Source organism: Oncorhynchus mykiss, chromosome 18 (assembly GCF_013265735.2).
Source record: "Oncorhynchus mykiss isolate Arlee chromosome 18, USDA_OmykA_1.1, whole genome shotgun sequence".
NCBI lineage: Eukaryota > Metazoa > Chordata > Actinopteri > Salmoniformes > Salmonidae > Oncorhynchus > Oncorhynchus mykiss.
The window spans coordinates 7,754,881-7,826,969 of record NC_048582.1 but is presented as its reverse complement, the minus strand read 5'-3'; the positions used below and the strand labels follow the sequence as shown (position 1 = coordinate 7,826,969).

General features: G+C 44.2%; 3 protein-coding genes across 4 annotated transcripts in view; 1 reads left to right on the top strand and 2 right to left on the bottom strand.

Moving 5' to 3' along the window:
- Positions 1-25,347, bottom strand: part of LOC110516423 (E3 ubiquitin-protein ligase HECW2) — an 87,082-nt gene extending 61,735 nt beyond the window's left edge. The window contains exon 1 of the mRNA XM_036951593.1: positions 24,651-25,347. The gene's annotated coding sequence lies outside the window, so the exon portion shown is untranslated. The remainder of the gene's footprint in view (positions 1-24,650) is intronic.
- A 4,410-nt stretch (positions 25,348-29,757) lies between these two features.
- LOC110511355 (general transcription factor 3C polypeptide 3) lies at positions 29,758-68,934 on the bottom strand. Its single transcript, XM_036951592.1, has 20 exons — positions 68,714-68,934; positions 68,447-68,558; positions 68,008-68,267; positions 67,627-67,750; positions 66,937-67,128; positions 65,966-66,131; positions 40,621-40,768; positions 40,211-40,520; positions 38,661-38,761; positions 38,360-38,531; positions 37,484-37,686; positions 36,870-36,971; positions 36,582-36,717; positions 36,006-36,148; positions 35,741-35,823; positions 33,394-33,448; positions 33,050-33,185; positions 32,588-32,712; positions 30,514-30,666; positions 29,758-30,029 (listed from the first exon to the last, which is right to left on the bottom strand). The coding sequence occupies exons 1-20, from the start codon at positions 68,810-68,812 to the stop codon at positions 29,907-29,909; spliced, it is 2,943 nt and encodes a 980-aa protein (XP_036807487.1). The 5' UTR covers positions 68,813-68,934; the 3' UTR covers positions 29,758-29,906.
- Positions 68,935-69,190: 256 nt separating this feature from the next.
- LOC110517746 (PEST proteolytic signal-containing nuclear protein) lies at positions 69,191-71,866 on the top strand. 2 transcript variants are annotated; one of them, XM_036951591.1, is made up of 5 exons: positions 69,191-69,300; positions 70,048-70,268; positions 70,351-70,425; positions 71,128-71,180; positions 71,624-71,866. In XM_036951591.1, exons 1-5 carry the CDS (start codon positions 69,252-69,254, stop codon positions 71,736-71,738), a joined length of 513 nt encoding a protein of 170 aa, XP_036807486.1. In that variant the 5' UTR covers positions 69,191-69,251; the 3' UTR covers positions 71,739-71,866. The 2 variants fall into 2 exon arrangements, with proteins under 2 accessions (XP_036807486.1, XP_036807485.1); XM_036951590.1 differs by having other exon boundaries at positions 69,194-69,300; positions 70,045-70,268.
- The last annotated feature ends 223 nt before the right edge of the window (positions 71,867-72,089 follow it).

The window sequence follows — 72,089 nt, the reverse complement described above, 5'->3', positions numbered from 1 at the left end:
TTGATTTGGAACAGAACAAGCTACCCCCAGCTTCCTAATCAACGGCAGCCCTAACACTTGATTTGGAACAGAACAAGCTACCCCCAGCTTCCTAATCAACGGCAGCCCTAACACTTGACTTGGAACAGAACAAGCTACCCCCAGCTTCCTAATCAACGGCAGCCCTAACACTTGATTTGGAACAGAACAAGCTACCCCCAGCTTCCTAATCAACGGCAGCCCTAACACTTGATTTGGAACAGAACAAGCTACCCCCAGCTTCCTAATCAACGGCAGCCCTAACACTTGACTTGGAACAGAACAAGCTACCCCCAGCTTCCTAATCAACGGCCGCTGTTTCACCTGAAAACAGTAGCTACAGTGACCAACGGCATATACAGAACTGATCTTCCACTCAAATAAATATTGGACATGTATTTACTCGGCTGAGGGCCGTTGTTCCAGTTTCCCCAATAGCAACAGCAGACAAACCACCGATTGTGACTTCACTGTAACAGGCAGCCAATTGGTGATGAGGGAGGGACCCACTGGAGAAAACCCACGCTGTATCACTCCCCTGTTAACACAGTGCTTTAGATCAACCTCCCACCCTGTTAACACAGTGTTTTAGATCAACCTCCCTCCCTGTTAATACAGTGTTTTAGATCAACCTCCCTCCCTGTTAATACAGTGCTTTAGATCAACCTCCCACCCTGTTAACACAGTGCTTTAGATCAACCTCCCTCCCTGTTAACACAGTGTTTTAGGTCAACCTCCCTCCCTGTTAACACAGTGTTTTAGATCCACCTCCCTCCCTGTTAACACAGTGTTTTAGATCAACCTCCCTCCCTGTTAACACAGTGCTTTAGATCAACCTCCCTCCCTGTTAACACAGTGTTTTAGATCAACCTCCCTCCCTGTTAACACAGTGTTTCAGATCAACCTCCCTGTTAACACAGTGCTTTAGATCAACCTCCCTCCCTGTTAACACAGTGCTTTCGATCAACCTCCCTCCCTGTTAACACAGTGCTTTAAATCAACCTCACTCCCTGTTAACACAGTGCTTTAGATCAACCTCCCTGTTAACACAGTGCTTTAGATCAACCTCACTCCCCTGTTAACACAGTGCTTTAGATCAACCTCACTCCCCTGTTAACACAGTGCTTTAGATCAACCTCCCTCCCTGTTAACACAGTGTTTTAGATCAACCTCCCTCCCTGTTAACACAGTGTTTTAGATCAACCTCCCTCCCTGTTAACACAGTGCTTTAGATCAACCTCCCTCCCTGTTAACACAGTGCTTTAGATCAACCTCCCTCCCTGTTAACACAGTGTTTCAGTTCAACCTCCCTCCAATCCCTAGCCTGCCTCTTCTCTCCTCCATCCTACCTTGTCTCTCTTCCATCCTCTCTCATATCTTCCCTCCCTCATATATCTTCCCTCCTCTCTCCTCCATCCTCTCTCCTTCCTCCTCTCTCATGTATCTTCCCTCCTCTCTCCTCCCTCTCCCAACCCTTGTCTCTCTTCCCTCGTCTCTCCTACCTCTTCCCTCGTCTCTCCATCCTGCTCCCTCCTCCTCCCTCTTTCCTAATCAGGTCTTAACATCAGTCGATCTGGCCAAACCTGTGAGGGAATGACCCATAGTCACTCGTGGCATCTCTGGTGGGGTATGAGAGATGGGAGAAAAGAGAGAGAGAGAGAGAGAGAGAGAGAGAGAGAGAGAGAGAGAGAGAGAGAGAGGTGTGTCCAGTCCACAATAACACTGCAGTTAATAGCGTGGGGAGAAAGGCCATGTCCCATCCTGTGAATCCTTTATTAGTCTCCCTCATTACTAGTGTCCTGGTTGGAGGATTCCAGATGTCCTGCTTATACCCTCCTGATTCTGGGAAACATCCAACTGGGAGTTTGGGAAAAAACTTCAAAGTTCCCAGAATTTTTCAAAAACCTAACTCCCTCTTAAACATGTAAACCACAAAGAAGCTAAAACTGAGGCGCATTAGTTTTATCAGGCTACTGAGGAACATATTGATCTCTTTTCCCTGTAGACTGTGGTTACATTAGTACTAGCAGGCTACTGAGGAACATATTGATCTCTCTTCCTGTAGACTGTGGTTACATTAGTACTAGCAGGCTACTGAGGAACATATTGATCTCTCTTCCTGTAGACTGTGGTTACATTAGTACTAGCAGGCTACTGAGGAACATATTGATCTCTCTTCCTGTAGACTGTGGTTACATTAGTACTAGCAGGCTACTGAGGAACATATTGATCTCTCTTCCTGTAGACTGTGGTTACATTAGTACTAGCAGGCTACTGAGGAACATATTGATCTCTCTTCCTGTAGGCTGTGGTTACATTAGTACTAGCAGGCTACTGAGGAACATATTGATCTCTCTTCCTGTAGACTGTGGTTACATTAGTACTAGCAGGCTACTGAGGAACATATTGATCTCTCTTCCTGTAGACTGTGGTTACATTAGTACTAGCAGGCTACTGAGGAACATATTGATCTCTCTTCCTGTAGACTGTGGTTACATTAGTACTAGCAGGCTACTGAGGAACATATTGATCTCTCTTCCTGTAGACTGTGGTTACATTAGTACTAGCAGGCTACTGAGGAACATATTGATCTCTCTTCCTGTAGACTGTGGTAACATTAGTACTAGCAGGCTACTGAGGAACATATTGATCTCTCTTCCTGTAGACTGTGGTTACATTAGTACTAGCAGGCTACTGAGGAACATATTGATCTCTCTTCCTGTAGACTGTGGTTACATTAGTACTAGCAGGCTACTGAGGAACATATTGATCTCTCTTCCTGTCTAGACTGTGGTTACATTAGTACTAGCAGGCTACTGAGGAACATATTGATCTCTCTTCCTGTCTAGACTGTGGTTACATTAGTACTAGCAGGCTACTGAGGAACATATTGATCTCTCTTCCTCTAGACTGTGGTTACATTAGTACTAGCAGGCTACTGAGGAACATATTGATCTCTCTTCCTGTAGACTGTGGTTACATTAGTACTAGCAGGCTACTGAGGAACATATTGATCTCTCTTCCTGTAGACTGTGGTTACATTAGTACTAGCAGGCTACTGAGGAACATATTGATCTCTCTTCCTGTAGACTGTGGTAACATTAGTACTAGCAGGCTACTGAGGAACATATTGATCTTTCTTCCTGTAGACTGTGGTTACATTAGTACTAGCAGGCTACTGAGGAACATATTGATCTCTCTTCCTGTAGACTGTGGTTACATTAGTACTAGCAGGCTACTGAGGAACATATTGATCTCTCTTCCTGTAGACTGTGGTTACATTAGTACTAGCAGGCTACTGAGGAACATATTGATCTCTCTTCCTGTAGACTGTGGTTACATTAGTACTAGCAGGCTACTGAGGAACATATTGATCTCTCTTCCTGTAGACTGTGGTTACATTAGTACTAGCAGGCTACTGAGGAACATATTGATCTCTCTTCCTGTAGACTGTGGTTACATTAGTACTAGCAGGCTACTGAGGAACATATTGATCTCTCTTCCTGTAGACTGTGGTTACATTAGTACTAGCAGGCTACTGAGGAACATATTGATCTCTCTTCCTGTAGACTGTGGTTACATTAGTACTAGCAGGCTACTGAGGAACATATTGATCTCTCTTCCTGTAGGCTGTGGTTACATTAGTACTAGCAGGCTACTGAGGAACATATTGATCTCTCTTCCTGTAGACTGTGGTTACATTAGTACTAGCAGGCTACTGAGGAACATATTGATCTCTCTTCCTGTAGACTGTGGTTACATTAGTACTAGCAGGCTACTGAGGAACATATTGATCTCTCTTCCTGTAGACTGTGGTTACATTAGTACTAGCAGGCTACTGAGGAACATATTGATCTCTCTTCCTGTAGACTGTGGTTACATTAGTACTAGCAGGCTACTGAGGAACATATTGATCTCTCTTCCTGTAGACTGTGGTAACATTAGTACTAGCAGGCTACTGAGGAACATATTGATCTCTCTTCCTGTAGACTGTGGTTACATTAGTACTAGCAGGCTACTGAGGAACATATTGATCTCTCTTCCTGTAGACTGTGGTTACATTAGTACTAGCAGGCTACTGAGGAACATATTGATCTCTCTTCCTGTAGACTGTGGTAACATTAGTACTAGCAGGCTACTGAGGAACATATTGATCTTTCTTCCTGTAGACTGTGGTTACATTAGTACTAGCAGGCTACTGAGGAACATATTGATCTCTCTTCCTGTAGACTGTGGTTACATTAGTACTAGCAGGCTACTGAGGAACATATTGATCTCTCTTCCTGTAGACTGTGGTTACATTAGCTCTAGCAGGCTACTGAGGAACATATTGATCTCTCTTCCTGTAGACTGTGGTTACATTAGCACTAGCAGGCTACTGAGGAACATATTGATCTCTCTTCCTGTAGACTGTGGTTACATTAGTACTAGCAGGCTACTGAGGAACATATTGATCTCTCTTCCTGTAGACTGTGGTTACATTAGTACTAGCAGGCTACTGAGGAACATATTGATCTATCTTCCTGTAGACTGTGGTTACATTAGTACTAGCAGGCTACTGAGGAACATATTGATCTCTCTTCCTGTAGACTGTGGTTACATTAGTACTAGCAGGCTACTGAGGAACATATTGATCTCTCTTCCTGTCTAGACTGTGGTTACATTAGCTCTAGCAGGCTACTGAGGAACATATTGATCTCTCTTCCTGTAGACTGTGGTTACATTAGTACTAGCAGGCTACTGAGGAACATATTGATCTCTCTTCCTGTCTAGACTGTGGTTACATTAGTACTAGCAGGCTACTGAGGAACATATTGATCTCTCTTCCTGTCTAGACTGTGGTTACATTAGTACTAGCAGGCTACTGAGGAACATATTGATCTCTCTTCCTCTAGACTGTGGTTACATTAGTACTAGCAGGCTACTGAGGAACATATTGATCTCTCTTCCTGTAGACTGTGGTTACATTAGTACTAGCAGGCTACTGAGGAACATATTGATCTCTCTTCCTGTAGACTGTGGTTACATTAGTACTAGCAGGCTACTGAGGAACATATTGATCTCTCTTCCTGTAGACTGTGGTAACATTAGTACTAGCAGGCTACTGAGGAACATATTGATCTTTCTTCCTGTAGACTGTGGTTACATTAGTACTAGCAGGCTACTGAGGAACATATTGATCTCTCTTCCTGTAGACTGTGGTTACATTAGTACTAGCAGGCTACTGAGGAACATATTGATCTCTCTTCCTGTAGACTGTGGTTACATTAGTACTAGCAGGCTACTGAGGAACATATTGATCTCTCTTCCTGTAGACTGTGGTTACATTAGTACTAGCAGGCTACTGAGGAACATATTGATCTCTCTTCCTGTAGACTGTGGTTACATTAGTACTAGCAGGCTACTGAGGAACATATTGATCTCTCTTCCTGTAGGCTGTGGTTACATTAGTACTAGCAGGCTACTGAGGAACATATTGATCTCTCTTCCTGTAGACTGTGGTTACATTAGTACTAGCAGGCTACTGAGGAACATATTGATCTCTCTTCCTGTAGACTGTGGTTACATTAGTACTAGCAGGCTACTGAGGAACATATTGATCTCTCTTCCTGTAGACTGTGGTTACATTAGTACTAGCAGGCTACTGAGGAACATATTGATCTCTCTTCCTGTAGACTGTGGTTACATTAGTACTAGCAGGCTACTGAGGAACATATTGATCTCTCTTCCTGTAGACTGTGGTAACATTAGTACTAGCAGGCTACTGAGGAACATATTGATCTCTCTTCCTGTAGACTGTGGTTACATTAGTACTAGCAGGCTACTGAGGAACATATTGATCTCTCTTCCTGTAGACTGTGGTTACATTAGTACTAGCAGGCTACTGAGGAACATATTGATCTCTCTTCCTGTAGACTGTGGTAACATTAGTACTAGCAGGCTACTGAGGAACATATTGATCTTTCTTCCTGTAGACTGTGGTTACATTAGTACTAGCAGGCTACTGAGGAACATATTGATCTCTCTTCCTGTAGACTGTGGTTACATTAGTACTAGCAGGCTACTGAGGAACATATTGATCTCTCTTCCTGTAGACTGTGGTTACATTAGCTCTAGCAGGCTACTGAGGAACATATTGATCTCTCTTCCTGTAGACTGTGGTTACATTAGCACTAGCAGGCTACTGAGGAACATATTGATCTCTCTTCCTGTAGACTGTGGTTACATTAGTACTAGCAGGCTACTGAGGAACATATTGATCTCTCTTCCTGTAGACTGTGGTTACATTAGTACTAGCAGGCTACTGAGGAACATATTGATCTATCTTCCTGTAGACTGTGGTTACATTAGTACTAGCAGGCTACTGAGGAACATATTGATCTCTCTTCCTGTAGACTGTGGTTACATTAGTACTAGCAGGCTACTGAGGAACATATTGATCTCTCTTCCTGTCTAGACTGTGGTTACATTAGCTCTAGCAGGCTACTGAGGAACATATTGATCTCTCTTCCTGTAGACTGTGGTTACATTAGTACTAGCAGGCTACTGAGGAACATATTGATCTCTCTTCCTGTCTAGACTGTGGTTACATTAGTACTAGCAGGCTACTGAGGAACATATTGATCTCTCTTCCTGTCTAGACTGTGGTTACATTAGTACTAGCAGGCTACTGAGGAACATATTGATCTCTCTTCCTCTAGACTGTGGTTACATTAGTACTAGCAGGCTACTGAGGAACATATTGATCTCTCTTCCTGTAGACTGTGGTTACATTAGTACTAGCAGGCTACTGAGGAACATATTGATCTCTCTTCCTGTAGACTGTGGTTACATTAGTACTAGCAGGCTACTGAGGAACATATTGATCTCTCTTCCTGTAGACTGTGGTTACATTAGTACTAGCAGGCTACTGAGGAACATATTGATCTCTCTTCCTGTAGACTGTGGTTACATTAGTACTAGCAGGCTACTGAGGAACATATTGATCTCTCTTCCTGTAGACTGTGGTTACATTAGTACTAGCAGGCTACTGAGGAACATATTGATCTCTCTTCCTGTAGACTGTGGTTACATTAGTACTAGCAGGCTACTGAGGAACATATTGATCTCTCTTCCTGTAGACTGTGGTTACATTAGTACTAGCAGGCTACTGAGGAACATATTGATCTCTCTTCCTGTAGACTGTGGTAACATTAGTACTAGCAGGCTACTGAGGAACATATTGATCTCTCTTCCTGTAGACTGTGGTTACATTAGTACTAGCAGGCTACTGAGGAACATATTGATCTCTCTTCCTGTAGACTGTGGTTACATTAGTACTAGCAGGCTACTGAGGAACATATTGATCTCTCTTCCTGTAGACTGTGGTTACATTAGTACTAGCAGGCTACTAAGGAACATATTGATCTCTCTTCCTGTAGACTGTGGTTACATTAGTACTAGCAGGCTACTGAGGAACATATTGATCTCTCTTCCTGTCTAGACTGTGGTTGCATTAGCTCTAGCAGGCTACTGAGGAACATATTGATCTCTCTTCCTGTAGACTGTGGTTACATTAGCTCTAGCAGGCTACTGAGGAACATATTGATCTCTCTTCCTGTAGACTGTGGTTTCTCTTAGCAGTCTTACCATCTCGTGCTCACTTCCCCTCTCGCTGTCTCTCTCTCTGTATCTGTCTCTCTCTCTGTCTAACTCTCTCTGTCTAACTCTGTCTAACTCTCTCTCTCTATCTATTTTCATCAATATCATCTCTCATTCCCTCTCTCCAAAACAAGGTCTTCTGTTGCCATGGCAAAAGTCATTACGCCAAACCAGACACATTGGCACGCATGAACGCACACACACAAGCACAAACAAACCCAGACACCCAGAGTCATAAAACGAACAAGAGTGCAGGCAGAAACACAACAATCTAAAAACACAACAACCAATCAATCACTTTCTCTGTCAGCCTCTCTCTCACTCCCACATGGAGCGTGGTTGGCTCCCTCCCCTCCTCCCACACGCTGTCCATTCCCTTCCCGTCTGCGTTCACAGGTCTGCTATAAACAGGAGTAGACACACATACAGCTGGAGGGAACGGGAGAGGCAGGACTGAAGGGAGAGCAGGGCAGGTGGTACACTAGAATGTTGCTTATGTAAGTAGTTGATAGGATAGACAGGGGAACAGAGGGTTCTGTCATGTTCTTCACACACTGAGGAGGGAGGGAGAGAGAGAGAGAGAGAGAGAGAGAGAGAGAGAGAGAGAGACAGAGGCAGAGAGACAGAGAGAGAGAAAGACAGTGTCTATAGCTGCATGTAATACAAAGAAAACATGCTTGAGAAAAGAATGTATCTCATGCAGCATATTGGTAAGTGTGCGTGTGTGTGTGTGTGTGTGTGTGTGTGTGTGTGTGTGTGTGTGTGTGTGTGTGTGTGTGTGTGTGTGTGTGTGTGTGTGTGTGTGTGTGTGTGTAATGCCAAGTGTGGGAGGCATACAGCATATGAACGCTTACTTTAACACAATGTTCAGTGTGTGTGTGTGTGTGTGTGTGTGTGTGTGTGTGTGTGTGTGTGTGTGTGTGTGTGTGTGTGTGTGTGTGTGTGTGGTGTGTGTGTGTGTGTACATGTAAAATGTTAGGCTATATGATGTGACATAGTAGCTAGCTGGGGTACACTGTCTACCAACACAGATCACTAACAGACAGTCTGTCTACCAACACAGATCACTAACAAAACAGACAGTCTGTCTACCAACTCAGATCACTAACAAAACAGACAGTCTGACTACCAACACAGATCAAGAAACAGACAGTCTGACTACCAACTCAGATCACTAACAAAACAGACAGTCTGACTACCAACTCAGATCACTAACAAAACAGACAGTCTGACTAACAACACAGATCAAGAAACAGACAGTCTGACTACCAACTCAGATCACTAACAAAACAGACAGTCTGACTACCAACTCAGATCACTAACAAAACAGACAGTCTGACTACCAACTCAGATCACTAACAAAACAGACAGTCTGACTACCAACACAGATCAAGAAACAGACAGTCTGACTACCAACACAGATCACTAACAAAACAGACAGTCTGACTACCAACACAGATCACTAACAGACAGTCTGACTACCAACACAGATCACTAACAAAACAGACAGTCTGTCTACCAACACAGATCACTAACAGACAGTCGGACTACCAACACAGATCACTAACAAAACAGACAGTCTGACTACCAACACAGATCACTAACAAAACAGACAGTCTGACTACCAATTCAGATCACTAACAAAACAGACAGTCTGACTACCAACACAGATCATTAACAGACAGTCTGACTACCAACACAGATCACTAACAAAACAGACAGTCTGACTACCAACACAGATCACTAACAAAACAGACAGTCTGACTACCAACACAGATCACTAACAAAACAGACAGTCTGACTACCAACACAGATCACTAACAGACAGTCGGACTACCAACACAGATCACTAACAAAACAGACAGTCTGACTACCAACACAGATCACTAACAGACAGTCGGACTACCAACACAGATCACTAACAAAACAGACAGTCTGACTACCAATTCAGATCACTAACAAAACAGACAGTCTGACTACCAACACAGATCACTAACAGACAGTCGGACTACCAACACAGATCACTAACAGACAGTCTGTCTACCAACTCAGATCACTAACAAAACAGACAGTCTGACTACCAACACAGATCACTAACAAAACAGACAGTCTGACTACCAACACAGATCACTAACAGACAGTCGGACTACCAACACAGATCACTAACAAAACAGACAGTCTGACTACCAACACAGATCACTAACAAAACAGACAGTCTGACTACCAATTCAGATCACTAACAAAACAGACAGTCTGACTACCAACACAGATCACTAACAGACAGTCGGACTACCAACACAGATCACTAACAGACAGTCTGTCTACCAACTCAGATCACTAACAAAACAGACAGTCTGACTACCAACACAGATCAAGAAACAGACAGTCTGACTACCAACTCAGATCACTAACAAAACAGACAGTCTGACTACCAATTCAGATCACTAACAAAACAGACAGTCTGACTACCAACACAGATCACTAACAGACAGTCTGACTACCAACACAGATCACTAACAAAACAGACAGTCTGTCTACCAACACAGATCACTAACAGACAGTCTGTCTACCAACACAGATCACTAACAAAACAGACAGTCTGACTACCAACACAGATCACTAACAAAACAGACAGTCTGACTACCAACACAGATCACTAACAAAACAGACAGTCTGACTACCAACACAGATCACTAACAGACAGTCGGACTACCAACACAGATCACTAACAAAACAGACAGTCTGACTACCAACACAGATCACTAACAAAACAGACAGTCTGACTACCAACACAGATCACTAACAGACAGTCGGACTACCAACACAGATCACTAACAAAACAGACAGTCTGACTACCAACACAGATCACTAACAGACAGTCGGACTACCAACTCAGATCAGTTATCAAACAGAGAGAGTCAGTATCTTTCCTGCCTGGAGACCAGAAGGAACTAGAAGAGAAGACAGTGAGTATGAGGTCTTATATAACAGTTATTTTCTCTCTCTCTCTCTCTCTCTCTCTCACTTCCATCACTCACTCACTCACTTCCATCTCTCACTCACTCACTCACTCACTCATTTCCATCTCTCTCTCTCTCTCTCTCTCTCTCTCTCTCTCTCTCTCTCTCTCTCTCTCTCTCTCTCTCTCTCTCTCTCTCTCTCTCTCTCTCTCTCTCTCTCTCTCTCTCTCTCTCTCTCTCTCTCTCTCTCTCTCTCTCTCTCTCTCTCTATATATATATATAAAATATGGAGTTGATGCTGGGGAATGTCAGTACGTCAGGCTGTTTGACAGTAGAGGCAGAATAACGGAAGGATTGGTTGGATGGAAAACGAGAGAAAAAGAAAGCTAGGTTCAGATGGGGTCACGGTTCTCTTTTCTAGCTTTTCATTGAAACTACAAAACAGTAATATTGGAGAACGTAAGTCTTACGTAGCCAGATGTCATAACCTGGTCTCTGCACTGAGTTCTGCTCTGTGAGGTGAAGCCTGCTAATAGGGGCTTTGATAGAGGCTTCGCAGACTGATGTTATAACCTGGTCTCTGCGCTGAGTTCTGCTCTGCTCTGTGAAGCCTGCTAATAGAGGCTTTGATAGAGGCTTCGCAGACTGATGTTATAACCTGGTCTCTGCACTGAGTTCTGCTCTGTGAGGCGAAGCCTGCTAATATAGGCTTTGATAGAGGCTTCGCAGACTGATGTCATAACCTGGTCTCTGCACTGAGTTCTGCTCTGTGAGGTGAAGCCTGCTAATAGAGGTTTTGATAGAGGCTCCGCAGACTGATGTTATGGTTCTGGAACACGTTAGTATGTCAGGAATCTGTCTGTCCTCTCTGTCTCTCAAACGCTCTCCAAAAGACAGGGCTTTCACATAAAACAAATAATTATAATCATCCCGTAGCCTCACACGTTTGGTATCCATCTGTCCTCTTTCCGGGCTTTCACATAAAACAAATAATTATAATCATCCCGTAGACGTTTGGTATCCATCTGTCCTCTTTCAGGGCTATTCACATAAAACAGCAGGATAATAGACATTGTGTATTATTTCCACAGCTCCAACTATTGTGATGGATTTCAGTGACAGCTTGGTACCTGGAGCAGCATGTTAAGAGGAGAAATCCTCTGTAACATCTTTCCAATCATCTGTTTCCTCTGACCACCAGGTTCATTCACAAGGCTGGAATCTAGATTACACCCAGGGTGCTTCCCATGGCAGCCTATTCCCTCTGTAGTACACTACTTCTACCAGGGCCCATATATGGCTCTCGTCAAAAGCATTGCGCTGTATAGGAAATAGGATAGGGTGGCATTTGGGGCGTACCACCTCTGTTGGGAAGCCCAGAGGAATACCGTAGTACAGTAAAACAGACTGCAGAGGGGTTAAATCATTTAGACATGTCTGGTGTTACACTGCTGTATACAGAATCTGCTCTTTAATGGAGGGGAAAGGACACACACACACACACACACACACACACACACACACACACACACACACACACACACACACACACACACACACACACACACACACACACACACACACACACACACACACACACACACACACACACACACACACACACACACACACAGAGATTGCTTTAAAAATAGCTCCGGGGCAGTTCTGAATGAATCACTGGCAGAGCACAGAGGTACTCATGCCCACATGGCAACACACACACACAGAGAGAGAAATATGCAGAAGGTGAATGCTGTTGATTTGAGGTTGAGGATTAGAGGGAGAATGGGTGGATGTAGTGTTCACTGAATGCTTCCTCTAATCCCTGTATTACCACACAGCTCCAATCTGATCATCACTCCTCTCCCCCTTCATCCTCTCTCTGCCCCTCCCTCCATCCATGTTGATCTCCATGGTTACAGCACACTCTCTCGGACCTCACTCACCTCTCAATCCTCATCACTCCCATCTCCCTCCCTCTCTCCCTCACCTCACAATCCCCTTACTCCCCTCTCCCTTACCTCACTCACCTCTCAATATCCCTCACTCCCCTCTCCCTCTCTCCCTCACCTCACTCACCTCACAATCCCCTTACCCTCACCTCCCTCACCTCACAATATCCCTTACTCCCCTCTCCCTTACCTCACTCACCTCTCAAAATCCCTCACTCCCCTCACCCTCACCTCACTCAATTCTCAAAATCCCTCACTCCCCTCACCCTCACCTCACTCACCTCTCAATATCCCTCACTCCCCTCTCCCGCAACTCACTCACCTCTCAATATCCCTCACTCCCCTCTCCCTCACTCACTCACCTCTCAATATCCCTCACTCCCATTTCTCTCAACTCCCTCATCTCTCAATATCCCTCACTCCGCTCAACTCCCTCACCTCTCAATATCCCTCACTCCCCTCTCCCTCCCTCTCTTCCTCACTCACTTACCTCTCAATATCCCTCAGTCCCCTCTCCCTCACCTCTCAATATCACTCACTCCCCTCTCTCCCTCACTCACTCACCTCTCAATATCCCTCAACTCTCAATATCCTTCACTTCCATCTTCCCCTCTCTCTCACACATCATTTTTATAGAATTCTATTTCTATCTTCATCAAACAAAGGAAGTTAATTCACTATATACTGTAGACCTGATAAAACAACCCCCACTGTATACTGTAGACCTGATAAAACAACCCCCACTATATACTGTAGACCTGATAAAACAACCCCCACTATATACTGTAGACCTGATAAAACAACCCCCACTATATACTGTAGACCTGATAAAACAACCCCCACTATATACTGTAGACCTGATAAAACAACCCCACTATATACTGTAGACCTGATAAAACAACCCCCACTATATACTGTAGACCTGATAAAACAACCCCCACTATATACTGTAGACCTGATAAAACAACCCCCACTATATACTGTAGACCTGATAAAACAACCCCCACTAAATACTGTAGACCTGATAAAACAACCCCCACTAAATACTGTAGACCTGATAAAACAACCCCCACTATATACTGTAGACCTGATAAAACAACCCCCACTATATACTGTAGACCTGATAAAACAACCCCCACTATATACTGTAGACCTGATAAAACAACCCCCACTATATACTGTAGACCTGATAAAACAACCCCCACTATATACTGTAGACCTGATAAAACAACCCCCACTAAATACTGTAGACCTGATAAAACAACCCCCACTATATACTGTAGACCTGATAAAACAACCCCCACTATATACTGTAGACCTGATAAAACAACCCCACTATATACTGTAGACCTGATAAAACAACCCCCACTATATACTGTAGACCTGATAAAACAACCCCCACTGTATACTGTAGACCTGATAAAACAACCCCCACTATATACTGTAGACCTGATAAAACAACCCCCACTATATACTGTAGACCTGATAAAACAACCCCCACTATATACTGTAGACCTGATAAAACAACCCCCACTATATACTGTAGACCTGATAAAACAACCCCACTATATACTGTAGACCTGATAAAACAACCCCCACTATATACTGTAGACCTGATAAAACAACCCCCACTATATACTGTAGACCTGATAAAACAACCCCCACTATATACTGTAGACCTGATAAAACAACCCCCACTAAATACTGTAGACCTGATAAAACAACCCCCACTAAATACTGTAGACCTGATAAAACAACCCCCACTATATACTGTAGACCTGATAAAACAACCCCCACTATATACTGTAGACCTGATAAAACAACCCCCACTATATACTGTAGACCTGATAAAACAACCCCCACTATATACTGTAGACCTGATAAAACAACCCCCACTATATACTGTAGACCTGATAAAACAACCCCCACTAAATACTGTAGACCTGATAAAACAACCCCCACTATATACTGTAGACCTGATAAAACAACCCCCACTATATACTGTAGACCTGATAAAACAACCCCCACTATATACTGTAGACCTGATAAAACAACCCCCACTATATACTGTAGACCTGATAAAACAACCCCACTATATACTGTAGACCTGATAAAACAACCCCCACTATATACTGTAGACCTGATAAAACAACCCCCACTATATACTGTAGACCTGATAAAACAACCCCCACTATATACTGTAGACCTGATAAAACAACCCCCACTAAATACTGTAGACCTGATAAAACAACCCCCACTAAATACTGTAGACCTGATAAAACAACCCCCACTATATACTGTAGACCTGATAAAACAACCCCCACTATATACTGTAGACCTGATAAAACAACCCCCACTATATACTGTAGACCTGATAAAACAACCCCCACTATATACTGTAGACCTGATAAAACAACCCCCACTATATACTGTAGACCTGATAAAACAACCCCCACTAAATACTGTAGACCTGATAAAACAACCCCCACTATATACTGTAGACCTGATAAAACAACCCCCACTATATACTGTAGACCTGATAAAACAACCCCACTATATACTGTAGACCTGATAAAACAACCCCCACTATATACTGTAGACCTGATAAAACAACCCCCACTGTATACTGTAGACCTGATAAAACAACCCCCACTATATACTGTAGACCTGATAAAACAACCCCCACTATATACTGTAGACCTGATAAAACAACCCCCACTATATACTGTAGACCTGATAAAACAACCCCCACTATATACTGTAGACCTGATAAAACAACCCCACTATATACTGTAGACCTGATAAAACAACCCCCACTATATACTGTAGACCTGATAAAACAACCCCCACTATATACTGTAGACCTGATAAAACAACCCCCACTATATACTGTAGACCTGATAAAACAACCCCCACTAAATACTGTAGACCTGATAAAACAACCCCCACTATATACTGTAGACCTGATAAAACAACCCCCACTATATACTGTAGACCTGATAAAACAACCCCCACTATATACTGTAGACCTGATAAAACAACCCCCACTATATACTGTAGACCTGATAAAACAACCCCCACTATATACTGTAGACCTGATAAAACAACCCCCACTAAATACTGTAGACCTGATAAAACAACCCCCACTATATACTGTAGACCTGATAAAACAACCCCCACTATATACTGTAGACCTGATAAAACAACCCCACTATATACTGTAGACCTGATAAAACAACCCCCACTATATACTGTAGACCTGATAAAACAACCCCCACTGTATACTGTAGACCTGATAAAACAACCCCCACTATATACTGTAGACCTGATAAAACAACCCCCACTATATACTGTAGACCTGATAAAACAACCCCCACTATATACTGTAGACCTGATAAAACAACCCCCACTATATACTGTAGACCTGATAAAACAACCCCACTATATACTGTAGACCTGATAAAACAACCCCCACTATATACTGTAGACCTGATAAAACAACCCCCACTATATACTGTAGACCTGATAAAACAACCCCCACTATATACTGTAGACCTGATAAAACAACCCCCACTAAATACTGTAGACCTGATAAAACAACCCCCACTAAATACTGTAGACCTGATAAAACAACCCCCACTATATACTGTAGACCTGATAAAACAACCCCACTATATACTGTAGACCTGATAAAACAACCCCCACTATATACTGTAGACCTGATAAAACAACCCCCACTGTATACTGTAGACCTGATAAAACAACCCCCACTGTATACTGTAGACCTGATAAAACAACCCCCACTATATACTGTAGACCTGATAAAACAACCCCCACTGTATACTGTAGACCTGATAAAACAACCCCCACTATATACTGTAGACCTGATAAAACAACCCCACTATATACTGTAGACCTGATAAAACAACCCCCACTATATACTGTAGACCTGATAAAACAACCCCACTATATACTGTAGACCTGATAAAACAACCCCACTATATACTGTAGACCTGATAAAACAACCCCACTATATACTGTAGACCTGATAAAACAACCCTCACTATATACTGTAAAACCTGATAAAACAACCCCACTATATACTGTAGACCTGATAAAGGGAGGAGGATAACCTCTAACCAGTTAAATCAGGGAGGAGGATAACCTCTAACCAGAGTCAGTTAAATCAGGGAGAAGGATAACCTCTAACCAGTTAAATCAGGGAAGAGGATAACCTCTAACCAGTTAAATCAGGGAAGAGGATAACCTCTAACCAGAGTCAGTTAAATCAGGGAAGAGGATAACCTCTAACCAGTTAAATCAGGGAGGATAACCTTTAACCAGTTAAATCAGGGAGGAGGATAACCTCTAACCAGTTAAATCAGGGAGGAGGATAACCTCTAACCAGTTAAATCAGGGAGGGGGATAACCTCTAACCAGTTAAATCAGGGAGGAGGATAACCTCTAACCAGAGTCAGTTAAATCAGGGAGGAGGATAACCTCTAACCAGAGTCAGTTAAATCAGGGAGAAGGATAACCTCTAACCAGTTAAATTAGGGAGGAGGATAACCTCTAACCAGTTAAATCAGGGAGGAGGATAACCTCTAACCAGTTAAATCAGGGAGGAGGATAACCTCTAACCAGTTAAATCAGGGAGGAGGATAACCTCTAACCAGAGTCAGTTAAATCAGGGAGAAGGATAACCTCTAACCAGTTAAATCAGTGAAGAGGATAATCTCTAACCAGTTAAATCAGGGAGGATAACCTCTAACCAGTTAAATCAGGGAGGAGGATAACCTCTAACCAGAGTCAGTTAAATCAGGGAGGAGGATAACCTCTAACCAGTTAAATCAGGGAAGAGGATAACCTCTAACCAGTTAAATCAGGGAAGAGGATAACCTCTAACCAGAGTCAGTTAAATCAGGGAAGAGGATAACCTCTAACCAGTTAAATCAGGGAGGATAAACTCTAACCAGTTAAATCAGGGAGGAGGATAACCTCTAACCAGTTAAATCAGGGAGGAGGATAACCTCTAACCAGAGTCAGTTAAATCAGGGAGGAGGATAACCTCTAACCAGTTAAATCAGGGAAGAGGATAACCTCTAACCAGAGTCAGTTAAATCAGGGAAGAGGATAACCTCTAACCAGTTAAATCAGGGAGGATAACCTCTAACCAGTTAAATCAGGGAGGAGGATAACCTCTAACCAGTTAAATCAGGGAGGAGGATAACCTCTAACCAGAGTCAGTTAAATCAGGGAGGAGGATAACCTCTAACCAGTTAAATCAGGGAGGAGGATAACCTCTAACCAGTTAAATCAGGGAGGAGGATAACCTCTAACCAGTTAAATCAGGGAGGAGGATAACCTCTAACCAGTTAAATCAGGGAGGAGGATAACCTCTAACCAGTTAAATCAGGGAAGAGGATAACCTCTAACCAGAGTCAGTTAAATCAGGGAAGAGGAAAACCTCTAACCAGTTAAATCAGGGAGGATAACCTCTAACCAGTTAAATCAGGGAGGAGGATAACCTCTAACCAGTTAAATCAGGGAGGAGGATAACCTCTAACCAGAGTCAGTTAAATCAGGGAGGAGGATAACCTCTAACCAGTTAAATCAGGGAAGAGGATAACCTCTAACCAGAGTCAGTTAAATCAGGGAAGAGGATAACCCTGTGGTCGCGATGGTAAACACACACACACACACACACACACACACGCAAACCCCCCCACACACACAAACAAAGACACAAACACAAACACACACAAACTCACCTGTGGCATTAAATGTACTGTAATCTGGCCACATCAATCTAACTGCTCTGAATAGATGGCTTTGTAACTGGACTGGGTCGACACACAAACACATAACCTCTGGTTCTGTCCTGGTTGTAGAGTCCTGTGGCGCCGTCTCAACCTCCTATCAGTATCAGTGCAGGGCTGTCTGTCTGTCAGAACACCTGAGACCCATTAGCTAATGATCTGACACCCCTCACTCCTAATGGGCAGAGAGACACACGAGAGGACCTACCTCCTGAAGACCCCAGCCAGGGCAGGGAGACACACGAGAGGACCTACCTCCTGAAGACCCCGGCCAGGGCAGAGAGACACGAGAGGACCTACCTCCTGAAGACCCCAGTCAGGGCAGAGAGACGCACGAGAGGACCTACCTCCTGAAGACCCCGGCCAGGGCAGAGAGACAGCTAATTCAGCCATCTCCCCTACCTTCACCTCCCTACCCACCAATCCAATATCCTGTTGTCGTCTACACACCATCCAATATGGTGTTGTAGTCTACACACCATCCAATATCCTGTTGTAGTCTACACCCCATCCAATATGGTGTTGTAGTCTGCACACCATCCAATATCCTGTTGTAGTCTACACACCATCCAATATGGTGTTGTAGTCTACACACCAATCCAATATCCTGTTGTAGTCTACACACCATCCAATATGGTGTTGTAGTCTACACACCATCCAATACGGTTTTGTAGTCTACACACCATCCAATATCCTGTTGTAGTCTTCACACCATCCAATATCCTGTTGTAGTCTACACACCATTCAACATCCTGTTGTAGTCTTCACACCATCCAACACAACAGTCAGTGTGACTGTCCTGGTTATAACAACATGACCAACACAACAGTCAGTGTGACTGTCCTGGTTATAACAACATGACCAACACAACAGTCCGTGTGACTGTCCTGGTTATAACAACATGACCAACACAACAGTCAGTGTTACTGTCCTGGTTATAACAACATGACCAACACAACAGTCCGTGTGACTGTCCTGGTTATAACAACATGACCAACACAACAGTCCGTGTGACTGTCCTGGTTATAACAACATGACCAACACAACAGTCAGTGTTACTGTCCTGGTTATAACAACATGACCAACACAACAGTCAGTGTGACTGTCCTGGTTATAACAACATGACCAACACAACAGTCAGTGTGACTGTCCTGGTTATAACAACATGACCAACACAACAGTCAGTGTGACTGTCCTGGTTATAACAACATGACCAACACAACAGTCAGTGTGACTGTCCTGGTTATAACAACATGACCAACACAACAGTCAGTGTGACTGTCCTGGTTATAACAACATGACCAACACAACAGTCAGTGTGACTGTCCTGGTTATAACAACATGACCAACACAACAGTCAGTGTGACTGTCCTGGTTATAACAACATGACCAACACAGTGTTACTGTCCTGGTTATAAATAACTAACTGTTACTGCTATTTATACCACAGCAAAAGCACACACCCACACCACACATGAGTGTGGACTTCTTGTCCTGACATGACCCACTCAGCCCTCCTAAAACAGCCCAGAACATGGAGCTCAATTGTCAGCTACATTACCGACACGTCCTGTCTAGTCCAGAGAGAGGAAAACACCAACATGGGCCTTTCCTTGATCCCTTCCTGTGTACGCAGTGATCACACACACACACACACACACACACACACACACACACACACACACACACACACACACACACACACACACACACACACACACACACACACACACACACAAATAGACACACATGCAAAAAAACACACATACACACAGTTCAGACTTCCAACACAGAGTCACGTGCTCTTTCTTAAAACGTCATCACAGATGTCTCCATTTCTACGTGTAATGTTTGAACATTCTGATAGGAGATGACTTGACTCACTAATGGAATGTGTAAATAAAATACCTGAGTCAATCTATTCCTGTCCGGTATGTTGTTGTTCCACTGGTACTGTGGGTTTGTATCTGCTATAAGAAACAGAGAAGTTCTGGCTCAGACAAGGCTACTTAGTAGTGGTCCAGTAGTAGTCCAGTAGTAAACCAGTAGTAGTCTAGGTTATTACCATGTTACAATGTAAGCATGTTACCAGCGTATTTCTTATTAAGCACCTGGTCATCTATGTGTTGTAAAATAAAAGGTGCCATATCACTGCAACTCTATACAACCAGCCACACCTACTGCCTTCAGGGTACTGAGATCAGGTTGTCAGACTACTGCCTTCAGGGTACTGAGATCAGGTTGTCAGACGACTGCCTTCAGGGTACTGAGATCAGGTTGTCAGACTACTGCCTTCAGGGTACTGAGATCAGGTTGTCAGACGACTGCCTTCAGGGTACTGAGATCAGGTTGTCAGACTACTGCCTTCAGGGTACTGAGATCAGGTTGTCAGACTACTTCCTTCAGGGTACTGAGATCAGGTTGTCAGACTACTGCCTTCAGGGTACTGAGATCAGGTTGTCAGACGACTGCCTTCAGGGTACTGAGATCAGGTTGTCAGACTACTGCCTTCAGGGTACTGAGATCAGGTTGTCAGACGACTGCCTTCAGGGTACTGAGATCAGGTTGTCAGACTACTGCCTTCAGGGTACTGAGATCAGGTTGTCAGACTACTTCCTTCAGGGTACTGAGATCAGGTTGTCAGACTACTGCCTTCAGGGTACTGAGATCAGGTTGTCAGACTACTTCCTTCAGGGTACTGAGATCAGGTTGTCAGACTACTGCCTTCAGGGTACTGGGATCAGGTTGTCAGACTACTGCCTTCAGGGTACTGGGATCAGGTTGTCAGACTACTGCCTTCAGGGTACTGAGATCAGGTTGTCAGACTACTGCCTTCAGGGTACTGAGATCAGGTTGTCAGACTTATCACAGAGACAGGTATGGAGGTATGTGGGTTTCCCTGACCTGTTCTGTCCTGCCTTATCCTGTCCTGCCCTGTCCTTTTCTGTCCTGCCTTATTCTGTCCTGCCTTATCCTGTCCTGTCCTTTTCTGTCCTGCCTTATTCTGTCCTGCCTTATCCTGTCCTGTCCTTTTCTGTCCTGTCACCTCAGGTCACGGTGGTGATGCTCATACAGGGGTAGACTAGTGAATCTCAATTAAAAGGAGGAGGGATCAGGATTGGACCAGGCTCAGAGAGAGAGAGTGATCCAGGGCTTGGGGGCCTGTCTAGAGCCTAGAGGAGAGAGAGAGAGGGGGAGAGAGAGAGAGAGAGACACACAGCCAACCGTCATCCAATCAGCTTCAAGCGTCAGGCATACAGGGTTTACATTCCCTAATCACCCTGTCAGGAGATTACACTGAGAAAGGAGGGAGGGATGAAGGTAGTATGGGAGGAAGAGGAGAGAGGAGGGAGCAGACAGCGAGAGAGAGAGAGAGAGAGAGGAGGGAGTAGGCAGCGAGAGAGAGAGAGAGAGAGAGAGAGAGAGAAGGCAGAGAGAGAGAGAGCGAGAGAGAGAGGAGGGAGCAGGCAGCGAGAGAGAGAGAGAGAGAGAGAGAGAGAGAGAGAGAGAGAGAGAGAGAGAGAGAGAGAGAGAGGGGGGGGGGAAGCAGGCAGCGAGAAAGAGAGAGGTGGAGAGAATAAGTGAAAGAGGGAGAGAGTGAAAGAGGGCGAGGTACCACTGTACAGAGAGGAGAGCTCTTAAAGGGCTGGCACAGCGGAGGTGGTATGGAGATATCTGAGATGTAGCCTACAAAACCGTTTCCACACGAGGCAGAAATAGGATGGTAGAGAGAGCGATGCGATATGGGTGTGTTTGTGTGTGTATGAAGTGACAGGTGTCTAGAACAGTTTAGGTTATAGTGTAGTAATGTTAGGTTAGGTACCATAAGATTCTCCCTCTCCTCTCCTGTCTACCCTCTGGTTTTGGATTCAACCACAGACAGGTACCATTCCCAAAATACACTGGCGTTATGTGACAATATTGTTGACTAAAGTACTAAAAACAACCTTCCTCTATTCTCTCCGCTTAAAGGAAATTAGGTCATAAGTCCAAGAGAAAAGCAGAGGCAGCCAGGCAGTAGACCCCAGTCACATGGGTGGTGGGTCGTGGTTAAGGTGTATTATCAGAACTACAGGTAAGGTGTGTTAACAGAGCTACAGGTCAGGTGTGTTAACAGAGCTACAGGTCAGGTGTGTTAACAGAGCTACAGGTCAGGTGTGTTAACAGAGCTACAGGTCAGGTGCGTTAACAGAACTACAGGTCAGGTGTGTTAACAGAGCTACAGGTCAGGTGTGTTAACAGAGCTACAGGTCAGGTGTATTAACAGAACTACAGGTCAGGTGTGTTAACAGAGCTACAGGTCAGGTGTGTTAACAGAGCTACAGGTCAGGTGTATTAACAGAACTACAGGTCAGGTGTGTTAACAGAGCTACAGGTCAGGTGTGTTAACAGAGCTACAGGTCAGGTGTGTTAACAGAGCTACAGGTCAGGTGTATTAACAGAACTACAGGTCAGGTGTGTTAACAGAGCTACAGGTCAGGTGTGTTAACAGAGCTACAGGCAAGGTGTGTTAACAGAGTTACAGGTGAGGTGTGTTAACATAGTTACAGGTCAGGTGTATTAACAGAGCTACAGGTCAGGTGTGTTAACAGAGCTACAGGTCAGGTGTATTAACAGAGCTACAGGTAAGGTGTGTTAACAGAGCTACAGGTCAGGTGTGTTAACAGAACTACAGGTCAGATGTGTTAGCAGAGCTACAGGGTGATCCATGGAGTCACCGTGTTTAGGGACAGTGAATGTAAGAGGCAAAATGGACAGCCAGTGTGGAACGGAATGACTGGTATTATATTCAGTTGGTCAACAACAACACAGATAGGATGCAACCTAAATGGCACACTATTCCCTATATAGTGCACTACTTTTGACCGGCGCCCAAAAGCAGTGCACTACATTGGAAATAGGGTGCCGTTTGGCCATAGAGTTCGGAAGTTCCCGGCCAGTGGCACAGGATGGAATGTTATGGGCAGGGCTCTGAGCTGTGGACAGGAAGCTAGCTGCATTGTGTATGTGTGTGTGTGTTGCCTAGGCTACATATTGTTCTCCCTCACATACCACCAGTTATTTCTGGACTCCCAGTCAGACCCTTTAAGGTCTCATGTACATGATGTCCAGTGTATTGTCCAGCTCTAACCCTATGAAGGACATTAATAGGCCTATGCAATACAGAGCCTACCATTCGTTTGGAACTGAAAATACATTCACATCGTTTGGCCACGAGTGCCCACTCAAAAACGTATAGGTCCGTGACTCCCCTGGCGAGCCCCACTGTCCTCTGTGATCCTCTATGATCTCAGTAAACTGGTGTGTGTGTACACACACACTCACACACACACACACACACACTAGGCAGGGTAGCCTAGTGGTTAGAGTGTTGGACTAGTAACCGGAAAGTTGTAAGTTCAAACCCCCGAGCTGACAAGGTACAAATCTGTCGTTCTGCCCCTGAACAGGCAGTTAACCCACTGTTCCTAGGCCGTCATTGAAAATAAGAATTTGTTCTTAACTGACTTGCCTAGTTAAATAAAGGTAAAATAAAAAAAAATAAAAAAAATAAAAAAACACACACACACACACACACACACTGCACAGAAGTAGTTCATGTTTAACTCTATTACTATGGTGTCTGTGAGTTAAGGACTTATTGAGCCAATTAGAGATGAGGAAATATACTGAGATGAATCCCAGGCACTGCTGTTATTGAGTTAGACAAAGAAACCAGGCCGTTCCTGATCACACCATTACTCATGAAACACCCATATTGCAATCGTTGTCTATCTGTTCATACGTATACATAGAGAAATAAGGGATTTATTTCTGACTAACATGTTCCCTCAGAAACATATTATAGGCTATCACAACAAGTAGTTGGTGGGCCGCTGCCAACTAGGCGATACATGATGCATTGTCATATATCAACATGTCATTACACTAGTCACAAAATACCTGACACAAACCGTCACAGGCACCAGCAGTTTTACACTACTAGACCACAGGCCTGTACTGAGATCATTTAAAACCCGTTAAACGATTACATTGTTATTATGGGGTTGAACTCATTTCTTGAGAAATATAAATATCCCACATATGTGAAGTGTATTATCGCCCACTCTAGCCTGGATACCCAAACGTGTTCGCTGTCAACCTGTCACACGTAGCATCACTTTCCGTGTCAGCCCGGCTCGAGAGTTCCCGGGATGAAAACAATAACAGCAAATCCCAGCGAAAACCCAGTATCCATTATGTAAGCACACCTCACTTACCGTCAAAATAACGTGGAATACCGTACCGTAATCGACACGGTATACCCGCTTTCCCGTGTTCTTATTTAGGGTGAATCATATGTACTATAACCAAGTAGCAGTAGCTAGCTACATGTTTATTTCCCGACGTCTGATCATGGACGACAGATCGGCATGGGCCGTGCCCCACCGACGGTCTGTGGACTCCCAGCGGTGATCCAGCGCTCTTTTGCGGCGGCACTGTGTCGTTCCCTTCCGCTCCCCTTCCACTCTCTCGTCTGTCAAATGTCAGCCGTAAAATCTGCTTCTCGATCCGAGGTTGCGATATGTCATCTGTTAGATTTCATAGCATTGGTGGATAAACTCCGTTAGATTCTACCGAACCGTTACTTGACGTACCAGTCTGCAGTAAAGAAAGCGCTCCTCTTCTCTTAATTATTTAGAAGACCCCATATCCGCTGCACTGTTTCCGCTCCTGTGGCAGCAACAGTGAATACGGTCCCGTTTTTGTAGCATCTCTCCTTGGTGACAGGTCGAAACGGTGTCAGCATATCGAGGTATTAACTCAACACTTTTCCAACCCTTGAATCGCGTTGAAGAACTTTCTAAAAAGCTTTGTCTGGTCAACCGTGCGCTAGCTGGCGCGGCATAACGTTGTTTGGACCAGCGGCATCAGTCAGTATACGAGCATAGTGGATGAAAGTAGGCTAGATGTATCACTAGCACTATGAGGTAGCAGGGACAAGATGTTAGCAGATGGTAGAGAGATGGACGGAGGGATTTGGTCGATCTCACTTTTATAATCCCTGTAGCAAAACGAAGCAGCCAGTCAGATATTTTTCCAACCATATCAGGCTTCTGGGTCAGGTAAAAACAAAAGGCACCACAAATGGTTAATAAACTGATTTTTTATTTATTTCAGTGTATTCAAATACATTTTTCTACCAAATATATGTACACAAGTCAGAGTAAACATAAGGTGTTTTTGACAACATAATCAAAACATGTTTCCATTTTTACATCTTTAGACAGTTTTTTAGCAAGGCTGTGGAAAAGGATGTAACGGACTTGGGGGATTTTAAATGTGACCCCTGGATACATCTAGTATTCCTATGGTATATATGGGGTGATTTTAAATGTGACCCCTGGATACATCTAGTATTCCTACAGTAGGACTTCCTACACATCCTACAGTGTAATAGTATTCCTATGGTATAGGTCAGGACATCACATGACATTACAGTGTTTCCCCTATATGCATTTAGCAGTGGGGGCCCGTGCTGCCACTCCCCCCAGAAAACATATATATATATTTCTATGTAGAAAAGCTAATGGAGAGATAGATTTCTTTAAAGATTATATTTTTTTAATATTTTTTTATTTTACCCCTTTTTCTCCCAAATTTCGTGGTGTCCAATTGTTTAGTAGCTACTATCTTGTCTCATCGCTACAACTCCCGTACGGGCTCGGGAGAGACGAAGGTTGAAAGTCATGCGTCCTCCGATACACAACCCAACCAAGCCGCACTGCTTCTTAACACAGAGCACATCCAACCCGGAAGCCAGCCGCAGCAATGTGTCGGAGGAAACACCGTGCACCTGGCAACCTTGGTTAGCGCACACTGCGCCCGGCCCACCACAGGAGTCGCTGGTGCGCGATGAGACAAGGATTTCCCTACCGGCCAAACACTCCCTAACCCGGACGACGCTAGGCCAATCGCCCCACGGACCTCCCGGTCGCGGCCGGTTAGGACAGAGCCTGGGCGCGAACCCAGAGTCTCTGGTGGCACAGCTGGCGCTGCAGTACAAAGATTATATTTGAGAACAAAAACTATAATCACCAAAATAAAAACTAGAGTTAGGGAGAATCAAAAAGTCCCCAAATATCATGTCATGGGGCCCCCATTGATTTTGTTATAATGTTTGAGTCATTCAGATAGCATAAGAACCACAGCAAAATGTGTAGAATTGCAGAAAATTAGCTTTAAAACACCAAAATATCTCTGCTCATTTTTGGTCGGAGACCGTGCCATTGGCCACACCCACTACACTAACTTTACCACCGCTGTAGAAAAACATATTTGGGGAAACACTATTTTATGCCATCAATTATGTCTCCTAATACACATCACATGGGACCTGATAGGTCATTACAGTTCAGTAATGAGGACCTGATAGGTCATTATACAGTTCAGTAATGAGGACCTGATAGGTCATTATACAGTTCAGTAATGAGGACCTGATAGGTCATTATACAGTTCAGTAATGAGGACCTGATAGGTCATTATACAGTTCAGTAATGAGGACCTGATAGGTCATTATACAGTTCAGTATAGAGGACCTGATAGGTCATTATACAGTTCAGTAATGAGGACCTGATAGGTCATTATACAGTTCAGTATAGAGGACCTGATAGGTCATTATACAGTTCAGTATAGAGGACCTGATAGGTCATTATACAGTTCAGTATAGAGGACCTGATAGGTCATTACAGTTCAGTATAGAGGACCTGATAGGTCATTACAGTTCAGTATAGAGGACCTGATAGGTCATTATACAGTTCAGTATAGAGGACCTGATAGGTCATTATACAGTTCAGTATAGAGGACCTGATAGGTCATTATACAAAGCAGTAATGAGGACCTGATAGGTCATTACAGTTCAGTATAGAGGACCTGATAGGTCATTACAGTTCAGTATAGAGGACCTGATAGGTCATTACAGTTCAGTATAGAGGACCTGATAGGTCATTATACAGAGCAGTAATGAGGACCTGATAGGTCATTATACAGTTCAGTATAGAGGACCTGATAGGTCATTATACAGTTCAGTATAGAGGACCTGATAGGTCATTATACAGTTCAGTATAGAGGACCTGATAGGTCATTACACAGAGCAGTAATGAGGACCTGATAGGTCATTATACAGTTCAGTAATGAGGACCTGATAGGTCATTATACAGTTCAGTATAGAGGACCTGATAGGTCATTATACAGATCAGTATAGAGGACCTGATAGGTCATTATACAGTTCAGTATAGAGGACCTGATAGGTCATTATACAGTTCAGTATAGAGGACCTGATAGGTCATTACAGTTCAGTATAGAGGACCTGATAGGTCATTACAGTTCAGTATAGAGGACCTGATAGGTCATTATACAGTTCAGTATAGAGGACCTGATAGGTCATTATACAGTTCAGTATAGAGGACCTGATAGGTCATTATACAGAGCAGTAATGAGGACCTGATAGGTCATTATACAGTTCAGTATAGAGGACCTGATAGGTCATTATACAGTTCAGTATAGAGGACCTGATAGGTCATTACAGTTCAGTATAGAGGACCTGATAGGTCATTACAGTTCAGTATAGAGGACCTGATAGGTCATTATACAGTTCAGTATAGAGGACCTGATAGGTCATTATACAGTTCAGTATAGAGGACCTGATAGGTCATTATACAGAGCAGTAATGAGGACCTGATAGGTCATTACAGTTCAGTATAGAGGACCTGATAGGTCATTATACAGTTCAGTAATGAGGACCTGATAGGTCATTATACAGTTCAGTAATGAGGACCTGATAGGTCATTATACAGTTCAGTATAGAGGACCTGATAGGTCATTATACAGTTCAGTAATGAGGACCTGATAGGTCATTATACAGTTCAGTATAGAGGACCTGATAGGTCATTATACAGTTCAGTATAGAGGACCTGATAGGTCATTATACAGTTCAGTATAGAGGACCTGATAGGTCATTACAGTTCAGTATAGAGGACCTGATAGGTCATTACAGTTCAGTATAGAGGACCTGATAGGTCATTATACAGTTCAGTATAGAGGACCTGATAGGTCATTATACAGTTCAGTATAGAGGACCTGATAGGTCATTATACAGTTCAGTATAGAGGACCTGATAGGTCATTATACAGAGCAGTAATGAGGACCTGATAGGTCATTACAGTTCAGTATAGAGGACCTGATAGGTCATTACAGTTCAGTATAGAGGACCTGATAGGTCATTACAGTTCAGTATAGAGGACCTGATAGGTCATTATACAGAGCAGTAATGAGGACCTGATAGGTCATTATACAGTTCAGTAATGAGGACCTGATAGGTCATTATACAGTTCAGTATAGAGGACCTGATAGGTCATTACACAGAGCAGTAATGAGGACCTGATAGGTCATTATACAGTTCAGTATAGAGGACCTGATAGGTCATTATACAGTTCAGTAATGAGGACCTGATAGGTCATTATACAGTTCAGTATAGAGGACCTGATAGGTCATTATACAGTTCAGTAATGAGGACCTGATAGGTCATTATACAGTTCAGTATAGAGGACCTGATAGGTCATTATACAGTTCAGTATAGAGGACCTGATAGGTCATTATACAGTTCAGTAATGAGGACCTGATAGGTCATTATACAGTTCAGTATAGAGGACCTGATAGGTCATTATACAGTTCAGTAATGAGGACCTGATAGGTCATTATATAGTTCAGTATAGAGGACCTGATAGGTCATTATACAGTTCAGTATAGAGGACCTGATAGGTCATTATACAGTTCAGTATAGAGGACCTGATAGGTCATTATACAGTTCAGTATAGAGGACCTGATAGGTCATTATACAGTTCAGTAATGAGGACCTGATAGGTCATTATACAGTTCAGTATAGAGGACCTGATAGGTCATTATACAGAGCAGTAATGAGGACCTGATAGGTCATTATACAGTTCAGTATAGAGGACCTGATAGGTCATTATACAGATCAGTAATGAGGACCTGATAGGTCATTATACAGAGCAGTAATGAGGACCTGATAGGTCATTATACAGAGCAGTAATGAGGACCTGATAGGTCATTATACAGTTCAGTATAGAGGACCTGATAGGTCATTATACAGTTCAGTAATGAGGACCTGATAGGTCATTATACAGCTCAGTATAGAGGACCTGATAGGTCATTATACAGTTCAGTAATGAGGACCTGATAGGTAATTATACAGTTCAGTATAGAGGACCTGATAGGTCATTACAGTTCAGTAATGAGGACCTGATAGGTCATTATACAGTTCAGTATAGAGGACCTGATAGGTCATTATACAGATCAGTAATGAGGACCTGATAGGTCATTATACAGTTCAGTATAGAGGACCTGATAGGTCATTATACAGTTCAGTAATGAGGACCTGATAGGTCATTATACAGTTCAGTAATGAGGACCTGATAGGTCATTATACAGTTCAGTAATGAGGACCTGATAGGTCTTTATACAGTGCAGTATGTGTTGATGAGGTGCCGTACCATCTCAGTGTTTCCACTGGCCTGGTAGATGATTGACAGGTTGAAGGCTATCTCTCTACGCAGGTCTACCTGGTCATCCGCAATACCCTGTAGGAGAGAGATGAGGAAGAGATGAGGTGTGTGTGTTTGTAGTATATACCTCTAGTGTAAGAGGAGGGAAGCTGAGAGCCTTGTGGTAATAGTGAATGGAGAGGTGTGTCTGTAGTATATACCTCTAGTGTAAGAGGGAAGCTGAGAGCCTTGTGGTAATAGTGAATGGAGAGGTGTGTCTGTAGTATATACCTCTAGTGTAAGAGGAGGGAAGCTGAGAGCCTTGTGGTAATAGTGAATGGCGAGGTGTGTCTGTAGTATATACCTCTAGTGTAAGAGGGAAGCTGAGAGCCTTGTGGTAATAGTGAATGGAGAGGTGTGTCTGTAGTATATACCTCTAGTGTAAGACGAGGGAAGCTGAGAGCCTTGTGGTAATAGTGAATGGAGAGGTGTGTCTGTAGTATATACCTCTAGTGTAAGACGAGGGAAGCCGAGAGCCTTGTGGCAATAGTGAATGGAGAGGTGTGTCTGTAGTATATACCTCTAGTGTAAGAGGAGGGAAGCTGAGAGCCTTGTGGTAATAGTGAATGGCGAGGTGTGCCAGGCCCATCTGCTGCAGGGCCCGTCCCAGGTTGTACATGCTCTCCTGGCAGGGCCCACGCTGCTCCACGTAACGCCACAGGAATGAGAATCCCTGCCACAACACACAGACACACACGTTATGACACAAAATACACACACACACACACACACACACACACACACACACACACACACACACACACACACACACACACACACACACACACACACACACACACACACACACACACACACACACACACACACCACATAGGGTCTACACACACACACACACACACACATACACACACACACACGACACATAGGGTCCACACACACACACACAGACACACACACACACAGGGTCTATACACACACACTACACATAGGGTCTACACACACACACACACACACACACACAGGGTCTATACACACACACTACACATAGGGTCTACACACACACACAGGGTCTATACACACACACTACACATAGGGTCTACACACACACACACAGGGTCTATACACACACACTACACATAGGGTCTACACACACACACATAGGGTATACACACACACACACACACAGGGTCTATACACACTCACACTACACATAGGGTCTACACACACACACACAGGGTCTATACACACACACTACACATAGGGTCTACACACACACACACACACACACACACACACACACAGGGTCTATACACACACACTACACATAGGGTCTATACTAGAGGTCGACCGATTAATGGGAATGGCAGATTATTTAGGGGCGATTTCAAGTTTTCATAACAATCGGTAATCGGCATTTTTGGACGCCGATTGTGGCCGATTACATTGCACTCCACGAGGAGACTGCGTGGCAGGCTGACTACCTGTTACGCGAGTGCAGCAAGGAGCCAGGGTAAGTTGCTAGCTAGCATTAAATTGATCTTATAAAAAACAATTAAATCTTAACATAATCACTAGTTAACTACACATGGTTGATGATGTTACTAGTTTATCTAGCGTGTCCTGGCGTTGTATACTTCGCCAAACGGGTGATGATCGTAACAAGCGCATTTGCAAAAAAGGCACTGTCGTTGCACCAATGTGTACCTAATCATAAACATCAATGCCTTTCTTTAAAATCAATACACAAGTATATATTTTTAAACCTGCATATTTAGTTACCATTGCCTGCTAACATGAATTTGTTTTGCCTAGGGAAATTGTGCCACTTCTCTTGCGTTCTCTTGAGTCTGGGTATATGCAGCAGTTTGGGCCGCCTGGCTCGTTGCGAACTGTGTTGAGACCATTTATTACTAACAAAGACGGTAATTAATTTGCCAGAATTGTACATAATTATGACATAACATTGAAGGTTGTGCAATGTAACAGCAATATTTACACCAATAAATCGGTATCAGCGTTGACAAATCATAATCGGTCGACCTCTAGTCTACACACACAGTCTACACACACAAACACACACGACACAGAGTCTACACACACACGGTCTACACACACAAACACATAGGGTCTACACACACACACACGACACAGGGTCTACACACACACACACGACACAGGGTCTACAAACACACACGTTTTTCACACATAAACACGGTCTACACACACAAACACATAGGGTCTAGACACACACGACACAGGGTCTACACACACACGTTCTACACACATAAACACGGTCTACACACACAAACACATAGATACACACGACACAGACAGAGGGTTACAGGCTAAGACAAGGAGTGACTGTATGACTTAATACCAGGCTTTACAGCACATCCCACAACCACACCACATACAACTGTATAGAACCTATAGGATGTATCTATGGGACACAATACAACTGTATAGAACCTATAGGATGTATCTATGGGACACAATACAACTGTATAGAACCTATAGGATGTATCTATGAGACACAATACAACTGTGTAGAACCTATTGGATGTATCTATGGGACACAATACAACTGTATATAACCTATAGGATGTATCTATGGGACACAATAGGAGTCTGACCTGCAGTATTAGCGGGTGGCGTTTAACCACAAACTTCTGAGACGCCATGTGGAAGAAGGTGAGGCCAACACACAGACTGTACAGAGGTTCATCTGGCTTAGACCTGAACGCCTGAACATACTGACCTAGAGACAGAGAGAGAGACACAGAGAGAGACACACAGAGAGAGACAGAGAGAGAGAGAGAGACAGAGAGAGAGAGACACAGAGAGAGAGAGACACAGAGAGAGAGAGACACAGAGAGAGAGAGACACAGAGAGAGAGAGAGACAGAGAGAGAGAGAGAGACACAGAGAGAGAGAGAGACAGAGATTAATTCCTACTTGGATTCCACATTAGCCTGGATGTGCATAAACCATTCCCCTGGCTAGAAGGTCATAGTTTTATGTAGTATGCATCTGTAGTATGCATCTGTAGTATGCATCTGTAGTATGCATCTGTAGTATGCATCTGTGTGGTCGTACCGAGTGCGTGTTTGAAGCTGCCAGACACCAGGGCGTTGTGTCCACTGAGAACACACAGGGCGTGGTTGTCTGGGTTCTTCATCATCAGACGCAGACAGAACCGATGATGACGCACGTCCTGGGAGTGAAGGGTCACCTGGTGGGAGAGGACAGGCAGGACAGGGAATTGTTAGGTTAGATTACTCGTTGGTTATTACTGCATTGTCGGAACTAGAAGCACAAGCATTTCACTACACTCGCATTAACATCTGCTAACCATGTGTATGTGACAAATAAAATTTGATTTGACAGGGAGAATGAGTGAGCTGGTGTGTGTGTGTGTGTGTATGTGTGTGAAGGATCACCTGGTTGAATACATTCCACAGCATGGGCCACTCCTGCTTCTCCATCAGCGTCAGTCTATAGACAGATGGATGGAGGTTAGAGGTCAATATGGTCCTCACACACTCAGAATAAGCCCTGGTACACCTCCTGATCTAACACACAATGAGTGTCTATGACTAGGAGGAAGCTGTTTCTGGAGTCAGCAGGACAGCCAGTCAGTAGGACAGCCAGACAGTCAGTCAGTAGGACAGCCAGACAGTCAGTCAGTAGGACAGCCAGACAGTCAGTCAGTAGGACAGCCAGACAGTCAGTCAGTAGGACAGCCAGACAGTCAGTCAGTAGGACAGCCAGACAGTAGGACAGCCAGACAGTCAGTCAGTAGGACAGCCAGACAGTCAGTCAGTAGGACAGCCAGTCAGTAGGACAGCCAGACAGTCAGTCAGTAGGACAGCCAGACAGCCAGACAGTAGGACAGCCAGACAGTCAGTCAGTAGGACAGCCAGACAGTCAGTCAGTAGGACAGCCAGACAGACAGTCAGTAGGACAGCCAGACAGTCAGTCAGTAGGACAGCCAGACAGTAGGACAGCCAGTCAGTAGGACAGCCAGTCAGCAGGACAGCCAGTCAGCAGGACAGCCAGTCAGCAGGACAGTCAGTCAGCAGGACAGCCAGTCAGTAGGACAGTCAGTCAGCAGGACAGCCAGCCAGTAGGACAGTCAGTCAGCAGGACAGTCAGTCAGTAGGACAGTCAGTCAGTCAGCAGGACAGTCAGTCAGCAGGACAGTCAGTCAGCAGGACAGTCAGTCAGTAGGACATCCAGTCAGCAGGACAGTCAGTCAGTAGGACAGTCAGTCAGTCAGCAGGACAGTCAGTCAGTCAGCAGGACACAGTCAGCAGGACAGTCAGCAGGACACCCAGTCAGTAGGACAGTCAGTAGCACAGACAGCAGGACAGTCAGTAGGACAGTCAGTCAGTAGGACAGTCAGCAGGACAGTCAGCAGGACAGTCAGTAGGACAGCCAGTAGGACAGTCAGTAGGACAGTCAGCAGGACAGTCAGTCAGACAGTAGGACAGTCAGTAGGACAGCCAGCAGGACAGTCAGTAGGACAGCCAGTAGGACAGACAGTAGGACAGTCAGTAGGACAGCCAGTCAGTCGGACAGTCAGCAGGACAGCCAGTAGGACAGTCAGTAGGACAGCCAGTAGGACAGCCAGTCAGTCAGTAGGACAGTCAGCAGGACAGTCAGCAGGACAGTCAGCAGGACAGTCAGTAGGACAGCCAGTAGGACAGCCAGTAGGACAGTCAGTAGGACAGCCAGTAGGACAGCCAGTCAGTAGGACAGTCAGCAGGACAGCCAGCAGGACAGCCAGTAGGACAGCCAGTAGGACAGTCAGTAGGACAGTCAGCAGGACAGTCAGTCAGTCAGTAGGACAGCCAGCAGGACAGCCAGCAGGACAGTCAGTAAAACAGCCAGTAGGACAGCCAGTAGGACAGACAGTAGGACAGTCAGTAGGACAGCCAGTCAGTCGGACAGTCAGCAGGACAGTCAGCAGGACAGTCAGTAGGACAGTCAGTAGGACAGCCAGTAGGACAGCCAGTAGGACAGTCAGCAGGACAGCCAGTAGGACAGCCAGTAGGACAGTCAGCAGGACAGTCAGTCAGTCAGTAGGACAGTCAGTAGGACAGTCAGCAGGACAGTCAGTAGGACAGCCAGCAGGACAGTCAGTAGGACAGCCAGTAGGACAGCCAGTAGGACAGCCAGTAGGACAGTCAGCAGGACAGTCAGCAGGACAGTCAGCAGGACAGTCAGTAGGACAGTCAGTAGGACAGCCAGTAGGCCAGACAGTAGGACAGTCAGCAGGACAGTCAGCAGGACAGTCAGCAGGACAGTCAGTAGGACAGTCAGTAGGACAGTCAGTAGGACAGTCAGTATGACAGTCAGTAGGACAGCCAGTAGGACAGTCAGTAGGACAGTCAGTAGGACAGCCAGTAGGACAGTCAGTAGGACAGTCAGTAGGACAGCCAGTAGGACAGTCAGTAGGACAGTCAGCAGGACAGTCAGCAGGACAGTCAGCAGGACAGTCAGTAGGACAGTCAGTAGGACAGTCAGCAGGACAGTCAGCAGGACAGCCAGCAGGACAGTCAGCAGGACAGTCAGTAGGACAGCCAGTAGGACAGTCAGCAGGACAGTCAGTAGGACAGCCAGCAGGACAGTCAGTAGGACAGCCAGTAGGACAGCCAGTAGGACAGCCAGTAGGACAGTCAGCAGGACAGCCAGTAGGACAGTCAGTAGGACAGTCAGTAGGACAGCCAGTAGGACAGCCAGTAGGACAGCCAGTAGGACAGCCAGTAGGACAGCCAGTCTGACCTGATGTAATCGTAGGCCTTGCGGTAGTTATGGTCCAGGAAAGCAGCCGACAGACCAAAGAACTCCAGCTCTTTCCTCTTCACCTAAACAACACATTACTGTCCTGTAGATTTAACCAACAAAGTGCTAACAACACATTTAGAAAGATATAACAATAAATGAGTCATTTTTCAAATACAAAACCTTTTCTTTATAATGAACAATTTCTGACATTTTAATGACAGGAAGTGAAAGTGCCAGAAAACGGCAGCTGGTTCCTGTTTACCTTGACGTCATAGAAGGAGTAGAACTCCAGAGAAGAGTCTACCAGCAGCTCTGCCTCTTTAAAACGCTTCATCTCACACAGAGTACACACACACCTCACCAACAGCAACCACCAGTCCTCACGAGACAACACACTGGTCTTACCTGGGGAGGGAGGGAGGGAGATGGAAGTGAGTAAGGGAGAGAGAGAGAGATGGAAGTGAGTAAAAGAGAGAGAGAGAGAGAGCGAGAGAGAGAGAGATGGAAGTGAGTAAAAGAGAGAGAGAGAGAGAGAGAGAGATGGAAATGAGTGAGTGAGTGAGAGATGGAAGTGAGTGAGTGAGTGAGTGATGGAAGTGAGTAAAAGAGAGAGAGAGAGAGGGAGATGGAAGTGAGTGAGTGAGTGAGAGATGGAAGTGAGTGAGTGAGAGATGGAAGTGAGTGAGTGATGGAAGTGAGTGAGTGAGAGATGGAAGTGAGTGAGTGAGTGATGGAAGTGAGTGAGTGAGTGAGAGAGAACATTGCTTAATCGTTTCTCTTTTTGGGTCTGTAACCTCTCAGTACATCTGTAACACGCGACCAATCAGAGGAGTCTTACCACTGATGTCCTGGTAGGCTGCCTCCTGGTCGTGGATGTCAGACACCAGATCCTTAGACACCTTGACCAGACGCAGGTGTCTGACCCCCGCCCACATGCTGGCTTTGACACACACCTGGGCCCGCGTCATAGCCACCTGAATGACAACATCAGTAGGAACAACATCAGTGTGTGTGTGTGTGTGTGTGTGTGTGTGTGTGTGTGTGTGTGTGTGTGTGTGTGTGTGTGTGTGTGTGTGTGTGTGTGTGTGTGTGTGTGTGTGTGTGTGTGTGTGTGTTAGAAGCTTACCTTCAGCAGCATAGCCAGCATGGTCAGCATGGTATCCAGGTAGTCATCCAGTCGGCCTTGGGAACGCAGGAGAGTAGAGCGGTGGAGCAGCAGCTTCAACTCCTGGATCACACACACACACACACACCACACACAACACACCACACAGGGATAATCAGTACACACACACACAAAGGGATAATCAGTACACACACACACAAAGGGATAATCAGTACACACACACACAAAGGGATAATCAGTACACACACACACAGGGATAATCAGTACACACACACACAAAGGGATAATCAGTACACACACACACAAAGGGATAATCAGTACACACACACACAGGGATAATCAGTACACACACAGGGATAATCAGTACACACACACCACACACAACACACCACACAGGGATAATCAGTACACACACACACAAAGGGATAATCAGTACACACACACACACAGGGATAATCAGTACACACACAGGGATAATCAGTACACACACACACACAAAGGGATAATCAGTACACACACAAAGGGATAATCAGTACACACACACACAAAGGGATAATCAGTACACACACCCCTCCACCCTCCTGTCCTCTCCCTCCCTCCCCCCCTCCACCTGCCTGCTGTGCTGCGGAGGCGTCCTGTGCCAGTGTGTCTGGGTCGTACATGGGCTCCAGGGCCTTGAGGGCACAGAGGGGTCGACCCAGCTGCTGCTGCAGAGTAGACAGACACAGCCTGGCCTCCAGGTGAAGAGGAGCCATCTGTACTACCTTGTTGTAACTCTTCACTGCTACCTCCATGTGGCCCAGCGCCTTCAGACACTCTGGAGACACACATTACATTTCAATTAACACTTTGGGAACTGTTGAGATGACGGAGTTGTAACGCGGTACGATGATGTCGTTATAACGAGGTACGATGATGTCGTTATAACGAGGTACGATGATGTCGTTATAACGCGGTACGATGATGGAGTTATAACGAGGTACGATGATGGAGTTATAACGAGGTACGATGATGGAGTTATAACGAGGTACGATGATGGAGTTATAACGAGGTACGATGATGGAGTTATAACGAGGTACGATGATGGAGTTATAACGAGGTACGATGATGGAGTTATAACGAGGTACGATGATGGAGTTATAACGAGGTACGATGATGGAGTTATAACGCGGTAGAAGACCTGTCAGGAGGCCCCTTTTATGCATTATTATCATCTCATAATGATCCGGACAAAATAACAGACAGTTTGAGACAGTTGACTAACTGACTGTGACTGTGACTGTGTGGTGTGTGTGTGTGTGTGTGTGTGTGTGGTGTGTGGTGTGTGAGTGTGTGGTGTGTGTGTGTGTGTGTGTGTGTGTGTGTGTGTGTGTGTGTGGTGTGTGTGTGTGTGTCTGTGGTGTGTGTGTGTGTGGTGTGTGTGTGGTGTGTGTGGTGTGTGTGTGTGTGTGTGTGTGTGTGGTGTGTGTGTGGGGTGTGTGTGTGTCTACCAGCGTGTCGGAGCCAGACAACAGCCAGGTTGTATCTCTCAGAGCAGACCAGGGCAGAGAGGAGAGGCAGGGCTGAGTTGTACTCTCCCTGGTCCAGGAAGGCCTCAGCCACGTCCAGGTACAGATCCCCCAGCTCCTCTGGGCTCTGCTCCATCAGAGACGTCAACATGGACTGGGGGGGGGGTAGAGAGGATGAAGGAATGTCCATTTATACATTCAGAAACACAATGATTATAAGGTGTGATATTTGGTAGGAGTCTGTGTGTTCCCAAAGCAGATAGATACATTGTGTGGTACTCACATCCAGAGGTCTGTAAACATGCTGGTGGATCAGACAGACCATGAGTTTCACTCTGATGTCCACTGGTACATGGTCTGGAACTACCACCTCTCTAACCTCCCCTGGAGAGGGAGAGAGAGAGGGGAGGAGGGAGAGAGAGAGGGGAGGAGGGGGAGAGAGAGAGGGGAGGAGGGAGAGAGCGAGAGGAGGGAGAGAGAGAGGGGAGGAGGGGGAGAGAGAGAGGGGAGGAGGGGGGAGAGAGAGAGGGGAGGAGGGGGAGAGAGAGAGTGGAGGAGGGGGAGAGAGAGAAAGGGGAGGAGGGAGAGAGAGGGGGGAAGAGAGAGAGAGAGGGGGGAAGAGAGAGAGAGGGGTGAGGAGGGAAGAGAGAGTCCTAGAGCCAGACAGTAGGACAGACTTCATGATGAAGTCCTAGATCCAGACAGTTGGCCAGACTTCATGGTGAAGTCCTAGATCCAGACAGTTGGCCAGACTTCATGATGAAGTCCTAGATCCAGACAGTAGACCAGACTTCATAATGAAGTCCTAGATCCAGACAGTTGGCCAGACTTCATAATGAAGTCCTAGATCCAGACAGTAGGCCAGACTTCATAATGAAGTCCTAGATCCAGACAGTAGGACAGACTTCATTATGAAGTCCTAGATCCAGACAGTAGGACAGACTTCATGGTGAAGTCCTAGATCCAGACAGTAGGCCAGACTTCATGATGAAGTCCTAGATCCAGACAGTTGGCCAGACTTCATAATGAAGTCCTAGATCCAGACAGTAGGCCAGACTTCATAATGAAGTCCTAGATCCAGACAGTAGGACAGACTTCATTATGAAGTCCTAGATCCAGACAGTAGGACAGACTTCATGGTGAAGTCCTAGATCCAGACAGTAGGCCAGACTTCATGATGAAGTCCTAGATCCGGACAGTAGGCCAGACTTCATAATGAAGTCCTAGATCCAGACAGTAGGACAGACTTCATGATGAAGTCCTAGATCCAGACAGTAGGACAATAGGACAGACTTCATAATGAAGTCCTAGATCCAGACAGTAGGCCAGACTTCATAATGAAGTCCTAGATCCAGACAGTAGGCCAGACTTCATGATGAAGTCCTAGATCCAGACAGTAGGACAGACTTCATAATGAAGTCCTAGATCCAGACAGTAGGACAGACTTCATGGTGAAGTCCTAGATCCAGACAGTAGGCCAGACTTCATAATGAAGTCCTAGATCCAGACAGTAAGCCAGACTTCATAATGAAGTCCTAGATCCAGACAGTAGGCCAGACTTCATGATGAAGTCCTAGATCCAGACAGTAGGACAGACTTCATAATGAAGTCCTAGATCCAGACAGTAGGACAGACTTCATGGTGAAGTCCTAGATCCAGACAGTAGGCCAGACTTCATAATGAAGTCCTAGATCCAGACAGTAGGACAGACTTCATGGTGAAGTCCTAGATCCAGACAGTAGGACAGACTTCATGGTGAAGTCCTAGATCCAGACAGTAGGCCAGACTTCATAATGAAGTCCTAGATCCAGACAGTAGGACAGTAGGACAGACCTCCAGTCTCACCAGGCTCTTCTGTTGTCGCTGTTTTCATCTCCTTTTCTTTCTCTGGGTTCTCCTCCTCTGCTTCCATCTTCTTCTGCTCCTCTTCCTCCTCTGCTTCCATCTTCTTCTGCTCCTCTTCCTCCTCTACTTCCATCTTCTTCTGCTCTTCTGGGTTCTCCTCTGCTTCCATCTTCTCCTGCTCCTCTGGGTTCTCCTCTGATTCCATCTTCTCCTGCTCCTCCTCTGGGTTCTCCTCCTCTACAAGGTCTGGCTTAGGTTCTCCTCTCTCCAGGACGATCCCGCAGAACTGGACTAGAACCTGAGGAGGGAAAACACTGGTCACACACACACACACACACACACACACACACACACACACACACACACACACACACACACACACACACACACACACACACCTGAAGGGCCTTGTCGTGTTGGTGGTTGGCGATGTAGAGCTCAGCAGCCATGTTGATGCTCTCGTCTGTCACCAGCTCTGGGTGTCTCCTCAGGGCCTTCTCCATCACCCCCATGGCTGACGGCAGGTCACTACTCTCATAGTAGCTTCTGGAGAGAGAACACACACACACACATACATCACCGTTACACACTGAACCTAACACACATCACCGTTACACACTGAACCTAACACACTGAACCTAACACACATCACCGTTACACACTGAACCTAACACACTGAACCTAAAACACTGAACCTAACACACATCACCATTACACACTGAACCTAACACACTGAACCTAACACACTGAACCTAACACACTGAACCTAACACACATCACCGTTACACACTGAACCTAACACACTGAACCTAACACACATCACCGTTACACACTGAACCTAACACACTGAACCTAACACACTGAACCTAACACACTGAACCTAACACACATCACCGTTACACACTGAACCTAACACACTGAACCTAAAACACTGAACCTAACACACATCACCATTACACACTGAACCTAACACACTGAACCTAACACACTGAACCTAACACACACACATCACTGTTACACACTGAACCTAACACACTGAACCTAACACACTGAACCTAACACACACACATCACTGTTACACACTGAACCTAACACACTGAACCTAACACACTGAACCGAACACACTGAACCTAACACACACACATCACTGTTACACACTGAACCTAACACACTGAACCTAACACACTGAACCTAACACACTGAACCTAACACACTGAACCTAACACACTGAACCTAACACACTGAACCTAACACACACACATCACCATTACACACTGAACCTAACACACTGAACCTAACACACTGAACCTAACACACTGAACCTAACACACACACATCACTGTTACACACTGAACCTAACACACTGAACCTAACACACACACACATCACTGTTACACACTGAACCTAACACACTGAACCTAACACACTGAACCTAACACACACACATCACTGTTACACACTGAACCTAACAAACTGAACCTAACACACTGAACCTAACACACTGAACCTAACACACACACATCACTGTTACACACTGAACCTAACAAACTGAACCTAACACACTGAACCTAATACACTGAACCTAACACACATCACCGTTACACACTGAACCTAACACACATCACCGTTACACACTGAACCTAATACACTGAACCTAACACACTGAACCTAACACACTGAACCTAACACACATCACTGTTACACACTGAACCTAACACACTGAACCTAACACACTGAACCTAACACACTGAACCTAACACACTGAACCTAACACACACACATCACCATTACACACTGAACCTAACACACTGAACCTAACACACTGAACCTAACACACACACATCACCATTACACACTGAACCTAACACACTGAACCTAACACACTGAACCTAACACACACACATCACTGTTACACACTGAACCTAACACACTGAACCTAACACACTGAACCTAATACACTGAACCTAACACACATCACCGTTACACACTGAACCTAACACACTGAACCTAACACACTGAACCTAACACACACACATCACTGTTACACACTGAACCTAACACACTGAACCTAACACACTGAACCTAACACACTGAACCTAACACACATCACCGTTACACACTGAACCTAACACACTGAACCTAACACACTGAACCTAACACACTGAACCTAACACACATCACTGTTACACACTGAACCTAACACACTGAACCTAACACACTGAACCTAACACACTGAACCTAACACACACACATCACCATTACACACTGAACCTAACACACTGAACCTAACACACTGAACCTAACACACACACATCACTGTTACACACTGAACCTAACACACTGAACCTAACACACTGAACCTAACACACACACATCACTGTTACACACTGAACCTAACACACTGAACCTAACACACTGAACCTAACACACTGAACCTAACACACATCACTGTTAAACACGGAACCTAACACACTGAACCTAACACACTGAACCTAACACACTGAACCTAACACACTGAACCTAACACACTGAACCTAACACACATCACTGTTAAACACGGAACCTAACACACTGAACCTAACACACTGAACCTAACACACTGAACCTAACACACATCACCGTTACACACTGAACCTAACACACTGAACCTAACACACTGAACCTAACACACTGAACCTAACACACATCACCATTACACACTGAACCTAACACACTGAACCTAACACACTGAACCTAACACACACACATCACTGTTACACACTGAACCTAACACACTGAACCTAACACACATCACTGTTACACACTGAACCTAACACACTGAACCTAACACACTGAACCTAACACACTGAACCTAACACACACACATCACTGTTACACACTGAACCTAACACACTGAACCTAACACACTGAACCTAATACACTGAACCTAACACACTGAACCTAACACACTGAACCTAACACGCATCACTGTTACACACTGAACCTAACACACATCACTGTTACACACTGAACCTAACACACTGAACCTAACACACACACATCACTGTTACACACTGAACCTAACACACTGAACCTAACACACTGAACCTAATACACTGAACCTAACACACATCACCGTTACACACTGAACCTAACACACTGAACCTAACACACTGAACCTAACACACACACATCACTGTTACACACTGAACCTAACACACTGAACCTAACACACTGAACCTAACACACTGAACCTAACACACATCACCGTTACACACTGAACCTAACACACTGAACCTAATACACTGAACCTAACACACTGAACCTAACACACTGAACCTAACACACATCACTGTTACACACTGAACCTAACACACTGAACCTAACACACTGAACCTAACACACTGAACCTAACACACACACATCACCATTACACACTGAACCTAACACACTGAACCTAACACACTGAACCTAACACACTGAACCTAACACACACACATCACTGTTACACACTGAACCTAACACACTGAACCTAACACACTGAACCTAACACACACACATCACTGTTACACACTGAACCTAACACACTGAACCTAACACACTGAACCTAACACACATCACTGTTAAACACGGAACCTAACACACTGAACCTAACACACTGAACCTAACACACATCACCGTTACACACTGAACCTAACACACTGAACCTAACACACTGAACCTAACACACTGAACCTAACACACATCACCATTACACACTGAACCTAACACACTGAACCTAACACACTGAACCTAACACACACACATCACTGTTACACACTGAACCTAACACACTGAACCTAACACACTGAACCTAACACACTGAACCTAACACACACACATCACTGTTACACACTGAACCTAACACACTGAACCTAACACACTGAACCTAATACACTGAACCTAACACACATCACCGTTACACACTGAACCTAACACACTGAACCTAACACACTGAACCTAACACACACACATCACTGTTACACACTGAACCTAACACACTGAACCTAACACACTGAACCTAACACACTGAACCTAACACACATCACCGTTACACACTGAACCTAACACACTGAACCTAATACACTGAACCTAACACACTGAACCTAACACACTGAACCTAACACACATCACTGTTACACACTGAACCTAACACACTGAACCTAACACACTGAACCTAACACACTGAACCTAACACACACACATAACCATTACACACTGAACCTAACACACTGAACCTAACACACTGAACCTAACACACTGAACCTAACACACACACATCACTGTTACACACTGAACCTAACACACTGAACCTAACACACTGAACCTAACACACACACACATCACTGTTACACACTGAACCTAACACACTGAACCTAACACACTGAACCTAACACACATCACTGTTAAACACGGAACCTAACACACTGAACCTAACACACTGAACCTAACACACTGAACCTAACACACACACATCACTGTTACACACTGAACCTAACACACTGAACCTAACACACTGAACCTAACACACACACACATCACTGTTACACACTGAACCTAACACACTGAACCTAACACACTGAACCTAACACACATCACCATTACACACTGAACCTAACACACTGAACCTAACATACACACATCACTGTTACACACTGAACCTAACACACTGAACCTAACACACTGAACCTAACACACACACATCACTGTTACACACTGAACCTAACACACTGAACCTAACACACTGAACCTAACACACACACACATCACTGTTACACACTGAACCTAACACACTGAACCTAACACACTGAACCTAATACACTGAACCTAACACACTGAACCTAACAGACTGAACCTAACACGCATCACTGTTACACACTGAACCTAACACACATCACTGTTACACACTGAACCTAACACACATCACTGTTACACACTGAACCTAACACACTGAACCTAACACACTGAACCTAACACACTGAACCTAACACACATCACTGTTACACACTGAACCTAACACACTGAACCTAACACACTGAACCTAACACACTGAACCTAACACACATCACTGTCACACACTGAACCTAACACACTGAACCTAACACACTGAACCTAACACACATCACTGTTACACACAGAACCTAACACACTGAACCTAACACACATCACTGTTACACACTGAACCTAACACACTGAACCTAACACACATCACTGTTACACACTGAACCTAACACACTGAACCTAACACACATCACTGTTACACACTGAACCTAACACACTGAACCTAACACACATCACTGTTACACACTGAACCTAACACACATCACTGTTACACACTGAACCTAACACACTGAACCTAACACACTGAACCTAACACACATCACTGTTACACACTGAACCTAACACACTGAACCTAACACACTGAACCTAACACACATCACTGTTACACACTGAACCTAACACACATCACTGTTACACACTGAACCTAACACACGTCACTGTTACACACTGAATCCAAAACACTGAACCTAACACACTGAACCTAACACACTGAACCTAACACACATCACCGTTACACACTGAACCTAACACACTGAACCTAACACACATCACTGTTACACACTGAACCTAACACACTGAACCTAACACACATCACTGTTACACACTGAACCTAACACACTGAACCTAACACACATCACTGTTACACACTGAACCTAACACACTGAACCTAACACACTGAACCTAACACACGTCACTGTTACACACTGAATCCAAAACACTGAACCTAACACACTGAACCTAACACACTGAACCTAACAAACATCACCGTTACACACTGAACCTAACACACATCACCGTTACACACTGAACCTAACACACATCACCGTTACACACTGAACCTAACACACTGAACCTAACACACTGAACCTAACACACTGAACCTAACACACACACATCACTGTTACACACTGAACCTAACACACACACATCATTGTTACACACTGAACCTAACACACATCACCGTTACACACTGAACCTAACACACTGAACCTAACACACTGAACCTAACACACATCACTGTTACACACTGAACCTAACACACTGAACCTAACACACTGAACCTAACACACTGAACCTAACACACTGAACCTAACACACTGAACCTAACACACATCACTGTTACACACTGAACCTAACACACTGAACCTAACACACTGAACCTAACACACATCACTGTTAAACACGGAACCTAACACACTGAACCTAACACACTGAACCTAACACACATCACCGTTACACACTGAACCTAACACACTGAACCTAACACACTGAACCTAACACACTGAACCTAACACACATCACCATTACACACTGAACCTAACACACTGAACCTAACACACTGAACCTAACACACACACATCACTGTTACACACTGAACCTAACACACTGAACCTAACACACTGAACCTAACACACACACATCACTGTTACACACTGAACCTAACACACTGAACCTAACACACTGAACCTAACACACACACATCACTGTTACACACTGAACCTAACACACTGAACCTAACACACTGAACCTAATACACTGAACCTAACACACATCACCGTTACACACTGAACCTAACACACTGAACCTAACACACTGAACCTAACACACACACATCACTGTTACACACTGAACCTAACACACTGAACCTAACACACTGAACCTAACACACTGAACCTAACACACATCACCGTTACACACTGAACCTAACACACTGAACCTAATACACTGAACCTAACACACTGAACCTAACACACATCACTGTTACACACTGAACCTAACACACTGAACCTAACACACTGAACCTAACACACTGAACCTAACACACACACATAACCATTACACACTGAACCTAACACACTGAACCTAACACACTGAACCTAACACACTGAACCTAACACACACACATCACTGTTACACACTGAACCTAACACACTGAACCTAACACACTGAACCTAACACACACACACATCACTGTTACACACTGAACCTAACACACTGAACCTAACACACTGAACCTAACACACATCACTGTTAAACACGGAACCTAACACACTGAACCTAACACACTGAACCTAACACACTGAACCTAACACACATCACCGTTACACACTGAACCTAACACACTGAACCTAACACACTGAACCTAACACACATCACCATTACACACTGAACCTAACACACTGAACCTAACACACTGAACCTAACACACACACATCACTGTTACACACTGAACCTAACACACTGAACCTAACACACTGAACCTAACACACACACATCACTGTTACACACTGAACCTAACACACTGAACCTAACACACTGAACCTAACACACACACATCACTGTTACACACTGAACCTAACACACTGAACCTAACACACTGAACCTAATACACTGAACCTAACACACTGAACCTAACACACTGAACCTAACACGCATCACTGTTACACACTGAACCTAACACACATCACTGTTACACACTGAACCTAACACACATCACTGTTACACACTGAACCTAACACACTGAACCTAACACACTGAACCTAACACACATCACTGTTACACACTGAACCTAACACACTGAACCTAACACACTGAACCTAACACACTGAACCTAACACACATCACTGTCACACACTGAACCTAACACACTGAACCTAACACACTGAACCTAACACACATCACTGTTACACACAGAACCTAACACACTGAACCTAACACACATCACTGTTACACACTGAACCTAACACACTGAACCTAACACACATCACTGTTACACACTGAACCTAACACACTGAACCTAACACACATCACTGTTACACACTGAACCTAACACACTGAACCTAACACACATCACTGTTACACACTGAACCTAACACACATCACTGTTACACACTGAACCTAACACACTGAACCTAACACACTGAACCTAACACACATCACTGTTACACACTGAACCTAACACACTGAACCTAACACACTGAACCTAACACACATCACTGTTACACACTGAACCTAACACACATCACTGTTACACACTGAACCTAACACACGTCACTGTTACACACTGAATCCAAAACACTGAACCTAACACACTGAACCTAACACACTGAACCTAACACACATCACCGTTACACACTGAACCTAACACACTGAACCTAACACACATCACTGTTACACACTGAACCTAACACACTGAACCTAACACACATCACTGTTACACACTGAACCTAACACACTGAACCTAACACACATCACTGTTACACACTGAACCTAACACACTGAACCTAACACACTGAACCTAACACACGTCACTGTTACACACTGAATCCAAAACACTGAACCTAACACACTGAACCTAACACACTGAACCTAACAAACATCACCGTTACACACTGAACCTAACACACATCACCGTTACACACTGAACCTAACACACATCACCGTTACACACTGAACCTAACACACTGAACCTAACACACTGAACCTAACACACACACATCACTGTTACACACTGAACCTAACACACACACATCATTGTTACACACTGAACCTAACACACATCACCGTTACACACTGAACCTAACACACTGAACCTAACACACTGAACCTAACACACATCACTGTTACACACTGAACCTAACACACTGAACCTAACACACTGAACCTAACACACTGAACCTAACACACTGAACCTAACACACATCACTGTTACACACTGAACCTAACACACTGAACCTAACACACTGAACCTAACACACATCACTGTTACACACTGAACCTAACACACTGAACCTAACACACTGAACCTAACACACTGAACCTAACACACACACATCACTGTTACACACTGAACCTAACACACTGAACCTAACACACACACACATCACTGTTACACACTGAACCTAACACACTGAACCTAACACACTGAACCTAACACACATCACTGTTAAACACGGAACCTAACACACTGAACCTAACACACTGAACCTAACACACTGAACCTAACACACATCACCGTTACACACTGAACCTAACACACTGAACCTAACACACTGAACCTAACACACATCACCATTACACACTGAACCTAACACACTGAACCTAACACACTGAACCTAACACACACACATCACTGTTACACACTGAACCTAACACACTGAACCTAACACACTGAACCTAACACACACACATCACTGTTACACACTGAACCTAACACACTGAACCTAACACACTGAACCTAACACACTGAACCTAACACACACACATCACTGTTACACACTGAACCTAACACACTGAACCTAACACACTGAACCTAATACACTGAACCTAACACACTGAACCTAACACGCATCACTGTTACACACTGAACCTAACACACATCACTGTTACACACTGAACCTAACACACATCACTGTTACACACTGAACCTAACACACTGAACCTAACACACTGAATCTAACACACTGAACCTAACACACATCACTGTTACACACTGAACCTAACACACTGAACCTAACACACTGAACCTAACACACTGAACCTAACACACATCACTGTCACACACTGAACCTAACACACTGAACCTAACACACTGAACCTAACACACATCACTGTTACACACAGAACCTAACACACTGAACCTAACACACATCACTGTTACACACTGAACCTAACACACTGAACCTAACACACATCACTGTTACACACTGAACCTAACACACTGAACCTAACACACATCACTGTTACACACTGAACCTAACACACTGAACCTAACACACATCACTGTTACACACTGAACCTAACACACATCACTGTTACACACTGAACCTAACACACTGAACCTAACACACTGAACCTAACACACATCACTGTTACACACTGAACCTAACACACTGAACCTAACACACTGAACCTAACACACATCACTGTTACACACTGAACCTAACACACATCACTGTTACACACTGAACCTAACACACGTCACTGTTACACACTGAATCCAAAACACTGAACCTAACACACTGAACCTAACACACTGAACCTAACACACATCACCGTTACACACTGAACCTAACACACTGAACCTAACACACATCACTGTTACACACTGAACCTAACACACTGAACCTAACACACATCACTGTTACACACTGAACCTAACACACTGAACCTAACACACATCACTGTTACACACTGAACCTAACACACTGAACCTAACACACTGAACCTAACACACGTCACTGTTACACACTGAATCCAAAACACTGAACCTAACACACTGAACCTAACAAACATCACCGTTACACACTGAACCTAACACACATCACCGTTACACACTGAACCTAACACACATCACCGTTACACACTGAACCTAACACACTGAACCTAACACACTGAACCTAACACACACACATCACTGTTACACACTGAACCTAACACACACACATCATTGTTACACACTGAACCTAACACACATCACCGTTACACACTGAACCTAACACACTGAACCTAACACACAGAACCTAACACACATCACTGTTACACACTGAACCTAACACACTGAACCTAACACACTGAACCTAACACACTGAACCTAACACACTGAACCTAACACACTGAACCTAACACACATCACTGTTACACACTGAACCTAACACACTGAACCTAACACACATCACTGTTACACACTGAACCTAACACACTGAACCTAACACATATCACTGTTACACACTGAACCTAACACACTGAACCTAACACACATCACTGTTACACACTGAACCTAACACACTGAACCTAACACACTGAACCTAACACACTGAACCTAACACACATCACTGTTACACACTGAACCTAACACACTGAACCTAACACACTGAACCTAACACACTGAACCTAACACACATCACTGTTACACACTGAACCTAACACACTGAACCTAACACACTGAACCTAACACACATCACTGTTACACACTGAACCTAACACACTGAACCTAACACGCTGAACCTAACACACATCACTGTTACACACTGAACCTAACACACTGAACCTAACACACATCACTGTTACACACTGAACCTAACACACTGAACCTAACACACATCACTGTTACACACTGAACCTAACACACTGAACCTAACACACTGAACCTAACACACATCACTGTTACACACTGAACCTAACACACGTCACTGTTACACACTGAATCCAAAACACTGAACCTAACACACTGAACCTAACACACTGAACCTAACACACTGAACCTAACACACATCACTGTTACACACTGAACCTAACACACTGAACCTAACACACTGAACCTAACACACTGAACCTAACACACTGAACCTAACACACACACATCACCATTACACACTGAACCTAACACACTGAACCTAACACACTGAACCTAACACACTGAACCTAACACACACACATCACTGTTACACACTGAACCTAACACACTGAACCTAACACACTGAACCTAATACACTGAACCTAACACACATCACCGTTACACACTGAACCTAACACACATCACCGTTACACACTGAACCTAACACACATCACCGTTACACACTGAACCTAATACACTGAACCTAACACACTGAACCTAACACACATCACTGTTACACACTGAACCTAACACACTGAACCTAACACACTGAACCTAACACACTGAACCTAACACACTGAACCTAACACACACACATTACCATTACACACTGAACCTAACACACTGAACCTAACACACTGAACCTAACACACTGAACCTAACACACACACATCACCATTACACACTGAACCTAACACACTGAACCTAACACACTGAACCTAACACACACACATCACTGTTACACACTGAACCTAACACACTGAACCTAACACACTGAACCTAACACACACACATCACTGTTACACACTGAACCTAACACACTGAACCTAACACACTGAACCTAATACACTGAACCTAACACACATCACCGTTACACACTGAACCTAACACACATCACCGTTACACACTGAACCTAACACACTGAACCTAACACACATCACCGTTACACACTGAACCTAACACACTGAACCTAATACACTGAACCTAACACACTGAACCTAACACACTGAACCTAACACACATCACTGTTACACACTGAACCTAACACACTGAACCTAACACACTGAACCTAACACACTGAACCTAACACACACACATCACCATTACACACTGAACCTAACACACTGAACCTAACACACTGAACCTAACACACTGAACCTAACACACACACATCACTGTTACACACTGAACCTAACACACTGAACCTAACACACTGAACCTAACACACACACATCACTGTTACACACTGAACCTAACACACTGAACCTAACACACTGAACCTAACACACATCACTGTTAAACACGGAACCTAACACACTGAACCTAACACACTGAACCTAACACACTGAACCTAACACACTGAACCTAACACACATCACCGTTACACACTGAACCTAACACACTGAACCTAACACACTGAACCTAACACACTGAACCTAACACACATCACCATTACACACTGAACCTAACACACTGAACCTAACACACTGAACCTAACACACACACATCACTGTTACACACTGAACCTAACACACTGAACCTAACACACACACACATCACTGTTACACACTGAACCTAACACACTGAACCTAACACACTGAACCTAACACACTGAACCTAACACACACACACACATCACTGTTACACACTGAACCTAACACACTGAACCTAACACACTGAACCTAATACACTGAACCGAACACACTGAACCTAACACACTGAACTTAACACGCATCACTGTTACACACTGAACCTAACACACATCACTGTTACACACTTAACCTAACACACTGAACCTAACACACATCACTGTTACACACTGAACCTAACACACTGAACCTAACACACTGAACCTAACACACTGAACCTAACACACATCACTGTTACACACTGAACCTAACACACTGAACCTAACACACTGAACCTAACACACTGAACCTAACACACATCACTGTTACACACTGAACCTAACACACTGAACCTAACACACTGAACCTAACACACATCACTGTTACACACTGAACCTAACACACTGAACCTAACACACATCACTGTTACACACAGAACCTAACACACTGAACCTAACACACATCACTGTTACACACTGAACCTAACACACTGAACCTAACACACATCACTGTTACACACTGAACCTAACACACTGAACCTAACACACATCACTGTTACACACTGAACCTAACACACTGAACCTAACACACATCACTGTTACACACTGAACCTAACACACATCACTGTTACACACTGAACCTAACACACTGAACCTAACACACTGAACCTAACACACATCACTGTTACACACTGAACCTAACACACTGAACCTAACACACTGAACCTAACACACATCACTGTTACACACTGAACCTAACACACTGAACCTAACACGCTGAACCTAACACACTGAACCTAACACACATCACTGTTACACACTGAACCTAACACACGTCACTGTTACACACTGAATCCAAAACACTGAACCTAACACACTGAACCTAACACACTGAACCTAACACACATCACCGTTACACACTGAACCTAACACACATCACTGTTACACACTGAACCTAACACACTGAACCTAACACACATCACCGTTACACACTGAACCTAACACACATCACCGTTACACACTGAACCTAACACACTGAACCTAACACACATCACTGTTACACACTGAACCTAACACACTGAACCTAACACACATCACTGTTACACACTGAACCTAACAAACTGAACCTAACACACTGAACCTAACACACATCACTGTTACACACTGAACCTAACACACGTCACTGTTACACACTGAATCCAAAACACTGAACCTAACACACTGAACCTAACACACTGAACCTAACACACATCACCGTTACACACTGAACCTAACACACATCACCGTTACACACTGAACCTAACACACATCACCGTTACACACTGAACCTAACACACTGAACCTAACACACTGAACCTAACACACACACATCACTGTTACACACTGAACCTAACACACACACATCATTGTTACACACTGAACCTAACACACATCACCGTTACACACTGAACCTAACACACTGAACCTAACACACTGAACCTAACACACATCACTGTTACACACTGAACCTAACACACATCACTGTTACACACTGAACCTAACACACTGAACCTAACACACATCACTGTTACACACTGAACCTAACACACTGAACCTAACACACATCAATGTTACACACTGAACCTAACACACTGAACCTAACACACTGAACCTAACACACATCACTGTTACACACTGAACCTAACACACTGAACCTAACACACTGAACCTAACACACTGAACCTAACACACATCACTGTTACACACTGAACCTAACACACTGAACCTAACACACTGAACCTAACACACATCACTGTTACACACTGAACCTAACACACTGAACCTAACACGCTGAACCTAACACACATCACTGTTACACACTGAACCTAACACACTGAACCTAACACACATCACTGTTACACACTGAACCTAACACACTGAACCTAACACACATCACTGTTACACACTGAACCTAATACACTGAACCTAACACACTGAACCTAACACACTGAACCTAACACACATCACTGTTACACACTGAACCTAACACACGTCACTGTTACACACTGAATCCAAAACACTGAACCTAACACACTGAACCTAACACACTGAACCTAACACACTGAACCTAACACACATCACCGTTACACACTGAACCTAACACACTGAACCTAACACACATCACCGTTACACACTGAACCTAACACACATCACCGTTACACACTGAACCTAACACACATCACCGTTACACACTGAACCTAACACACTGAACCTAACACACATCACTGTTACACACTGAACCTAACACACTGAACCTAACACACATCACTGTTACACACTGAACCTAACACACTGAACCTAACACACTGAACCTAACACACTGAACCTAACACACATCACTGTTACACACTGAACCTAACACACGTCACTGTTACACACTGAATCCAAAACACTGAACCTAACACACTGAACCTAACACACTGAACCTAACACACTGAACCTAACACACATCACTGTTACACACTGAACCTAACACACTGAACCTAACACACTGAACCTAACACACATCACTGTTACACACTGAACCTAACACACTGAACCTAACACACATCACTGTTACACACTGAACCTAACACACTGAACCTAACACACTGAACCTAACACACATCACTGTTACACACTGAACCTAACACACTGAACCTAACACACATCACTGTTACACACTGAACCTAACACACATCACTGTTACACACTGAACCTAACACACTGAACCTAACACACTGAACCTAACACACTGAACCTAACACACATCACTGTTACACACTGAACCTAACACACGTCACTGTTACACACTGAATCCAAAACACTGAACCTAACACACTGAACCTAACACACTGAACCTAACACACTGAACCTAACACACTGAACCTAACACACATCAGCGTTACACACTGAACCTAACACACTGAACCTAACACACTGAACCTAACACACATCACCGTTACACACTGAACCTAACACACTGAACCTAACACACACACATCACTGTTACACACTGAACCTAACACACACACATCATTGTTACACACTGAACCTAACACACATCACTGTTACACACTGAACCTAACACACATCACCGTTACACACTGAACCTAACACACTGAACCTAACACACATCACTGTTACACACTGAACCTAACACACTGAACCTAACACACATCACTGTTACACACTGAACCTAACACACTGAACCTAACACACTGAACCTAACACACATCACCGTTACACACTGAACCTAACACACTGAACCTAACACACATCACTGTTACACACTGAACCTAACACACTGAACCTAACACACATCACTGTTACACACTGAACCTAACACACTGAACCTAACACACATCACTGTTACACACTGAACCTAACACACTGAACCTAACACACTGAACCTAACACACATCACTGTTACACACTGAACCTAACACACTGAACCTAACACACATCACTGTTACACACTGAACCTAACACACTGAACCTAACACACTGAACCTAACACACATCACTGTTACACACTGAACCTAACACACTGAACCTAACACACTGAACCTAACACACATCACTGTTACACACTGAACCTAACACACTGAACCTAACACACTGAACCTAACACACATCACTGTTACACACTGAACCTAACACGCTGAACCTAACACACATCACTGTTACACACTGAACCTAACACACTGAACCTAACACACATCACTGTTACACACTGAACCTAACACACTGAACCTAACACACATCACTGTTACACACTGAACCTAACACACGTCACTGTTACACACTGAATCCAAAACACTGAACCTAACACACTGAACCTAACACACATCACCGTTACACACTGAACCTAACACACTGAACCTAACACGCTGAACCTAACACACATCACTGTTACACACTGAACCTAACACACGTCACTGTTACACACTGAATCCAAAACACTGAACCTAACACACTGAACCTAACACACTGAACCTAACACACATCACCGTTACACACTGAACCTAACACACATCACCGTTACACACTGAACCTAACACACATCACCGTTACACACTGAACCTAACACACATCACCGTTACACACTGAACCTAACACACATCACCGTTACACACTGAACCTAACACACTGAACCTAACACACATCACTGTTACACACTGAACCTAACACACTGAACCTAACACACATCCCTGTTACACACTGAACCTAACACACTGAACCTAACACACTGAACCTAACACACTGAACCTAACACACATCACTGTTACACACTGAACCTAACACACGTCACTGTTACACACTGAATCCAAAACACTGAACCTAACACACTGAACCTAACACACTGAACCTAACACACTGAACCTAACACACATCACTGTTACACACTGAACCTAACACACTGAACCTAACACACTGAACCTAACACACATCACTGTTACACACTGAACCTAACACACTGAACCTAACACACATCACTGTTACACACTGAACCTAACACACTGAACCTAACACACTGAACCTAACACACATCACTGTTACACACTGAACCTAACACACTGAACCTAACACACATCACTGTTACACACTGAACCTAACACACTGAACCTAACACACATCACTGTTACACACTGAACCTAACACACTGAACCTAACACACTGAACCTAACACACTGAACCTAACACACTGAACCTAACACACTGAACCTAACACACATCACCGTTACACACTGAACCTAACACACTGAACCTAACACACTGAACCTAACACACATCACCGTTACACACTGAACCTAACACACGTCACTGTTACACACTGAATCCAAAACACTGAACCTAACACACTGAACCTAACACACTGAACCTAACACACTGAACCTAACACACTGAACCTAACACACATCACCGTTACACACTGAACCTAACACACTGAACCTAACACACTGAACCTAACACACATCACCGTTACACACTGAACCTAACACACTGAACCTAACACACACACATCACTGTTACACACTGAACCTAACACACACACATCATTGTTACACACTGAACCTAACACACATCACTGTTACACACTGAACCTAACACACATCACCGTTACACACTGAACCTAACACACTGAACCTAACACACATCACTGTTACACACTGAACCTAACACACTGAACCTAACACACATCACTGTTACACACTGAACCTAACACACTGAACCTAACACACTGAACCTAACACACATCACCGTTACACACTGAACCTAACACACTGAACCTAACACACATCACTGTTACACACTGAACCTAACACACTGAACCTAACACACATCACTGTTACACACTGAACCTAACACACTGAACCTAACACACTGAACCTAACACACATCACTGTTACACACTGAACCTAACACACTGAACCTAACACACTGAACCTAACACACATCACTGTTACACACTGAACCTAACACACTGAACCTAACACACATCACTGTTACACACTGAACCTAACACACTGAACCTAACACACTGAACCTAACACACATCACTGTTACACACTGAACCTAACACACTGAACCTAACACACTGAACCTAACACACATCACTGTTACACACTGAACCTAACACACTGAACCTAACACACTGAACCTAACACACATCACTGTTACACACTGAACCTAACACGCTGAACCTAACACACATCACTGTTACACACTGAACCTAACACACTGAACCTAACACACATCACTGTTACACACTGAACCTAACACACTGAACCTAACACACATCACTGTTACACACTGAACCTAACACACGTCACTGTTACACACTGAATCCAAAACACTGAACCTAACACACTGAACCTAACACACATCACCGTTACACACTGAACCTAACACACTGAACCTAACACGCTGAACCTAACACACATCACTGTTACACACTGAACCTAACACACTGAACCTAACACACATCACTGTTACACACTGAACCTAACACACTGAACCTAACACACGTCACTGTTACACACTAAATCCAAAACACGGAACCTAACACACTGAACCTAACACACTGAACCTAACACACATCACCGTTACACACTGAACCTAACACACTGAACCTAACACACTGAACCTAACACACTGAACCTAACACACATCACTGTTACACACTGAACCTAACACACTGAACCTAACACACTGAACCTAACACACATCACTGTTACACACTGAACCTAACACACTGAACCTAACACACATCACTGTTACACACAGAACCTAACACACTGAACCTAACACACATCACTGTTACACACTGAACCTAACACACTGAACCTAACACACATCACTGTTACACACTGAACCTAACACACTGAACCTAACACACATCACTGTTACACACTGAACCTAACACACTGAACCTAACACACATCACTGTTACACACTGAACCTAACACACATCACTGTTACACACTGAACCTAACACACTGAACCTAACACACTGAACCTAACACACATCACTGTTACACACTGAACCTAACACACTGAACCTAACACACTGAACCTAACACACATCACTGTTACACACTGAACCTAACACACTGAACCTAACACGCTGAACCTAACACACTGAACCTAACACACATCACTGTTACACACTGAACCTAACACACGTCACTGTTACACACTGAATCCAAAACACTGAACCTAACACACTGAACCTAACACACTGAACCTAACACACATCACCGTTACACACTGAACCTAACACACATCACTGTTACACACTGAACCTAACACACTGAACCTAACACACATCACCGTTACACACTGAACCTAACACACATCACCGTTACACACTGAACCTAACACACTGAACCTAACACACATCACTGTTACACACTGAACCTAACACACTGAACCTAACACACATCACTGTTACACACTGAACCTAACAAACTGAACCTAACACACTGAACCTAACACACATCACTGTTACACACTGAACCTAACACACGTCACTGTTACACACTGAATCCAAAACACTGAACCTAACACACTGAACCTAACACACTGAACCTAACACACATCACCGTTACACACTGAACCTAACACACATCACCGTTACACACTGAACCTAACACACATCACCGTTACACACTGAACCTAACACACTGAACCTAACACACTGAACCTAACACACACACATCACTGTTACACACTGAACCTAACACACACACATCATTGTTACACACTGAACCTAACACACATCACCGTTACACACTGAACCTAACACACTGAACCTAACACACTGAACCTAACACACATCACTGTTACACACTGAACCTAACACACATCACTGTTACACACTGAACCTAACACACTGAACCTAACACACATCACTGTTACACACTGAACCTAACACACTGAACCTAACACACATCAATGTTACACACTGAACCTAACACACTGAACCTAACACACTGAACCTAACACACATCACTGTTACACACTGAACCTAACACACTGAACCTAACACACTGAACCTAACACACTGAACCTAACACACATCACTGTTACACACTGAACCTAACACACTGAACCTAACACACTGAACCTAACACACATCACTGTTACACACTGAACCTAACACACTGAACCTAACACGCTGAACCTAACACACATCACTGTTACACACTGAACCTAACACACTGAACCTAACACACATCACTGTTACACACTGAACCTAACACACTGAACCTAACACACATCACTGTTACACACTGAACCTAATACACTGAACCTAACACACTGAACCTAACACACTGAACCTAACACACATCACTGTTACACACTGAACCTAACACACGTCACTGTTACACACTGAATCCAAAACACTGAACCTAACACACTGAACCTAACACACTGAACCTAACACACTGAACCTAACACACATCACCGTTACACACTGAACCTAACACACTGAACCTAACACACATCACCGTTACACACTGAACCTAACACACATCACCGTTACACACTGAACCTAACACACATCACCGTTACACACTGAACCTAACACACTGAACCTAACACACATCACTGTTACACACTGAACCTAACACACTGAACCTAACACACATCACTGTTACACACTGAACCTAACACACTGAACCTAACACACTGAACCTAACACACTGAACCTAACACACATCACTGTTACACACTGAACCTAACACACGTCACTGTTACACACTGAATCCAAAACACTGAACCTAACACACTGAACCTAACACACTGAACCTAACACACTGAACCTAACACACATCACTGTTACACACTGAACCTAACACACTGAACCTAACACACTGAACCTAACACACATCACTGTTACACACTGAACCTAACACACTGAACCTAACACACATCACTGTTACACACTGAACCTAACACACTGAACCTAACACACTGAACCTAACACACATCACTGTTACACACTGAACCTAACACACTGAACCTAACACACATCACTGTTACACACTGAACCTAACACACTGAACCTAACACACTGAACCTAACACACTGAACCTAACACACATCACTGTTACACACTGAACCTAACACACGTCACTGTTACACACTGAATCCAAAACACTGAACCTAACACACTGAACCTAACACACTGAACCTAACACACTGAACCTAACACACTGAACCTAACACACATCAGCGTTACACACTGAACCTAACACACTGAACCTAACACACTGAACCTAACACACATCACCGTTACACACTGAACCTAACACACTGAACCTAACACACACACATCACTGTTACACACTGAACCTAACACACACACATCATTGTTACACACTGAACCTAACACACATCACTGTTACACACTGAACCTAACACACATCACCGTTACACACTGAACCTAACACACTGAACCTAACACACATCACTGTTACACACTGAACCTAACACACTGAACCTAACACACATCACTGTTACACACTGAACCTAACACACTGAACCTAACACACTGAACCTAACACACATCACCGTTACACACTGAACCTAACACACTGAACCTAACACACATCACTGTTACACACTGAACCTAACACACTGAACCTAACACACATCACTGTTACACACTGAACCTAACACACTGAACCTAACACACATCACTGTTACACACTGAACCTAACACACTGAACCTAACACACTGAACCTAACACACATCACTGTTACACACTGAACCTAACACACTGAACCTAACACACATCACTGTTACACACTGAACCTAACACACTGAACCTAACACACTGAACCTAACACACATCACTGTTACACACTGAACCTAACACACTGAACCTAACACACTGAACCTAACACACATCACTGTTACACACTGAACCTAACACACTGAACCTAACACACTGAACCTAACACACATCACTGTTACACACTGAACCTAACACGCTGAACCTAACACACATCACTGTTACACACTGAACCTAACACACTGAACCTAACACACATCACTGTTACACACTGAACCTAACACACTGAACCTAACACACATCACTGTTACACACTGAACCTAACACACGTCACTGTTACACACTGAATCCAAAACACTGAACCTAACACACTGAACCTAACACACATCACCGTTACACACTGAACCTAACACACTGAACCTAACACGCTGAACCTAACACACATCACTGTTACACACTGAACCTAACACACGTCACTGTTACACACTGAATCCAAAACACTGAACCTAACACACTGAACCTAACACACTGAACCTAACACACATCACCGTTACACACTGAACCTAACACACATCACCGTTACACACTGAACCTAACACACATCACCGTTACACACTGAACCTAACACACATCACCGTTACACACTGAACCTAACACACATCACCGTTACACACTGAACCTAACACACTGAACCTAACACACATCACTGTTACACACTGAACCTAACACACTGAACCTAACACACATCACTGTTACACACTGAACCTAACACACTGAACCTAACACACTGAACCTAACACACTGAACCTAACACACATCACTGTTACACACTGAACCTAACACACGTCACTGTTACACACTGAATCCAAAACACTGAACCTAACACACTGAACCTAACACACTGAACCTAACACACTGAACCTAACACACATCACTGTTACACACTGAACCTAACACACTGAACCTAACACACTGAACCTAACACACATCACTGTTACACACTGAACCTAACACACTGAACCTAACACACATCACTGTTACACACTGAACCTAACACACTGAACCTAACACACTGAACCTAACACACATCACTGTTACACACTGAACCTAACACACTGAACCTAACACACATCACTGTTACACACTGAACCTAACACACTGAACCTAACACACATCACTGTTACACACTGAACCTAACACACTGAACCTAACACACTGAACCTAACACACTGAACCTAACACACTGAACCTAACACACTGAACCTAACACACATCACCGTTACACACTGAACCTAACACACTGAACCTAACACACTGAACCTAACACACATCACCGTTACACACTGAACCTAACACACGTCACTGTTACACACTGAATCCAAAACACTGAACCTAACACACTGAACCTAACACACTGAACCTAACACACTGAACCTAACACACTGAACCTAACACACATCACCGTTACACACTGAACCTAACACACTGAACCTAACACACTGAACCTAACACACATCACCGTTACACACTGAACCTAACACACTGAACCTAACACACACACATCACTGTTACACACTGAACCTAACACACACACATCATTGTTACACACTGAACCTAACACACATCACTGTTACACACTGAACCTAACACACATCACCGTTACACACTGAACCTAACACACTGAACCTAACACACATCACTGTTACACACTGAACCTAACACACTGAACCTAACACACATCACTGTTACACACTGAACCTAACACACTGAACCTAACACACTGAACCTAACACACATCACCGTTACACACTGAACCTAACACACTGAACCTAACACACATCACTGTTACACACTGAACCTAACACACTGAACCTAACACACATCACTGTTACACACTGAACCTAACACACTGAACCTAACACACTGAACCTAACACACATCACTGTTACACACTGAACCTAACACACTGAACCTAACACACTGAACCTAACACACATCACTGTTACACACTGAACCTAACACACTGAACCTAACACACATCACTGTTACACACTGAACCTAACACACTGAACCTAACACACTGAACCTAACACACATCACTGTTACACACTGAACCTAACACACTGAACCTAACACACTGAACCTAACACACATCACTGTTACACACTGAACCTAACACACTGAACCTAACACACTGAACCTAACACACATCACTGTTACACACTGAACCTAACACGCTGAACCTAACACACATCACTGTTACACACTGAACCTAACACACTGAACCTAACACACATCACTGTTACACACTGAACCTAACACACTGAACCTAACACACATCACTGTTACACACTGAACCTAACACACGTCACTGTTACACACTGAATCCAAAACACTGAACCTAACACACTGAACCTAACACACATCACCGTTACACACTGAACCTAACACACTGAACCTAACACGCTGAACCTAACACACATCACTGTTACACACTGAACCTAACACACTGAACCTAACACACATCACTGTTACACACTGAACCTAACACACTGAACCTAACACACGTCACTGTTACACACTAAATCCAAAACACGGAACCTAACACACTGAACCTAACACACTGAACCTAACACACATCACCGTTACACACTGAACCTAACACACTGAACCTAACACACATCACCGTTACACACTGAACCTAACACACATCACCGTTACACACTGAACCTAACACACTGAACCTAACACACTGAACCTAACACACACACATCACTGTTACACACTGAACCTAACACACACACATCACTGTTACACACTGAACCTAACACACACACATCACCGTTACACACTGAACCTAACACACTGAACCTAACACACACACACATCACTGTTACACACTGAACCTAACACACTGAACCTAACACACTGAACCTAACACACTGAACCTAACACACTGAACCTAACACACTGAACCTAACACACTGAACCTAACACACACACATCACTGTTACACACTGAACCTAACACACTGAACCTAACACACATCACTGTTACACACTGAACCTAACACACATCACTGTTACACACTGAACCTAACACACATCACTGTTACACACTGAACCTAACACACTGAACCTAACACACATCACTGTTACACACTGAACCTAACACACTGAACCTAACACACTGAACCTAACACACATCACTGTTACACACTGAACCTAACACACTGAACCTAACACACATCACTGTTACACACTGAACCTAACACACTGAACCTAACACACATCACTGTTACACACTGAACCTAACACACATCACTGTTACACACTGAACCTAACACACATCACCGTTACACACTGAACCTAACACACATCACTGTTACACACTGAACCTAACACACATCACCGTTACACACTGAACCTAACACACATCACCGTTACACACTGAACCTAACACACATCACTGTTACACACTGAACCTAACACCCCCATTGCCTGTGTGTATTGTCTGTGTCTATACAGGTGTGAATGAGTTTGTACAGTATCTGGTTGTGTGTTTCTGTGTACACGTGCAGGGCGGACTAGCCTCACTTGGCCATGTCTCGTGACAGCTGCATGAAGTGCTCCCCGTCAGTAGGGGGCAGTAGGTTGAGGATACGACGGTACCCGTCCATGGACTGCTTGTGTTCCCCCACCTGCTCATACAGGCTGCAACGTTCCCATAGGTAGCGCACATTACTGGGGTCATACTTAATGGCTGAGAGGGAGGGAGGGAGACACAGACAGACAGAGAGCGAGACAGAGAGCGAGACAGACAGAGAGAGACAGAGAGAGAGAGACAGAGAGAGAGAGAGACAGAGAGAGAGAGAGACAGACAGAGAGAGAGACAGACAGAGAGAGAGACAGACAGACAGACAGAGAGAGACAGGGGGAGGAAGAAACAGGGATAGAGAAATGTGTTAGGAGACAATTATTTCAGTGAGGTTGCCATTGATTGATTGAAATTCTTAGATAATTTAAATGAGTAGCTCAAGCCGGAGACAACACTAGTTGGCCATCAGTATACTGGCCATCAGTATCAGTACCGGAGATACTGGCCATCAGTATCAGTACCGGAGATACTGGCCATCAGTATCAGTACCGGAGATACTGGCCATCAGTATCAGTACCGGAGATACTGGCCATCAGTATCAGTACCGGAGATACTGGCCATCAGTATCAGTACCGGAGATACTGGCCATCAGTATACTGGCCATCAGTATCAGTACCGGAGATACTGGCCATCAGTATCAGTACCGGAGATACTGGCCATCAGTATCAGTACCGGAGATACTGGCCATCAGTATCAGTACCGGAGATACTGGCCATCAGTATCAGTACCGGAGATACTGGCCATCAGTATCAGTACCGGAGATACTGGCCATCAGTATCAGTACCGGAGATACTGGCCATCAGTATCAACCACCTCTAACTAGCAGTAAATCAATCAAATAAATAACATATTTTAGCAGTTTGAGGTCAGGGGTCAGAGGGCCAGGGTTAGAGGTCAGGGGTCACCTCACCTTTGGTGTAGCAGATGATGGCCTGCCTGATGTTGTCCTGCTCCAGAGACATGTCGGCCAGCTTGACCCACTCCTCACAGTCGCTGGGGTTGAGATGAGCAGCGATCAGGCCAAACTGTAGAGACTTCTCCATGTCCCCCTGGTCCTCATAGATCATAGCCAGGGTGGAGAAGGGCTCGTAGGCCAGTGGGGCTGGTGGGAGAACGGTGAATAGAAGGGTTAGATGGGACTCAATTTTAGTCAGCGTATAACAGGAAGGCCTCCCTCATTGACACTCCCTGGTTAATATATTTATTTTTAAAGACAACTTTGATGAATTCAGATCAGTCAGTAATGCTGCATTCATGACAAGTCGGAAACTCTGAACCTCCCAGTTAAAATTAACATAAGCTATTTGGGTAGAGCTACCTATTGGATGATTCTGATACTTTCCAAGTGGGAAATTCAGATATCATCTTACTCAGAGTTTTCAGTTTCCTAGTTACAGCATGTCCTGAATGCAGCATAAGTCTCTACAATTGAATTGAGATGGCTACTATAGCAGTGTCTAGTGACAAATAAATGCCCTGTCTGTTCCTTAGTCTGTTCCTCCTCTGGCCTGGAATACTGCCCATCCTGTCTGATGATCTCCTCTGTCCTGGACACTGCCCATCCTGTCTGATGATCTCCTCTGTCCTGAACACTACCTACCCTGTCTGATGATCTCCATACACATCAGGACGGCGTCCTCCTTGTCTCCGCGGGCGTAACGGATGTTGGCTTCTCCCATGAGGCCCCTTAGGGCCCGGGGCAGCTTGCTGCGGTTACGTCTCTCCTGAACAGTACACAATCACCATCAATAGTCCCATGTCAACAAACACTGCAGCCTGACCAAGTGTAACAGAGGTGTTTCAGTGAACCCGGCTCAAATGGTGACTAGCCTAACTCTGCCTGAGACGAGCCATAATTAAACTATTATTGCATACACAACACATCTATTGTCAAACTATGGCTAACTGATCTAATGTCAAGGCTCAGAGGGCTAACAGTCTTGTGAACCCTGTTAGAATGAAGACAGGCCTTTATTTTCACCTTCATCATCTTCTTGTTCTCTCGGTTAAGCTCCATTTCCAGAGCAAAGACATCCCCAGCTGAGGGCCCTTCCTCATCTTCCTTAGCTTCAACCTTCCTCTCCTCCTCTGAATCCTCCTCTTCCTCTTCTTCATAATCGTCATCTTCATCATCCTCCTCCTCCTCTTCCTCTTCCTCAGTCTGTTCAGTCTCTGTTCCCTCCTCCATCATCGAGGCAAAGGCCTTCTGGACAGAGGGGCTGACGCCTTCCTCGGGACCCGCTGGCAAGGACAGAAGAGGTGGATAGTTGGCATACAACAATGACTTGACTGGAATTGCATAAGAATACATGAAGAGTGCCTAGGCTTTAGCTCAGCGGGCTAATTGAAGATTGTGGGAAGCAGAATATCCATGTTCCGAACCCAAGCAGTCACATGACTGAACAAGTGGAGACACACACCTGCGGGCCGTTTTTGAGAACATTTTCTCGGACTGCGGCCGTGGGAAGTGCTGGGGAGAGTGTCATCTGGTCCAATCTCTTCATCTTCCTCTGAACGCCCTTCGTTCGATACCTGAGGGAAGAGATCCGAGATGAGATGCTTTCAACACAGGCATTTGTGAAAGGCGTTCCAGTAGCACATATTTTATCATTGCGAGCTCCAAAACTTGTACACAAGTTTGATCTTTTCAACGTTAATACAGCATGCAGAGTGGATGTCCCACTTACCTTCAATTTAGCTTTTCTTTCCTCTCTCCGTATTTCAAACTCCTCGAATGAAATTCTTCCCTCCAGGTAGTCAATGAGCTCTGAGCTGAACGCCGACATCTCACCGACTAACTAAAACGATTTATGGTGTTTAAAAACACGTAAAATAATGATGATAATTCTCATTGTAAACATTTCATTTTGACAACACGAGTGGCACCGGCGACTGTTAATGACGTAATTTCAAAACGACAGAAGTTCTTCTTCGACGCTTCAAAAGGTAGATTTGTAAATCGTTACACACCGCCACCTATCGATTAATGCATGAACCACAAAAATACTCATAAACAAACAGAGACAAATACACACATAAAGTATCTGATAACGACAATACATTGGTATATTATTCTTTGATGATTTTGGTATGAATCATTGGGAGTAAATTCGTTTTTGGTTGTTGTTGTGGTCAGACAATTCCTATTCCAGAACGACAGGTGGCGCTGTTCTGTAGCAACTCGTTAGAGAAATCCCATTCGCTTCTTCCATCGTCACTGATGTTATGGCGGACTACAACAAGCACAGCAGCAAGCGGCTCTCCGATGATGGAGGTGATACTAGTACATCTTTAGGGGCAATGTATCGCTGTCTTGTCGAAATAAGACTAGAAGTATAACGTTACATCGACCACCTGTAACTAATACAACATTCCCATGCTCATCGTGTCCGCTTGTGAACGGAGCTTCGGCCTGTCCCCATTCAGCTAGCAGCCATTGATGTAACGTTAGCAGGTTTCCAATGAAACTAGATAGCTGGTTTTATTAGCTAGTTAGCTTTACGCGAGATCGCTAGGTTAGCCATTGCAGCTGCTCATGTATGATGGAGCAATGTTTACGATTGTTTTTCAAATACTTTTGTCGGTAAACACAACTAATATGGGCTTCACTTGGCATGCAGCCAGTTTCCAAAAGAAGACACATTTAGCTAGCTAAGACAGATAAATGCATAGGATGCAACATGCGTTGAACGTAAAAAAAATCTGTAACATGATAAACTATAAACTATATAAACTATAGGCTATGCATGCACATATGCTATGTGGAAAATTGCAATAGTGTTAAAATAACTAGCTAGGTTTATGACCATAACCGCAACGCAACAGTAGTGGGAGTGTTTGGTGCTTTCACACACCAACTTCCAAACAGGTTCACCCATAAAATTAGGAATTCCTTTAATAGGATCTCTATGGGTTCACCCACCTACCGGTAACCCGGCAACCACTCCCAGGTAACAGTAGCTCATCCTTGGTTTCCCAGGCAACAGTTGCTCACCTTGGTAAGTTGTTTCGCCTCCAGCAGGACCGGAGGAGAAGGAAGGCAGTGTGAAAACTAAGACTGTCTCTTCCAGCACTGGAGGAGGGGGGAAACGCTCGGCCCAGGAGGTCAGCCCTGGCCCGGGGAAGGTGTCCACCTCGAGCCACCCGGTACCCCCAGCCCCCAAAGTCTCCAAGATAGGATTTGGTCTGATCAGCCAGCCTATAAAGAAGCCTGCGCCCATCTCCATCAAGCTGGGTGCTAGTGTGAGTACCATTAGGGTTAGTGTGTGTGTGACATCTATCTCAGTGTGTGTGGTTGACAGATGTGTGTATCTCTCCATTTTAGAAACCCAAAGAGCCTGTACCTGTACCTGCCAAGAAACCAGCTCTGGCCTCGGTTTTCAATGTTGACTCTGATGATGTGAGTTAAGGGCTGGCTTCATTTCGGCTGGCACTGAGCCAAACTTGGCTAGCCGAACCGAACGAGAGTGCTTGCATACTCCCTTAAAATAACTTTGCTGGAAAAATTTGAAAAAAGCTGCAATAGTACTGTTTGTCCATTTTGAGACACCGTAGCCAGTATACACTTCCTCAGAATAGTCAGAATTAATAAAAAAAGAACTCAAGAAATGTAATTAGTTTAGAAGTTGTTTTTTTCCCGTGTAAGTTCACATCTAACTAAGATGTTTCTTACAGTATTTTTTAAAAGAAAAGTCATCTCTCATTGGATGACAGACTTTACTGAAGAATCCCTACTGTTACACTACGTACACTTCCGCTCCGAACTTCGGCTTGCCCCTAGAAAAAATGTTGTGTACCCAAACACCTGAAAAACTAAAATCCAAAACAAACAAAAATGTCACAAAATGGCGTCACAATAATGAACAAACTGTTTTTGCTGGGAAGCATACACACACACACACACACACACACACACACCACATCCCAATAGATTAGTAGGTTGTGCAAACAAACTGTCATATGCAGTGAAACATCAATGTTGATGCCTGTGCTCTAACCACAGAGTTGTAATAACAGCTGTTTTCTCCTCTGACAGAGTGAGGAGGAGATGCCTGTGCTCTAACCACAGAGTTGTAATAACAGCTGTTTTCTCCTCTGACAGAGTGAGGAGGAGATGCCTGCAGAAGCCAAGATGAGGATGAAGAACATTGGCAGGTAAGAAGCACAACGTTTGAATTATTATCTCAAAATGTTTTTACAACATCTCACAAATGTTATCTGAAATGCCAGGTTTTCTGACATCATGCTCTGTTCATAAATCACTGAAATGTGATGTACCTATTCCTAGATCCTTGTCAAGTATTCTACCCAGTGTGCGTCTCTGAAACGGCATCCTATTGCCTATTAGTTAACTAATATTGACCACTTTGGAGAGACCTCTGGCCCAAAGTATGGCACTATATAGGGAATCGGTTACAATTTTGGGTGGATTTGAACCAGGCGTGATGACCAACACGTGTTTGCATGGGTCATTTGAGCGTGGACCTACTACTAGTCAATGTGATGTTTTCATTTTGGTCAACGCACCAGTTCAGACCGTAGTGGTTCCAACAACCTTTAGGTCCACTACCACACATAACTCTCTATGTTCACCTCAGGGAGACGCCCACGTCAGCAGGCCCCAACTCCTTCAACAAGGGGAAGCAGGGATTCTCCGACCACCAGAAGCTCTGGGAGAGGAAGCTCAAGTCTCAGACGGACACTGACCAATAGGGCTCCTGCCTCATCGGTTATTAGTCACAGTAAGACCAGTAGGGCTCGGTCTTACTGGGTTGCTAATGACAACAGTCAAACTGCACACCATGTTTGCTTTTGTGTGGGATGATGTCACCTTGATTGAGTTGCTTTTTCTCTTCGTTTGTCTGTTGACGATGGTGTAAAAACAATGTACATACTGCTATGTAATGATGGTGAGACATTCGTGCTATCAAGCATATTTTTTTGTTTTGTTTTAAGCGTGTGTGTGTGTGTGTGTGTGTGTGTGTGTGTGTGTTATATAGCAGACTGGAGTGGGTGTAGTTCAGAGCATGAGGATACGTTTTGGGAAAGGGAGCTTCAAGACAA

What these genes read in the sequence shown, in the direction of transcription:
- LOC110517746 (XM_036951590.1), top strand. Translation starts at nt 69,252, where the DNA reads ATGGCGGACTACAACAAGCACAGCAGCAAGCGGCTCTCCGATGATGGA. An exon ending in GCGGCTCTCCGATGATGGAG is followed by an intron (nt 69,301 to 70,044) that starts GTGATACTAGTA and finishes TTTCGCCTCCAG; the next exon opens with CAGGACCGGAGGAGAAGGAA. An exon ending in TCAATGTTGACTCTGATGAT is followed by an intron (nt 70,426 to 71,127) that starts GTGAGTTAAGGG and finishes CTCCTCTGACAG; the next exon opens with AGTGAGGAGGAGATGCCTGC.
- LOC110511355 (XM_036951592.1), bottom strand. Translation starts at nt 68,812, where the DNA reads ATGTCGGCGTTCAGCTCAGAGCTCATTGACTACCTGGAGGGAAGAATT. An exon ending in CATCATCTGCTACACCAAAG is followed by an intron (nt 66,132 to 66,936) that starts GTGAGGTGACCC and finishes CCTCCCTCTCAG; the next exon opens with CCATTAAGTATGACCCCAGT. An exon ending in ACGCCTCCGCAGCACAGCAG is followed by an intron (nt 36,972 to 37,483) that starts GCAGGTGGAGGG and finishes TGTGTGATCCAG; the next exon opens with GAGTTGAAGCTGCTGCTCCA.